This window comes from Perognathus longimembris, chromosome 21, assembly GCF_023159225.1.
Source record: "Perognathus longimembris pacificus isolate PPM17 chromosome 21, ASM2315922v1, whole genome shotgun sequence".
Taxonomy (NCBI): Eukaryota; Metazoa; Chordata; class Mammalia; order Rodentia; family Heteromyidae; genus Perognathus; species Perognathus longimembris.
Genome location: NC_063181.1, coordinates 24,470,637 through 24,542,725, shown reverse-complemented (window position 1 = coordinate 24,542,725; position 72,089 = coordinate 24,470,637). Strand labels below are relative to the sequence as shown.

The window sequence follows — 72,089 nt, the reverse complement described above, 5'->3', positions numbered from 1 at the left end:
GCCTGATTTGTTGTGTGGTAAAGGAAATAAACTGCAGTCTGTTCAGCTGATAGAGCTACTGCAGTGGGGGGAAAAATCACTAAGCTATACACCTCTGTGTTCTTGAGGTTATACATTAATCAGTGAAGGGAGGAGGACTTATTCTGTACATCCAAATGAACCTTCTCCCCAGGTCTGACTCACAGGAGTCAGACAGTACAGACAAATCAAGAACATTTGGAGAAATAATCACTGAGATGACAATATAATGCTGTGGTTTTATAATGGCCAAGACTTTCACTAACTTTTATTTCCTTTATATTCTAGCTAAGAAAAGTAGCCATGGAGAACCCTGAAAATTCAGTGGATTCAAAATCCATTAAGACTTTTGAAACGTGAGTATTCAAAATGAATCCTGAATAGTCAAAGAAAGATGGCTATGTGTAGTTCAGAAGACTTGGAGGAATGAGGAGATAGAACGAATTCAGGCCTAGCTGGGCACTGGTGGCTCAGGTCTGTAATCCCATTTACTCAGGAGGCTGAGATCTGAGGATCACAGTTCCAGACCAGGAAAGTCCATGAGACTCTTTTAACCACCAGAAAACCAGAAGTGACACTTTGGCTCAAAGGGGTAGAGTGCTAGCTTTGAAGGAAAATGCTCAGGAACAGTGCCCAGGTGCCTGGTTCAAGCCCCATGACCAGCACACACAAAAAAGAACGAATACAGGCTCACTTTCTACTTCTGCTTTCTGGCTTTACATAAGCTCAGGTCTCTCCTCCTCCTCATGAACTGGGGTGGGCGGGGGGGGGGAAGAATGGAAAGTGCTTGACCTAATAAAACCTGTTCCCCATAGATGGAACCTAGTCCCTAGAAATAGAAAGACTCCACCCCTGTCCCCTCCTCCCCCTTCTCTTCCCAGACAAAACTCATCTCTCTGGATGTTGTGAATCTTCCCAAGTCACTGCACAGAAAGAGGGGTTGGTTTTGTGTCTTTACTTCTTATTTATAGGTTTTAAGACAAAAATGCAATGCTAGTTTTTGAGTCTAGGAAAATGTGCATTGTTGCGGAGCATCTTTTATCCTTCCTTTTTCTTTTGTTTTCATTTTTGTGCTTAGTATTGCTTCCTGTAACTGGCAAGCAGGAAGAAAAAATGAGCAAACTAAACCTCAAATAATCTTCATTTAATCCATGTCTGCTACTACTTGTATGAGATCTTGTGTGATATTTTTAAGTATCTGGAGGTGATCAGCACAAATGTAAAAAGGAATAAAAACATCACACATCTTATACTGTACTCCATAAAGATGGACAATTATCGTCTTTTATAATTTTATTTTTATTGTCCTTTTTTAATTCTAGAAGTTTATTTCTGAGACCTGCTTTATTATTTTATTTATTTATTTTTTGGCCAGTCCTGGGGCTTGGACTCAGGGCCTGAGCACGGTCCCTGGCTTCTTTTTGCTCAAAGCTAGCACTCTGCCACTTAAGCCACAGCGCCACTTCTGGCCATTTTCTATATATGTGGTGCTGGGGAATCGAACCCAGGGCCTCATGTATATGAGGCAGGCACTTTTGCCACTAGGCCATATCCCCAGCCCTGCTTTTATTATTTTATTCTTAGGAATTTGAACTAATCTCTTTCTCTCTCCCTCTTTTTTTTTCTTTTGGATGAGATAGAGTCTCTTTTGTTTGAGATAGAGTCTCACTAGATAGCTCAGGCCAACTTTCTCAGCTTCCCTTTAAGACCCTTTGAAGAAAATGTTTAGTGACCCTAATTTGTTCAGCTTGTCAAATTTGATAAATAATTTAGTAGTTTCCTATCATTTCAGGGTAATTTTGAGATTTTACTCTTACCTTGAAAAATAAACTCTTTCATAAAATTATAAAGTGCATTTGATGAGATTTTACCAAAAACTAAAGGAAAACCTTCAGCTTAGCTCTGAAGTGAGTCACTGTGAGATTAATTAATTAACTTTATCCACCTATCTGTTTATTATGTGCTAGGGATCACACCCAAATGTTATGAAATTTAAATGAGGAAAAATCTGCAGCACAAAGTCTGATGCATAGTCTTAAGCAAAAGTTAACTATTGTTATGGATCATAAAGTTATATTCCTGAACTTAGCCTTTCTCCCCTTGTAACTTGTTTGATTTCCATATAGAAAGATCATCCAAGGCAGCAAATCAATGGACTCTGGGATATCCTTGGACAGTAGTTACAAAATGGATTATCCTGAAATGGGTGTATGTATAATAATTAATAATAAGAACTTTCATAAAAGCACTGGTATGTATCTTCACATGATTTGTAATATGCCATTTGTATTTGATACGATATAGAAAGGCATATTGATGTGTTAATTGTATTGATGTGTTTATTACTCAGTGAAGTAAACTATCAAGTAGAGAGAAGGCGGGGCCCTGCGGGCCCTATAAAGCCATATAAACTACGAATATGTGATTGTTTGCTGGCTTCCCCTTTGCAGGATGGATAGCTTTGGTCATAGCTGGTCTCCATTCTGTGATTTTACAACTACTTTTGGTTTTTTGTTTTGTGTGTGTGTGTGTGTGTGTGTGTGTGTGTGTGTGTGTGTGTGTGTTTTGGTTGGTTTTTTTTTGGGGGGGTGGGTAGCATTGCACCTTTTGAGCCATGCTCCGGACTCACTTTTGCTTTAGTTTTTCCAGAATGGTGTTATGTTTTTGCCCAGGACAGCCATTAGAACCAGAATCCCCTTCCTGTGTAGCTAGAATCACAGAGGCAGCACCACTACACCCAGCTTATTAAAATGATATCCCACTAACTTTTCCCCTAGGCTGGCCTCCAACCTTGAGGTTCCTGAGATCCACCTCCCTAGTAGCTGGAATTACAGGCATGAGTCAGCCACCATGCCCAACTACAACTACTTTTTTGGGGGTTGGTCATGGGGCTTGAACTCTGGGCCTGGGCAGTTCCTGAGCTCTTAAGCTCAAGGCTCTACCACTTGAGCCACAGCACAGCACCACTTCTGGTTTTGAGGTGGTAATTGGAGAAAAGAGTCTCATGGACTTTCCTGCCCAGGCTGGCTTTGAACCAAAACCCTCCTACCTTAGCCTCTTGAGTAACTGGGATTTTAAGTATGAGCCACCAGTGCGTGGCTACAACTACTTTTCAATTGAGATCTATTTTCCTAACCTCGGAGTAGGCAGTGCACAGGGGAGAGTTGTTGTTTTGAACAAACTCTACAGTTACTCCTTAAGTTAAGGAACAGGATATGGGGATAAAACAAAGTTCTCATAAATAGAAAGAAGGAAGAGAAGGGAAGGGCCAGGAAGCCGTTAGGTACAGCCTCATTTCTGACAGCCAACTCTGTGAGCCTTGCTTCTTCTGTATCTGTAACTCTTGCTTCTCCCCCCCTCCCCTCTTTTATATCAGTGGAAAGTCCTTGATAAGTAGTAAGTAGTCTTGTTTGTATTCTTTCCAGAGACTATTGGACATCCCCTATTTGTTTTTGTTTTTTGTTTTTTTTTTCATGTGGGTGACGTCATGCCAATTTATTATTATTATTATTATCATTATTATTATTATTACTAAACAATACAACCTTCTTAATCCACCAGACATTATACTTTGGCTTTTATTTTTGTTTTGTTTTATTTTTGAGCAAGCAATAGAAGTCTTTTGCCCTCAGAATATCCTTATTTTTTTTAAGTTTTTATTATAAAACTGATGTACAGAGAGGTTACAGTTTCATACGTTAGGCATTGGATACATTTCTTGTACTGTTTGTTACCTTGTCCCTCATACCCCCCTCCCTCCTCCCCCTTTCCCCCCCTGAGGTGTTCAGTTCGCTTACACCATACAGTTTTGCAAGTATTGCTTTTGTTGTTCTTTCTCTTAATTTACCCTTTGTCTCTCAATTTTGGTATTCCCTTTCAATTTCCTAGTTCCAATACCAGTATACACGGTTTCCAATATACTCAGATAAGATTACAGAGATAGTGTAAATACAATCCAAGAAGATGATACAAGAACATCATCAACAGTATACACTACAGATACACATGGGATGTTGAAAGTAGTTACAACTGTGATATAACAATCATTTCCATAAAATGGAGTTCATTTCACTTAGCATCATCTTATGTGATCATAAGGGTATAGCTATTGGGCTCTTGTGATCCTCTGCTGTGGCTTGCCTAATCCTGTGCTAATTATTCCCAATAAGGGAGACCATAGAGTCCATGTTTCTTTGGGTCTGGCTCACTTCACTTAGTATAATTTTTTCCAAGTCCTTCCATTTCCTTACAAATGGGGCAATGTCATTCTTTCTGATAGAGGCATAAAATTCCATTGTGTATATGTACCACATTTTCCTGATCCATTCGTCTACGGTGGACATCTCCTATTTGAATAGTAACTCTAAAAAGTAGCTGGTATTCTATGCTGACAGCTTGGAACCCTCTCAGGCACAGGAGGAATGCACCAGTAGGGCTAAGGGGAGGCCTTGGTCTGCCTGGCTGTAGAGCCTGCACAAGCTCTTGATCCACCCTCTGTTCTGTAGTTCTTCCATGTATCTTCCTTTATTTGATTGCCCTTTCCTCTGAGCCTACAAGAAAGACAGAAACCCTGAACATTGAAGAGGATTTGCTCAGATATTTATTCTTTCTTCCCTAAATTTTGAGTAGATATAGCCTACCTTTCCTGCCTTCATTTCTTTTTTTTAATGCTCATACTGGAGCTTGAACTCAGGGCCTCATGCTATCACATGGCTTTTTTGCTCAAGGCCAGTGCTCTACCACTTGAGCCATACTTTGTCTTTGGACCTTTTGCTGGTTAATTGGAGATAAGAGTCCTGCCTGAGTTGTTTTTGTATGTTGAGCCTCAAATTTCATTCTCCAGAGTATTTCATATTACAGGTAGTATTACAGGTATGTTCATTTCTTGACATTTACTCTTGAGTTGATTTCTCAGTTTTCTGTCTCTCCCACTGAAATGGCTCTCTTGAAGTTCAGCATGGCCTTAGCACCAAATCTCATCCTCTGGGTATCAGAGAATTGGTGAAACATTTTTGAATATTTTAAGAGAATATAAGGAATAAAACCCTTCACAATACCCAAAGGCTAATTAACATTTTGTTGTATTACTTGCAATTTTTTTATGACAGTTTACTTTATGTTCAGTATTCAAACAGTGTAGCATTCTGCTTATTCTGCTTAATATAAGCATTTTCTCTGTTGCCATGTAGATTTCTGATCTGTCATTTTATAATCTGTCATTTTATAACTATATGTTCTAAATATATTTTTGTCTAATTTGTATTACTTTTTAAATAAGTGAGCCTTTGGACAGTCTTACTGTTTTCCTTCTTTAAGATGAAGCTGTGATAATTTCTTTGAAGTAGCATAGTAATTATATATAGTAGGATTAATTTTAATTTGAGAAACTAGATCTAAGAGGAAGCCACGCTATACCAGGAAAAATCACTAGGATTCATAGATTAATTAAAAGAGTGAGAAGGATAGTTGGAAATGGGCACTAAACATCCATGCATAATGTCTACTGCTTTTTTTAGCTGTAAGTTAATTTTGTTTTAGCCAGTTCTGGGGCTTGAACTCATGGATGCACACTCACTGGGCTTTTTCACTCAAGGCTTGGTGCTCTACTTGAGCCACACCTCCACTTCCTAGCTATAACTTGAAATACTAACTTTAACCCTTAGATAACAGACAAAACATGTCATTTCTTTTTGTTTTATGAATTTAAAAAAAAATTTACTTACAGATATCCTGCCCCTGCCTCCTATTGCCAATAGAAGCTATGCTTGCTTTTTTTTTTGCCAGTCCTGAGGCTTGAACTCAGGGCCTGAGCACTGTCCCTGGCTTCTTTTTGCTCAAGGCTAGCTCTCTGCCACTTGAGCCACAGCGCCACTTCTGGCCTTTTCTATATATGTGGTGCTGAGGAATCAAACCCAGGGCTTCATGTATACGAGGCAAGCACTCTTGCCACCAGGTCATATTCCTAGCCCTCCTATTGCCAATAATAATACCTTCTGCACAATTTTGTACTGTTGAGCCTTTCCTTTCTTTTTTCTTTTCCTTCTAAAGTTTGTCACTATATTTCTTCTGAAAAAATTGGCTTAGTGGCCCGACTTTTGCCTTAGAGTGAGCTCCATTTTCAGCTTGAAACTTACAGGCTTTCTGTTCTACAGTGGCTTACAAACCAGCTGCAGAACTGGGCCATGTGTCACACATCAGCACAGGGGTCTCCGCCATTCACCCAAATCTCCAGGAGCATATTTTAACTGTATATGCACATAATAGAAATTTCAAAAACCACAGATTAGCAAAAAGAAAACAAAACCATTGTTATATTCCTCAGAAATAAGTTTTTCATTGTTGTATGTTTCTACTGGATGGTTGTGGAAGTTTGACGGGGAAAGGGAAGGATATTCACGTATTCATTTGTTTTCATTGCTTTGTGGCCAGAGTCTTGCTATTATGTAAGTCATTATGTTCTTGAACTCTGAATCTGACGCTTCAACTTCCAGAGTGCTGGGATTACAAGAGTATGCCACCAAACCCAACTTCCATGTTTTAAAGATAGATACTATAATGTTCATGCAGATTAACTTTGCTCAATTTCTAGCTGTTTCCCTCAGTATGTTAGCATTTTTCAATCTGAGTGCATTCTGGAATAAATCTGTCCATTATGTGGGAGGCATTAGAAAAGAATGGTGAAAAGCTCGAGGCCTGGGTGTGTATACCTAACACCAACTTCCCCCTTGAACAAATTTCTTTTCTGAGTGTCAAATTCTTTGGTAACAGTGACTATTGTCCCATGGCAAATATTTGTCTTTTTAAAAAGCAACCTAAGTGGGGCTGGGGATATAGCCTAGTGGCAAGAGTGCCTGCCTCGGATACACGAGGCCCTAGGTTCGATTCCCCAGCACCACATATACAGAAAACGGCCAGAAGCGGCGCTGTGGCTCAAGTGGCAGAGTGCTAGCCTTGAGCAGGAAGAAGCCAGGGACAGTGCTCAGGCCCTGAGTCCAAGGCCCAGGACTGGCCAAAAAAAAAAAGCAACCTAAGTGGGCATTGGTAGCTTATGCCGGTAATCCTAGCTACTCAGGAAGCTGAAATTTGAGGATCACAGTTCAAAGCCAACCCAGGCAGAAAAGTCCATGGGACTCTTATCTCCAGTTAACTACGAGAAAACTGGAGTGGAGTTGTGGCTCAAAGTAGTGCTAGCCTTGAGTGCAAAATCTCAGGGATAGTTCCCAGGCCCTGAGTTCAAACCCCATAAGCAACAACAATAACAACAACAACAAAATCTCAGAGACAGTGCTCTCGGCCCTGAGCTCAAGCCCCACTTAGCACCAGCACACACACAAGAAGATGGCAACCTAGTACTCTATTATGAAGATAAGTCGTAATTTATTAAAACAAGGCCCTATTTGGTGGGCATCTTTGTTGCTTCTGTTTTTTCTCAGCCAAGCTGCTGTGAAAGATACCCTTGAGGCACTGGCACTGGCACTGTGACAGCTTTTACAATGAAATGTCTTACATGCTAAAAAATAGCCTAAAGACACTTTGTGTCACCATGATTAAAATAATTAGATTTTTCTTAGTATTTAAAAGGGGAAGAATTTGTTGATTGTGTGAATTGCTACATCATTCATTTCATTTCAAAGTGACTCTCTTCTTTTCAAATGAATTTAAAAGGCATTCTTTCTGTTACAGGAATGTCATCTCGGTTTGGTACGGATGTAGATGCAGCAACCCTCAGAGAAACATTCCTGAGCTTAAAATATGAAGTCAGGAATAAAAATGACCTTACATGTGAAGAAATCAAAGAATTACTGCACAATGGTAAGAAATAATTAAAAGACAGACCTTGATTGGCCAATTGTACTATAACTATTTAGCTAACTGTAATTGTACATATGAGGCATAAGAATTGTGAAATTATATTCTACATAATTCTGATCTGACACATTTTCATAAGAAGAATTTTATTCATGCCAACTCCCTGAAATTGTTTCAGGTATGTGACTATGCCCAAGTTGGGTTTAAAATGACTCTGTAATTCTCCTCACAATGTCTTCATCCTACCACAATTAGAGTTAATGCCTGTCACCATAACACTTAGAAAGCTGAGTTTGAAACCAGCCAAGGTTTAGTAAGACCCTGTGTCAAACATCAAGAAACAACAAAAAAAAAGTCAAAAATTCATCATCTTGTTCTTATACAGTTTGAGATTGTTGAATAAAGTTGGAAGTATTTTTTTTTCTTATTTCTAAATGTCTTTACAGTTTCTAAAGAAGATCATAGCAAAAGGAGCAGCTTTATTTGTGTAATTCTGAGCCACGGTGAAGAAGGAATAATTTTTGGAACAAATGGACCTATTGACCTGAAAATATTAACAAGTTTCTTTCGAGGAGATTATTGCAGAAGCTTAACTGGGAAACCTAAGCTCTTCATCATTCAGGTAGGTATACCTGAACATCAGGATGGAGTATTCATCACAGATTAACTCACTCACTTATATATTATCCAATAGATGAACTTTTTTTGCCCCGAGGCTACTTTTGTATTTACCAATAACACCACTTAGGAAGTATGGAGTGCATTTCAATTTTGGGCTCTAATTGGCAAGACCCAGTATATATAATTAACATCTTTTTTTTCCCACAGCCTTTGCATTTCTCAGATGCAAGTTTATGTATAGACACATTTTTTTTTATTAATAACTAATTTTTTAACCTGCAGGCCTGCCGGGGTACAGAACTAGACTATGGCATTGAGACAGACAGTGGTATTGATGATGACATGGCATGCCAGAAAATACCAGTAGAGGCTGACTTCCTGTACGCCTATTCCACAGCACCTGGTAAGTTACCACAAGTAAATGTGTGTGTGTGTGTGTGTGTGTGTGTATTACATAACTATAGAGGTAAACTATAGCGGTAAACAATAGTGTCTATCTCTTGATAGCCAGCTATCAAGATTTTTATATCCCTAAAAATTAGCTAATCTGTCTATATTTTAGGGTACTTTAACCACAGAGAAATCTCAGAAAACAGACACCAGCCACTCATGGATTGAATACCACACAGGGCACTGTATTATAACTGAGTCTTAAGTCAGAGGTCGCCCCCTGTACTATTAGAGTAGAAGGTGCCTTTTGCATTTGCAAGTTACCTGCAGTCTGAAAATATTAAGTGGAACGTTCCAGAAGTAAACAAGAGTAATGTTAGTTGCATGATATTCTGAGTAGTATAATGACAGGTTGCTCCTTCCTTCCTGGGTCATGGGTCATCCATCCCTTGGTCTAACATATCCACATTGTATATGCTGCCCTTTCACTTGTCCCTTATCACATCCAATGTTGAAGTGTGGCAGTGCTTGTGGTCAACTTACCCTTACTTTACAGAATAGTGGCCACAAAACCTAAGAGTAGTAATGTAGGCAACTGAGATCTGCCATAAAGAAGCTGTAAAATGTTTTCTTTAAGAAATGAGATGAAAGGTCTTGCATTCATAAGGAAAGAAACCTATGTGTTAAAATCCATCTTCTTTAGCCACCAAAATCCTGTGAAAAAGAAATTCATCCTGGTTTTGTTTGTCAGATAGCAAACTACCAACGCTCTGGCCACTGTGCCTGAAGGCTTAGCTAAGTTGGAAAAGACATTAAATTTGTAGGTATGGATATTGTGTGGTGTGTGTGTGTGTGTGTGTGTGTGTGTGTGTGTGTGTGTGTGTGTGTGTACATAGGGAACCACACAATGTGTATAGGATTCAGGCCTCCTACAGGGATCTTAGAACCTGTCTGAGGGAGATTGCTCTCTCTGGTTGAAAACACCAAGCTACCTGTAATGATACTTTAATATATCTCTGCTTTTCATCATTTTCTCTACATGTTTGCCTGTTCATCCTGTTGGATCCCATGGTAGTTTGTCTATGATTTCTACTTCTAGCTAAAACGAGATGTGGGTGGTGTTTTGATTCTATTTTGCTTTGTAGGTTACTATTCCTGGCGAAATTCCAAGGATGGATCCTGGTTCATCCAGTCCCTTTGTACTATGCTGAAACTCTACGCCAACAAGCTTGAGCTGATGCACATTCTTACCCGAGTTAACCGGAAGGTAGCAACAGAATTTGAGTCCTTTTCCCTGGATCCCACTTTTCATGCAAAGAAACAGATTCCATGTATTGTGTCCATGCTTACAAAAGACTTGTATTTTTATCACTGAAGAGATGCTGGTTCTTTTTTTTTTTTTCTTTTTTAGTTTCTATGCCAAATGAGAAGACGGTAGATAATACTTGACTTCCCTCCCATTTAAATCTTATATGATGCTCCAGATGATATTTGTACCGTGCCACTTCCCAGAACCAGAGTCACACTACCTCAAACTCGGTCACAGGTAGTTGAAACTGAATATGAACAGGAACAAATAAATACAGAGCATGGTACCATTATTATGAAAGGCAACAATTATAAACTTATATCTTTTATAGTTAGCAAGACTTGAGGGTCCTATGCTATGAATTGTCAAGTAATTATGAGGAAGTTAAACACCGCAGTAATGAATTGATCCTCTCTCCCTACATTACTACTGTGCAGTCCTAGCTTTTTGTCAAACTGTAGATAAGGAGATGTGGAATCGTGGGTCTCAGCACTCTGAGATCCATAGACTCTTCAAGTTTCCTTTTCAAACTCATTTATGGAAATGAATTGACTTCATTTTTAGACTGTATTATCATAGCTCATGGTTTTGTGATGTTTGTCCTGAGCATGTTGTTGTAAAAAAGGTTTACTATTGGGCTGGGGATATGGCCTACTGGCAAGAGTGCTTGCCTCGTATACATGAGGCCCTGGGTTCGATTCCCCAGCACCACATATACAGAAAATGGCCAGAAGTGGCGCTGTGGCTCAAGTGGCAGAGTGCTAGCCTTGAGCAAGAAGAAGCCAGGGACAGTGCTCAGGCCCTGAGTCCAAGCCCCAGGACTGGCCAAAAAAAAAAAGGTTTACTATTGAAAACAAACTAAATATTTTATTTGAGAGAAAATGTAAGTAAACCAAGTTGATTCTTTTAAGGCTAAAGTGTCACATTAAGAGAGAAACCTAACTATAAGGTGCTAAGATAATCTACCAGCATGTTTATTTTCATCTGTCTTTATACAAATCAGGTGAGATTTACAGACCAGCCAATTTTTATTTTTAAAAAACTCAAACTTGATTACTTGGGAATGGTAAGGAATTCTACATGAACATATGAATATTCCACTTGCACAATAGATAGTGGAACAGAAGGAAAACAATTATAAATGGATCCACTGAGCACTGTAATTTGAGAATCCTGAACAAGACCGGTGGCTCAGCCTGTTTAATGGAAACAGCTCCAGCCAGGCTGAGAAGGACCAGTCAGCTGACTTCTTCAGATGTCCCAAGGTAGAAATCACCATGTAACAAAGTAACCAACTCAGAAACTTCTGAAGGAGAGCTTTTCCAAAGGTGGTGGGAATCAAGATGAAAACAATAATAATTGTAACATTGTCAGCCTGTGATTTTATAAGAAAGTTTACAATCAAAAGGAACAAGCGTGCTAATGTGTATACTGTAACTTGCATGAAAAGGATGGAAGCAGCCAGGACTTCCGGACTTCGGGCAGAGTACAGGAGGAAGCTGCAGGTCAGAACTCAGCACCCCCCAGGAATGGGCCCCTGGGGTTCCTCCCTCCCTGAGGGCTGAGCCCTTCCTCCCTGACTCTCAGTCTATTTCCCAGGAGCTTGCTACTCAAAGACAGAACATGTTTGTAATCCATAACTGTTTTGATTTGACCTGTTAACTTTTTCTAAGTAACCATAGCATGTAATGGTATTTTGAAGTGCGTTTCCGTGTGATGGTTTTTATAAACAATTGTTATTTTGCATTTTTTAAATTTCAAAACATAAATGTAAACTTAGACTCACTGATGTGTTGGAGTTTTTTGTTGTTGGGGGTCTTGCTATTGTGCTACTAAATAGAAGTTAAAATCTTAATAACCAAGAGATTGATTACTTTGGCAGAGTCAAAGAGGGTACAAGGCCCTCACCTAATATTTTGTTTCCTGTGCTCAAGGTCCTCACAGAAAGATCCAAAATAAGTAAGCTCAGTTTCTAAATAGGACCATCTTTTGAATTTTCTTTAACCTAAATTTTGTTTGTTTGTTTGTTTGTTTGTTTGTTTGTTTTGGCCAGTCCTGGGCCTTGGACTCAGGGCCTAAGCACTGTCCCTGGCTTCTTCCCGCTCAAGGCTAGCAGTCTGCCCCTTGAGCCACAGCGCCGCTTCTGGCCATTTTCTGTATATGTGGTACTGGGGAATCGAACCTAGGGCCTCATGTATCCAAGGCAGGCACTCTTGCCACTAGGCTATATCCCCAGCCCCTTAACCTAAATTTTTAAGGGGACCAGTAGGGAATTAAAAAGAAGCAAAGGTGTGAGCTGTGTGTGGCTACTGGCGGACAAGGAGATGTTCCCTTTTGCTCTCTGTACCTTAAAAACAAGCACAGAAAAGTGGGACTAAGGTGGTTACATTTCTTGTAATATTTCTATAATGAATGTATGTCTTTCAGATCCAAAACAAGAATGAGACAGGCTCTTCTGTTTTCCAGAAGCAGAGTAGCTTGAATGACTTCATTCAACCTCCTTTTAAATCTATGATTCTGATGTGTTGCAGAAAGTCTAGCATGTCCCAATCTCCCTGCTACATATAGAGGGCTCAATTATTAAAAAGACTAGCAACCCAATTAAATAAAAACATGGATAAAGAGCATTAATCTACAGAAAAAAAAAAACACCAGACATTCCTTAACCCCAAGATAATGAGTTTAATCTCTATCATAAAAGAAATGCAGACAAAACAAAGTATCATCTGTCATCTCTCTGGCAAACCTCCAGAGAGTGTTAACATCTGTTGTCAAGACTGGAGAGATGCACACTGTCCCCTAGAGGGGAGTGTGAATTGATTTGATTCCACGTGGCAAAAACCTGGCCCTACCTCTCCCAGTCTGAAATAGCAGACTCATTCTTGGGCCCTGCCTACTGGAATACTTGCACATGCACAAAATTCTATACAGGATTTTTATTGCAGCTGAGTGTGGTAGTAATACTTCTGTAATCCCAGCACTTGAAAGAAAGGCAGGAAGGTTGCAAGTTCAGGACTAGCGTGAGTTTAAACTTGAGCCACATAGTAAGAACCTGCCTCAAAGAAACAAACAAAAAAGCATCAACACAGCTCTAAGGAAGATAAAATACCTTGGTACGCCATACAGGATCAGGGGAACAGGAGGAAATATGTACTACAGAAAGAGTTTTAGTTGAGTTTATGTTTTTTTGGAGTAGGAGAGACTTGAGCATGTATTAATGTCAAGGATCCAATTAAGAGAAAGACTGAAGACAGTAGAGAGAAAAGAAAATAATACCTTTAGCATTCCTGAGACATAAGAAGGGTAAGTCAACATAATTGGGGGGTGCAGAGAGGAGAAGAGACCTTTTATTAATGAAAGAACAGGCAGGTGCGGGACAAGATGTGGTGTGGGAGAGGCACAGAATTTATAGCTCGTTGCTTATGAATTTGTGTAGAAAATCTCTAGCATCCTTGCCCTTCCCTAAGGTTTGGGGTAGAGTGGCAAATTATGATCTAATCTTTTGGTTATTCGGAAGATCAATCCCATCTCGAGATCATCTAGGGGACCACATCTACCTCATTAGCATAAAATCATTATCAAGATAACCAAGAAGCATCTCTCTACCTTAGTTGTGTAGAAAGTGATTTTTTTTTCCTTTTTTGTCAGTTGTGGGGCTTAAACTCTGGGCCTGGGCACTGTCCCCGAGCTCTTCACCTCAAGGCTAGAGTTCTACCACTTGAGCCACAGCACCACTTCTGGTTTTGTAGTGGTAATTGGAGATAAGAGTGTCATGGACTTTTCTGCCTGGGCTGGCTCTGAACCACGATCCTCAGATCTCAGCCTTCTGAGTAGCTAGGATTACATGCATGAGCACCAGCACCTGGCTGATTTTTTTTTTCTTTAGTGGCTAAAATCTGGCCTGAGCCAAAGTAGCTTAGTTAGTAGAAGTGGAGGATGGAGAATCATCTCCATATGGGAGATGATGGAAATAATCAAGATTTGGAGATGATCAAGACTTGAAAAATGGTGGCAGAGGAGATGCCAGGAAGAAGACAGAACCCTGATATCCTACCAATGTTCAAAGGCGTTTATTACATATTCATACCCTAAGTCCATTTGTAGTGTTTTATTTCCAGACCTTCCAGTTCTCCTTAAGACCTTTGCCTATTCTTTTTTTTTTTTTTTTTTTTTTTTTTTGGCCAGTCCTGGGCCTTGGACTCAGGGCCTGAGCACTGTCCCTGGCTTCTTCCCGCTCAAGGCTAGCACTCTGCCACTTGAGCCACAGCGCCGCTTCTGGCCGTTTTCTGTATATGTGGTGCTGGGGAATCGAACCTAGGGCCTCGTGTATCCGAGGCAGGCACTCTTGCCACTAGGCTATATCCCCAGCCCAAGACCTTTGCCTATTCTAAAGCTTACAAAAATAACTATGCTTCTGTACAAAATCTAAAAATACATTGTTGGGTTCTGATTTTTAACCAGCACAAGTGTCATATAGAAATAGTAGTTCTGTGCTTTCAGGCAGTCTATTCTCAACATTTGCCTCCAGGGCTATTGTTGCTGCTGCAAATTAAAATGGAAAGGACTGAGAGTAAGATTTACAAGTGGTTTCTTTTGGACCATTTCTATTTGTAAATCTGTGAGGATAAATTGCCTGAATGCTGTCACGAGTAGTGGACGCAATCCATGCACCATATCTCGGCCTGTACAATTTGACCCTGCCTCCCCCACCAAGGGATCTCCTCCCCTAATATGAACTCAATACCCTGGAGTGAGAAATGATTTACATGTGTCTGGTATGTACATGATCTGTAGTCTGACTCATCAACCTGATAAAGGCCCAGATTTAAAAAAAAAAATCACTGGCAGTTTACAGGCTTTGAGTTAGTTGATGCACAGAACTGAAGATTGAGGAGAGGCCTTGCTTTTCCAATTTTATCTAGAGTTAACCAGCCATTCTGGGTTCTTAATTGAAAGAAAAAAAGTATTTCACCGTTAGTGTCTTCATCATTGACGTGTTAGTCATTTTCTTTAGCATTTAGAATGCTGGACAAAGGGAGAAACTGTAACCTTGCCAAAGAGTGGGCGCTGGCGGGGTTTGTGTCCATATATTCCTTTCCTTAAAGCTATTCCTACTAAAATGCTTAAGTGGTTTACTGTGGGCTCTCCTCCTATATTTCTTTACAAAGAAAAATACCTCACCAAGTCGGATGGATTAATGAAAAAGGGAACTGGGAATAAACACAACCAGAATGCTCAGTGTGCATTTGTGATAAAGGCAGTGTGAAATGTGAAATCAGTCTAGGGGGCAGAACAGAAGAAGTGGGGGTTGGGGAGAAGGATGGGAGGGCGGACTCTGATCAAGAAGCACTTGGAAGTAGATAGGCACATGAAGTTATAATCCCCTTGTACAACCTTTAGAAGGTTAGAGGGGAAAAAGCTCACCAGTTGGGCACTGGTGGTTCACACCTGTAATTCTAGGTGCTCAGGATGCTGAGATCTGAAGATCATGGTTCAAAGCCAGCCCAGGCAAAACAGTCCCCATGAGACTCTGATCTTCAATTAGCCTCTCAAAAACCAGAAGTGGTGCTGTGGCTCAAGTGGTAGAGTGATATCTGTGAGCACAAAGGGACAGTTCAGGGACAGCACCCAGGCTCTGAGTTCAAGCCTCACAACTGACAAAAATAAAAATTAGACACACACACACACACACACACACACACACACACACACACACACACACACACACACACCCCAAGTCATTGGTAGAGACTTACTGTGGACATTTATCTAAGAGCCATTGCTCTCTCTCTGTCTCTCTCTCCAAATTCCACTTCAAGTCATACATGAATACCAACCATGCAGTTTCCTTAGAAAGAGGCTTCATTTCAAAATAAAGTAATTCCAGGAAGTTCCAAGTTGACTCACACAGTAGTTACTGTGGGCAAGCTGTTTGTTGGCCTGTAAAATTCCCAGGTAAACTATGACTAAAAAAGGGGTTTTTTTTTGTAAGCACAGCAGCAGTTTATTTTAAGCTAGGATTGAAATGACTCGGCGTCCCTCCCTGTTCACCAGGGAGTACCAGCTCAGGAGGCTCCTGGTTGACCACTGCTTCCCCAGTCAGTCAGAACTGGGCACAATCATAGTTGGGGAAAACAATCATAGCAATTCATTAATTGCAGTCTTTTATCTATTACAATGGACATTCTGGCTGGCTGGGTGGGGAGGTTCGATTTTTTTTTTTAATCCCCCTGCAAGACCAGGACTCAAACTCACTCTCTCACACTGTGTGCCCCCTTGACAGGTGCCCTAACCCCTGAACCATGCATCCATGCCCTGAGATGGGCTTGCTAAGTGAATGGGGTGGAGGTACTAAAGAAAGAAGGGGGAGGGAACAAAAGGGAAACTGATCATCTGATCATTGCCCTTATTTTCCCTAGTGGATAAAATACAGGGGGTAAACTGTCTCCTTTCTGATAGGTTGCTGTGACACTTGACATTTTTGAAAACTGGCCCAGTTTAAAACTCAATTTTCATATTTGGCTCTTAGCATGAGTGATTCCATTCTGGTTCGGTTTAGTTAACATTAAGGGCCTAGAGCAGGAGTTCAGTTCAAAAGATATCTTCTTATAAATCTGATTTATCTATCTTTCTCCAGTAGAAATAGTGTGAGAATTTTTAGATAAATGATATGTCAAATGATGGCAGCCAAAGTGTCTGACAAATTAAAGTACTGTAGAACTGTGGTTTTCCTGCATATCTATCTTGTTGTGCCGTAATTGCAAATATCAGCTTCAGAGCCTGAGTTTAAACCCTAGTATCAAAAAAGATATAAGAAATGTGTGTGTGTGTGTCTGTCTGTCTGTCTGTCTGTCCTGGGGCTAGCACTCTTACCACTTGAGCCACAGTTCCACTTCTAGATTTTTTGGTGGTTAACTGGAGATAAGTGTCTTATGGACTTTTCCTACCCAGGCTGGCCTCAAACCATAATTCTCAGATCCTGAGTAGCTAGGATTTTAGATGTTAGTCACTGGCACCTGGCTATGTTTTTTTTGTTTGTTTGTTTTTAATTCTCAATAGTGTACTCTCTTTACCCAGTGACACAGCCTGCAGTTGTGGGAGGGTAGATTGTAGACCAAATAGGTGTGTTACTCAGACATCTGTGGACTCTGATTCTGGACTTTTGATCCTTCAATTTCAGAAGCTTTCATTCCTAGTTGTAGGGAAGGCATAGCAGAACAAAACAGTCGGGAGCAGAGAAAGAGAATGTCCAGGATTCATGTTCTTAAGCACTAAAAGGAGCTACAGAGACAGGTAGTGGAGAAAGGGGGAGGGAAACAATGACAGATACTTGAAAGCTGCTTTTGCTACAAAGCCATGACTCAACTTGGGCCCCAAGTTACCTACAAGCAGCATAAAAAGTTTGGCCTCCCTGCCTAAATTTTCCTTTCGTCTCTGCACTAAGTAGCCTTCTGTTACCACCCTGGACTTCAGAAAGGGCAGGCCTTCTGGATCGATCGATCGATAGCCTGTTACAAGAGTCAAAACTGTCTGCCTGTTACAAGAGTCAAAACTGTCTGCCACACAACAATGCCTCTCTTATTGTGGCAGATGCTGCTGCCGATCCAGAGATGACAATCTAGCAGCAACAGCTGTGACAAGGAGCGTTTCATGATTTCACATGCATCTCATCTCCAGCCCCAATCAGTCCTCTGTTGAAACCTAGAGCTCATGTCTGTACTTGAAAACTGAGCCAATGTGCTTACTCACTCTGCCTCTTCCTGTGACATGCCTGTGCCTCATAGTAACCCTTCTTTCTCTTCTCTTCACTACTACTTGCCTCTTTATTTGGTGTGTTGGGATAAGTGGAAGGACCTGAACATTTATTAAGCACTTAGCACTTATTTGCTAGACATGGTGTGAGGTGCTAAGACTCCAGAGATAAAAGACTCATTTCATGCCCTTTAATTGGTTGTCAAGTGGTTAGTAAGACAAATACAGAGGACATGGTAATAGGCCATTTTTTCTTCCTTTTAAGTCAGTAGAAATAAGTAGGGTCATAGGACACATTGGGGAATAAGAATTCTAACCCTGCCTTATCCTGATCTCTATTATCTGTTAAAAATAAAGAGAAAGGAAGGAAGGGAGGGAGGGAGGGAGGGAGGGAGGGAGGGAGGGAGGGAGGGAGGGAGGAAGGAAGGAAGGAAGGAAGGAAGGAAGGAAGGAAGGAAGGAAGGAAGGAAGGAAGGAAGGAAGCAGCCAAGCAGGTATTGGTGGCTCATACTTGTAATCCTAGCTACTCAGGAGTCTGAGATCTAATAATGGTGACTGAGATTTTAGTGTTGTCATTTGAAGGCAGGAAAGTCTGTGAGACTCTTATTTTCAAATAGTCAAAAAGTCAGAAATCTGGGGCTGGGGATATGACCTAGTGGCAAGAGTGCTTCCCTCGTATACATGAAGCCCTGGGTTCAATTCCCCAGCACCACATATACAGAAAATGGCCAGAAGTGGTGCTGTGGCTCAAGTGGCAGAGTGCCTGCCTTGAGCGAAAAAAGAAGCCAGGGACAGTGCTCAGGCCCTGAGTCCAAGCCCTAGGACTGGCAGCAAAAAAAAAAAAAAGTCAGAAATGGAGCTGTGGCTTAAGTGGTAGAACACCATGGCGCCTTGAGAGAAAAAGCTACCAGACAACATCCAGGCCCCGAGTTCAAGCCCCAACACTGGCACACAAACACACACATACACACACACACACACACACACACACACACACACACACAAGAAAGCAATAACAATCTGAATAGCAGTGTAATCAAATGCACTGGCCCTCTATGAACTCTGGTTTTGCATCTGTGTTTTCAAGCAATCACAGGAAGTATTTGTACTGGCATGCACACACTTTCTTTTTCCTTGTTCTTATTCTCCAATACAATGATTTACACAGCAGTTACATTGCACTGGGTATTAAAAGTAATATCAGGAAAATTTTAAATGGGCAGGAGAATTGCATAGACTACATGAAAGTTCTACATCATTGTAAATAATAGGCAGGAAAATCTAACTTTTGTATCACCATGTGATCTGAGACCACTCCTTGCTGATGCTGAAGGGCGACTGCATATGTGCTTCTTATTCATGAAAATGAGCTACATTCAACTCAAATGGATCTGGGCTCCCTAGGGGAATCTAGATATTAAGGACAAGGCACTTGTCCAGGCCACATAGAGAATAGGCCAAAGTAAGCTAGAATATCAACCTTTGGGGGAATTGTCTTAGCCATGTGGGATGCTAGCTCAGAATCTCTGCTCTAGGAGGTGAAGTTGGTTTCTTCATTAGGTGTTTGTTATGGGTTGGATGTGAATCATTCCCCGAGGGTGCATGTGTTGTAGGCTGGGCCCTGGTGTGGTGACAGGGGAGGTCATAGAACTTTTTAGGAAGTGGAGCTTGGTGAGAGGTTGTTAGATCACTGGGGGTGTGCTCTTCTGACTCTCCAATCTTGAGGAGGAGGGTTTAAAAAGAACAAGTTAGCCTCTCTCCAGCCTCTTTGGCCTCCTGTCTGATTGTGTGATCTCTCCCTTTCAAATATGCTACCACTGATTATTCTACCCACCATATGGGCCCCACCAACACTAAGCTGGTACCAGGATTAGGCCCTTGAACTTTTATGACTGTGAGATTAAGAAATGAACCTCTGTTGTTTTTAATGTTAAAAAGCCTCAGATATTTCATGATAGCAACAGAAAATAGATCCATGCACCATGTTGCAAAGTGAATGAGAATGGACATTAGTAACTATCACAATGTTGGAATAAATACTGAAAAGAAACAGATCTGGAGAGAAGGATCACGCTTAGAAAATATCCCTTAGTTTAATGTTCTCCCTTTTTTTCACATATAGGCACACAAACACCAAAATCTAGATTTAATGCCTTCAAAGTGGATGTGCTGAAGGCCAGCAACTTAGGAGAGAATCAGGGGATCACAGTTCATGACCAGCCTGTGCAAAAAAAGATAGCAAGACTTCTTCTCATTAAACAAGCCAATCATGAATTACAGAATCCCAACCATTCAGAAAGCACAGGTAGGAAGAGTGAGGACCAAACTGGTTTGGACAAAAAGCATGAGACTATTATCTGTAAATTAACTAAAATTGAAAAAAAAAAAAAGTCTGGAGCTTTGGCTCAAATGGAGGGACACTTGCCTGGCAAGCACCAGGCCCTGGGTTTAAAGCCCAGGATTGTTACAAAAGTTGATCTACTATCTTCACATTGCTGTGTTTTTATAAGTGTTCAGGGTCTTGCCAGGCTACAATCAATAGATTGACTAGACTATATTCTTTTTTGTTTTTGGATTTTTTTCATTTATTTTTCTATACTGGGGTTTTAATTCAACATCCTCCTATTTGTGCCTCCCAAATATTAAGAGGATTACAAGTGTGAACTATTATACTCATTCTGGCTCAATTATATTGTTATCTGGAGGTCTACTTAGGAAAGAAACTACTTCTAATCTCATAAAAGTTGTTGGCAGAATTCGGTTGCTGTGGTTGTAGTGTAACCATATGCAGTGGGGTTCACATCCTGGTAAGTGCAGAGCCAAAACAAGCACTGCCAAGAAACAAGAGTGGAAAAAGACCTAGGACATGCGCAGGTAAGGACGACCGGAAGTTACTTCCAAAGCATTGCCCTCCTTGAACAGAAGAAACATGGAGAAATCTATAGAGCGCATATACAGTGTTCATGTAGGAAAGAATTTTAGGGTCAGACACATTCCTGAGCATGCTCAGTTAAGAGTACATTTAGAATATGCACAGTTTAAAATTCTAGGTGAAGCAAAGATGGTGGAGGCATCATGCTTATCTCAAGGTCAGGGAGCTCTTGTTAGAAAGGTATAAGTGATTAAAAAAACATTTTGGGGCATGCTCAGTTTGCATCATAATGTTTAGCTGGAAAAAAAAGAGAAAAAAATACTGTGAAGGTTCGTTAATGTAGGAGTTTGCTCTTAAAGATACCCTCCTCAACCACTCCTAAGCGGACTCAGAGTTCAGCTCCCTGTATTTCTTTTCCTTTCACCACATCACTTTCCCATTTCCTCCCTGCTTGCTTCATTAGCATACTACCATAAATGTTCTAATAACTTGGATCTCTTGAAAGTTTATCCTTTAGATTGTTTTATAGGAGGGGGAAGCCAGAATCCCCCCAACTGATGTTTTCTTGCCGATGTCTGTGATGTTTGACAATGTTAATATTATTGGTAAAAACCAGTGTGTGGCTTCTTCATGGATGTAACTTGAATGTAACGATTATACTAACGAGGAATTTTAAAATGTGGATATGAAGTAGGCTTGTTTGTGGTCTTTCTTTGCTTTTAAAGCTTTCTGTACAGTAGATGGAGGGGAGTGGTCTCCCACACTGACAATCTACCTCACCACAGGCCACAGCAGCGGAACTAGCTGACTAGGACTGAAACCTATCACTAGGAGCCAAAAAAAGTTTCTCCTCCTCTTATAAACTATTCCATACAGTCACTCCTTTATTCTGACACTTTTCTAAAAGTTTGTGCCAGAAGTTCTGACACCAAATGACAAAAGATTCACAGAACAGTCATTGAACAATACTTTTTATCTTTAAAACATTTTTCCATAAGGTTGTATCTGGAGATAAAATATTTTCCATTATTTAAAAAATAAAGATGTTTATTTATAATCGTAGAAACAATGCTATGAGTTATGAATAGGAAAACCATACCTTATCCAATTATTGTGGAATTGATAATAGTGTACGGTAATTTTCTATGCTCTCATCTGCAAATACATTTTTACCTGATGCACGGGTGTCCATGTCCCATTAGACTGTTTTGCCTATGCTTTACCACTAGGGGGCAGAAGAGATAATAAAATCCACCCCCTAAACATACCTTGCTGGACACCTCCACACCAGTTTACAGCACAAAATAACAGTACAGCATTATCACTACGGTTATTTTCTTTTATTTACTTACTTATTTACTTATTTATGCCAAGTCCTGGGGCTTAGACTCAGGGCCTGAGCACTGTCCCTGGCTTCTTTTTATTCAAGGCTAGCACTCTACCTTTTGAGCCACAAGGCCACATTCAGCTTTTTCTGTTTATGTGGTGCTGAGGAATCGAACACAGACAAAGCACTCTACTACTAGGCCACATTCCCAGCCCCACTATGGTTATTTTCAACAGTGGAGTTTAAGCTCAAGAGCCTTACACTTGTTTGTTCTCTTGAACCACCCCTCTAACACAGCATTTTTGTGGGTTAGTTGGAGATGGAATCTCTGGGACCTTTCTGCCCAGGCTAGCTCCAAACCACAATCCTCTCAGTTCCCTAAGGAGCTAGCTGGGATTAAAGCTGTGAGACACTTAACTGTAAAAAAAAATTATCATAGAGCAAATGGTTAGCATATGCTAGAAGGTTTGGGGATTTTCACTTCCAAAGCCCAAAGCATTACCTTAGGGGGAGTCTCATCCCCAAAGGATGAGTCTCAACTTATCCTTAATTTTTAAATGTGTGGGTAAGTGGAAATAGCCAGGGCTATGTCCAGGTCCAGAGAAGCAGATATCCTTGGGCAGAATCAGCCTGAGGAAGAAGAGCCCCTGGGATCCTACCCAGGCTACCTGTTGCATGCTGATTTTGTTTCATGAATCTTAAATCTGGACAAAGGTCAGGTCAGTGGGAATGTGATCACAAATGACCAATTGGAACCCTGGGATAGAAACTGTCCAGGAAAATTCAGCATACCAGTACCTCGCAACCCCATGGTAAGCTGTACAAAGGGCTGACTTGACTTTCTTATTTTCATTGAAATCTTTGATATCAAGATTCATAACAGCTTCTTGCTTCTGGTCAGTTTCCTTCATTGCCTATTTGCCAAAAAAATGCCACTATCCATTTAGGAAATATCAATTATGAAAGTGAAGCCTCACAAAAGCAATATTAACTTTAACCCAGAGGAAAGAACAAATTCCTCCCATCTTCTTTAATAAGAGATTGTGAATAGTATAATGTGTGCAGAAACTGGGTGCCAGTGGCTCACACCTGTAACCCTAGCCACTCAGAAGGCTGAAATCTGAGAATCATGGTTCACAGCCAGCCCAGGAAGGAAAGACCATGAAATTCTTATTTCCAATAACCACCAGAAAGCTGGAGGTGGCTCAAAGTGGTAGAGCAATAGCCTTGAGAAGAAAACCTGAGGGACAGTGCCCAGGCCCTGAGCTCAAGCCCCATGAGCAGGGAGGGAAAGTGTGCAGAATACATTTCACTTAGGTAACTTATTTAAAAGACTGTTGATTTTAAAAATGAGGTATAGTGATGCATACCCATAATCCCAGCACTTGGGCTTCATAGTACTACCTTACCTCAACAAACATCCTCCTCAAATAACAACAACAACAACAACAAATTGTTGATACGGGCAGCCAGTGAGATTGTGGTGGCAATACTGTTGTACATAGAATGGGCTGTCTTCCTATTTCGTGGACTTCCTGTGTTAGTAGGAAATAATAAAAAGGTGTAACATGGAGGTAAAGCCAGAACTGGGGAAATTGAACTGCTGAGAGAAATAACCAGTTTAGCAACATTTTGTTCTTTTGAAGATTAAAGTATAAATGGTTGAGTTTCATATTATTATTGTATTGTTAAATAGTGGCTCACAGTTGGTCAACAGGAAAAATGACAAACCCCAATCTGATTTAAAAGTAGACAAAGGATATGATTTTCAACTTCACTAATCATCAGGTAATTAGAAATCAAAACTACATGAGGTACCATCTCACTACTGCTACAGTGACTATTTTTTTTTAAAGATAAGACAACAATTGAGAAGGAGGTCGAGAAAAGGAAACTTTTACATTTTGTTGGTGGGCATGTAAATTAATAAAGACATTGTCATAAACAATATGGAGAGACCTCAAAAAATTAAAAATAGAACTACCAGAGAATGTTAATGTAGTGGTGTTTGCTTTATATATTCAATGCCCAACAACACGCTGTTCAATCAATTAATCATCAGTCTACCATAGGATCCAGCAATTCCAATACTGAGTATTTATCCTAAGGAACTGAAAGCAGTATGCTAAAAAGATATCTGCACTCTTATGTTTATTGTAGCACTATGCCCCAAATCCAAGACATGGAAGAAGACCGAGTGTCCAGCAACTCTGATGAATGATATAGTATAAGTGTACCATTTGCTTTGTCCAATTAGCCATATAACAAACGTTTTGTGGCTTCGAACTTTAAAGAAGGGAATGTCATCAACTTATCAACCCAGCCAGTTTAACAACAGCTTACAAAGACCTTGAATTTGTTCGGGCTTGATGTGGTGACAACATGAATTACTTAATTAAACTTCACAAAACTTGGACTATCTCCAACAGCTTTGCTATGTGGAAATAACTTTTATTTTATGACATCTCTAAAAATATAACTGTTTCTAAGTTAGAACTGTTCTTCCAGTTGCTGCCTCAAACTTTACCCCAAGAACTGAGATAACTGCCCAGTAAAATTCGTCATAGCCTCTTACCATGATTCGAATTGTAACATCTTTCCTCGTCATGAACGTATTTACCAAGAAATGACTGTAATTTAATTTACAATAGAATGAATCTTACATGTTAATCACAACAATGATGCTTTGACCATGCTATTTGTGCTCTCGAATGATAATTAAACTATATTCTCAATATTTTCAGCATTCTATAGAATGTCAGACTATTAACAAAGTCATATGTACTTCAAAATGATAACATTGCACTGTAAAACTATAGTATATACACTCAATAATACCACTATAATTTTGTATATTTAAAGCTTAGTATATAAGTTTAATATAAACGTCTTCCTTTTGCTTTCTCGTTTTCTTTGCTTCCATCAACTAGAGCTCAGTGTCTTTGATTAGGACTGTAAGTTCCCAATCACAAAGCGCCTGGATGGTACAGCCAACTTCCACAGACACCGGGAGTTACTTTAAACTTTTTAAAGAGTGAGGCATCAGGTAGATACTGGGAATCAGGAAAGTTCTGGATTCTCTGGATTAGAACAATTATTGGGTATGAAATATAAAAGAACTTAAAAAAAGAAAGAAATATGAAAGAACTGAGAATTCCTTGCTTGGTGTCAACTTTTCATTTCATACATAGGACAACTGAGGTCTAGTAAGAATGAAATGTTGTTTTTTTTCTTTTTAGGAAGTATTAGGATTTAAACTCAGGATATCACACCTACTAGGTATGATGTCAATGAGCCACACCTTCATCCCTGTCTTTTGCTGGTTATTTTTAGAATAGGGTCTCCTTTCTCACATGGGGCCTTGCCACTGCATTCAGATTTCCTCCATGGGCTTTTGTGCTTAGGCTGGCCTGCCACCATGAGTTTCCCAGTTTCAGCTTCTCACATATCTAGGATAAGAAGTCTGTGCCACTGTGCCCAGCTATGGCTTGAGAAGGGGGCTTGCAAACTTTTCTCTCTTAGGCTCGCCTTGAACTTCAATCCTCCCATTCTTAGCTTCGCTAGTAGCTAGGAATATAAGCAGGTGTCGGGCTGTTGAACTCATATCACCTATAAGGTTGAAATGCTCAGCCTGTCCAGTTTCCTGGCCAGAAGTGAGAGTAAAAGGGGTCTGCTGCCTTTGCCAGAGGGCTGAGTTTCCATTTGCAGGTTGCTCTTCTCTGAAATGAAGAGAGAGGCAGGTTTGGAAGACCCAAGACTCGATCGTCCACCCCTCATAGAACAGCTGAAGTCTCGACCTTCACCACCCCTAGCATCTGTGTGTGTAGAGGAACCAGGCTGGTAACAGTTCACCATAAGTACAACTGGAATTATTTCAAGAACAAATAAAAACAATATGCTTAAAAATAGCTCAGAGAGTGCCAAGTGCTTTAGAAATCATAGGTTTTGTTAAATAACATGTAAATAGTCCTACAGGTCAAGCACTGGAGAGGAAAAAGGAACTCCCTCCTATATTTAAGAGACTGGTATCTCTTGCAGGGGGAAAATATAAAAAAAATAATAAAAATTGATGGGTAGTCTAATAGAGCTAATGACCATGTGTAACAGAACATGGAAGATTGGCTGAAGGGGGTCAGAAACTAATGGACTGATAAGTGACGTGTGTGTGTGTGTGTGTGTGTGTGTGTGTGTGTGTGTGTGTGTAGGAAACACAGACCAAGAAAAGAAAGGTGAAGAGCAGAGTGCTTCAAAGGAACAAACAGCCTCTCATTCTGCGATTGGTGGGAAGGAAAGGAAACAGGATTACAAACTGACAAGCGGGACAGCAGATGTGTGTTGCCGGTGGTATAAAGGACCGCTATCCCTTTCAAAGGAGTGGATGTTATCCTGGACAAGTACTGATGGATTTCAAACAAAGGAAGTGTGTGACCTGTTATATAAACTCGAAGCACATTTCTTATCCTTTACTAATAAGAAAACATTGGTGATTCAAGAATTAGGGAGCTGCTGGGTACAGGAGCCTCATGACTGTAATCCTAACTACTCAGGAGGCTGAGATCTGAGGATGGTGGTTTGAAGCCAGCGCAGGTAGGAAAGTTCATGAGACTCCTATCTCCAATTAACCACCAGAGAGTTAGAAGTGGAGTTGTGGCTTAAGTGCTAGCCTTAAAGCTAAAGGAGAGTGCCCAAGCTCTGAGTTCAAGCCCCAGTATCTCACCCCCCAACACACACACACACAAATCATCGTGGAGCTATGCCTACATAATTGCTCTTGTATGACTAAAAATAAGAAACAGTTGTCTGGCAGAATTCATAAAAGAGATCAAGAGGAAAATATGGCCTGGTCACCCATTTTTTTTTCATTTTTGAATCTTTTTAATCTGTTGTCTTTAGGTTTGGGCTTATTATGGAAAATTTCAAAACTATGTAAAATGAGTAAAAATAAAGCATGTATGGGTATGCTCTCCTCATGTGGTTCCATGTGTCTGGTCTTGACACCTAAAATGGGGAAGAACTGCCTCAGCTGTTCTCCAGTAAGGAAAGACTTACCTGGCACTTCCCAGGTAATCAGATAAGATAAACTCTCATTTCCAGGAATTTGGATGACAACCATCTACTACCAACAGCTGCACCCAGAGACTCCTTCCTCCAGTCCCATGCTTGTCCCTGACTAACAAAGCCTGGTTTGCAGAGCTGCTCCAAGGTCCTCTTGAGAGATGCTCCCTCGGTCCTCTCTCTCCATCTTTTACTGTACTGCTTCCTCCTGACTCCATGCTTTTACATGGAGTTCAAAGCAGACTGAGATGGCAGGTGATCCCTCACTTCAAGTTGTCCCCCCAGTGAAGACCTGGGGTCACTCCTTCTCTGTAATCAAAACCAAGTAACAGGGTGCTACCATGGGACTAAAAGCTGAGCTGCTCAGCTGCCTGGATTCCAAGCTCTTACAACAGGAAGTTGTCAAGTGGCTTAATTGCAATGCATTGAGTCGTTGTCATATTGCCAGTAGTATGTTAAATGCCATTTCCCTCTGAGGTTAAGTTTTATTATTATCTAATAATATTAGTTTTATACAGAGGAGGAAACAAGTGCATAGCAGTAATCAGTGCCAAGTCACACAGCATGTGAGTAAAGTTGAACCCAAGTCTAATGGACTCTAAAGCCCTATTCCTTACTGGACAGACAGAGATAAAAGGAAAGGGTCTGGGAGATCCCCAATGTCCTGTCACTGCTGTATGTGTCCAATATCATGGTGTGGTTGTGTTATAGCTTGTGTTATGACCCTCCAAAACTAATGTGTTGAAGGATCAGTACCCAGCTGGTAGATGCAATCATGAGGCTAATTGGCTCATAGGGCTCTGATGTATTTATCTGTTCATTTATTTGTTGGTGGTACTAAACTTTGAACTCGAGGCCTTGTGATTGCTAGGCAAATGCTCTACCCCTTGAGCTATGCTCCAGCCTTCCTGAAGTCTCTGACCTAATCAGTGGATGTATCCATTTTATGACTTTATTGGGAGGTTGTGGGGATTAAGAGGGGGTATTAGTTGGAGGGAGTAGATCACTGGGTGAGTCTTGTATACCTTATCCCTGGCCTCCTTTTGTTACTCTCTGCTTCTTGGCTGCAGTGATCTGAGCAGCTTTGCTCCACCACATATCTGTCACCATGATGGCTGTCTCAACTCAAGCCCACAGTGTGGGCTCAGCCATAGGCCCAAGCGAGTGGACTTTTGAAACTTATGAACTTAAGTTAATTTTTCCTCTTTTAAGTTGCTTATGTCAAGAATTGTTAACTTGAAAAACTAACATAGCTTATCTCTCTTAATACAGGTTACACGAATGCCAATTAGGTCCAAATTCCTGAGTCATCCTGAATATAGATAGATAAGACTTCATCTCAATGAAATCATTACTTAAAAGAGGAAAGATTAGATTAACTTCATTTTCAAAACCATGAGAAGTTGAGAAGTAATTATACTAATGTGTTTGTTCATTGCCAGATAGTGAGGTTTTTTTGTTATTGTTGTTTTGTTTTGTTTTGTTTTGGGAGTGCTAGTCCTGGGGCTTGAACTCAGGGCCTGAGCACTGTCCCTGGCTTCTTTTTGCTCAAGGTTAGCACTCTACCACTTGAGCCACAGCCTCAATTCCAGAGTTTGCCATTTATGTGGTGCTGAGGAATCAAACCCAGGGTTTCATGCGTGATAGGCAAGCACTCTACCACTAAGCCACATTACCAGCCCCCAGATAACTGTTTATAAGTATTTTGGGGCTGTAGGGGATACTTCTGCAGGTGTAGGTCTCTCAGAACATGAGAAGTGCCTCTATTCTAAATGGACTAAACTCTTTCTCACAGGGTAACAGTTAAAGAGGGACAACAGGCTGATTTATTTGCAACTCATTTCTAAGTTTCAACCTATTTCTTTATGTATTCCCATTAGAGAAAACATGAAAAAAAATACAGAAGACTTGAAAAAAGAATTTCAAACAAGTGATCAGAAATATAAGCCATGTCATTGCACCTCTCTGAAAACTAAGCTCTTGTCACTTGGACATGAAGAGAACATTTCAGGTGCTAACTACAGAATACTACTATCTCTACTCATTCTCTCTTCCCACTAAATTGTAAGTGTTTGGGAGCTTTCTGTGTTTGCTTCAACTTGTATTCTTTAATTGGTGTGGCATATTTCATTCTACTGATACATCATAGCCTGTCATTCATTTCCTGTTGCTGACCGTTATAGGGTGTTTTCAGTCCTTCATGATGGTAATCATGAAACAATGGAAAGCATGCTTCATGTCTCTTTCTGCAGAGATGTGAACATTTTCTTTAGGATAAACAAAATGAAGCAGGATTTCTGAGTTGAAGAGTATTTGTGATTTTAACATTACACGAATATCCTTGAAAATTGTATTGTTAGACTTTGAGGCAAGGAAGATTGTGGTCCCTCACAAAAAGACTGTGACTCTGTTTGAATATTTAACTACAAGTAAAAAAGGTAGACCACCTGCCTAGAAACATAAGGCCCAGAGCTCAAGCTCCAATACTGCCAAAAAAGATAGGAAAAGGAAGGGAAGTAAAGAAGCAAAAGGAAAGAGGAAAGAAAAATTAAAACCCAAAATGCTTAATGGAGAAGTCAGTCTAAGTCAATCCTAAATGGCTAGAATTACATGCTATCAGCACCTGACATTTATTTTTGAGGTAGGGCTTCACTAACTTTGGCTTTGGCCAAATATGGGCCTATCTGGGCCTCGAAAGTAGCAGGTATTATAGGCATATGTGTAATTGAGGTAATGGCCTTTTAGAAACTAATACCTCAACTAATGGAAGAGCAAGAGAATTGACACACAGGAGAGAATCCTGTGTGTTGCAATGGCCCTAAGATATTTCATCGAGATTATGGGTACTATAAGCCAAGGTATAGAGTTTAGCACAGTGAAGATCCTATAAGCAGAATCGACTCTGTTTTAAAACAGAAAAATAAAATTTGCAGTGCAAAATTACATTGGAACAGACAAACTGAGAAAAAGAACTAAAATGAAGACATAGATAACAAAACAATACCTTGAGATAGTCCAAGTGCTTTGACTTCTTCAATGACAAAAAATACTATTTACTTTTGTGATTGCACCATTGTGTGTGTGCGTGTGTGTGCACACACGCACACGTACACTACACACACACGCACACTAGCTCTGGGGCTTGAACTCAGGGTTAATACTCTTGTTTGGCTTTGTCAGTCAAGCCTGGCACTCTACCACTTAAGCTGCACCTTCGCTTCCAGCTTTTGAAATAAGAGTCTCAGGGTCTTTCCTGTCCAGACTGGCTTTGAACTGGCCACAATCCTCAGATCTCAGCCTCCTACTCAGCTAGGATTATGGGCATATACCACTGGTGCTGGACTAGAATAACAGTTGACTCAGCATCTGAGTTCTGTGGTTTAATCGTGCTGTCATGAAAACCATCACAGTTGGAAAATAATGCCGATACTACACACACTTTTCAAGAAAACCTAAGAGAGAGGGAGAAATTCATATATATGTATGTATATGTCTATAAGAAATAAAACTCTATCTCTATGTGCAGATAGCATAGTTGTTTGTAAAAAAGAAAAGAAAAACCCCAGAGAATCTAAGAAAAATCTCCCAGAAAAAAACAAACAGGTTAATTAATGTAACAAAACACAAAGTTAACATTAAAAATGCCATAATATGCAATATTTATGTATGTTAGCAATTGTAAATAGAAGGTGAATTTTGTTGTTGTTGTTGTTGTTTGTTTGTTTTTGCCAGTCCTGGGGCTTGGACTTGGGGCCTTAGCACTGTCCCCAGCTTCTTTTTCAAGGCTAGCACTCTACCTCTTGAGCCACAGTGCCCACTTCTGGCTTTTTCTGGTGCTGCAGGATCGAACCCAGGGCTTTATGCGTGCTAGGCAAGCACTCTACCACTAAGCCACATTCCCAGCACCCAAATGGAAGGTTTTTAAGAATCTTCTTTTTCCTTTTCTTTCAGGAGAGAGAGAGAGAGAGAGAGAGAGAGAAGACCTAAAGTAAGCATGAGAGGAGGACATAACAAGTATGACAAGAAATGTATTCACTGGGCTGGGGCTGTGGCCTAGTGGCAAGAATGCTTGCGTCCTATACATGAAGCCCTGGGTTCAATTCCCCAGCACCACATATACAGAAAACGGCCAGAAGCGGCGCTGTGGCTCAAGTGGCAGAGTGCTAGCCTTGAGCAAAAAGAAGCCAGGGACAGTGCTCAGGCCCTGAGTCCAAGGCCCAGGACTGGCAAAAAAAAAAAATGTACTTACTACATTACTTATGAGTTACATAAGTAACCCCTCCGTACATCACCTTAACAATAAAATCAAACTAAAAAAAAAGTAAGCATGATAAAGTATTGCAGTGGATATGTGGTGTTAAAATTTTGTTCTATGTGCTTTTTTATACGTGAGGTCTTTTTTTAAACCAATAAAGAATTTTTGTAAAAACACTGCAATTACCTCACCTAAGGAAAGAAATAAAGCATCTAATAAAAACAAAACTAACCTTTCATATCGAACAATTTAAAAGAGAAAGCTAACATATTTTTAAATTTTATTTTAAAATTCTCTCTAAACAGTTGCACAAAGGGGTTCCAATGCAGCACCAACAGCTTGTGAGTTTTGTGATCCACATCCCCACTTTGATGTAGATGGTTCTAGGCAGACCGCAGCTGCTGCTTTCCTCTCATTCAATCTATTTGAAGCTCTACGTTTTCAAAAAGGTCTTTATTACGTCACGGTCTTGCCTCCCTTCCTCCTTCCGCAGGACTCTGTCAAGGCTAAAGGCTTTTTGGTCAGTTGTGTGGGTTGTATTCCACGTTTGCCCACTTGGGGGCTGCCTCGGCCCACCTTGAGATCCACATTAGGACGAGGGTGTCGCACCGAATACCCAGACCAAGTCTCCGGTGTGGCAAGAATTCACCGAGTCCATCTTCCCGGTGTGAACTGAAGTAAAGAAACCGGGCCGCCCAACTTTCTCACACCCTTTCACTCACGTCCTTCACGAAAAACTACAATCCCATGGGGCCCTGCTCTCACAGACCCACATTTCCCGCCTTCCCTATGACGCTTGCGCCCTGCGAGGGAGGACTACAACTCCCAGAATGCACCTCGCCACGGCGGGCCTCCCCCCCCCCCCCCTCCCCCGCTTCCTTCCTGCCGGGGCGGTTCCGGCTAAGTGACGGTTCCTGGCTCTTTGCGGTGACTGGGTGAAGGACGCTGTTTGGGGACGGTGTTGGGAGAAGCGTCTCCGTTTGCGGGAAGAGGGAAAGAAACAAACAGCGGTAGGCCACAGCGGAGAACCGCGGAGAGACGTCTGCCCAGGTTTTCTGTGCTCACAGACCTTGTTTCTGAGAATCGTGAGAGAGAGAGGCCTGGCACAAGGTGGTTCGCTGTTGCTCAGCACCGGCACCCATAATTAATAATCACAACAACAATAATACTATGGCAAGTGTGATGAAAGTTCAGGGCAATTAGAAATGCAGGGTAACCCGGAGCCAGTGTCTCCTGTCTATCACCCTAGGTACTCAGGAAGCTGAAGCCCTACACTGACAGGCAAATTCAAGAGCCTCTTATCTCCCCAGGCACCAGCTAAAAGGCCCGAGGAGAGCTCTGGCTCAAGTGGTGGAGTTGCCAACCTTCAGCAAAGAAGCTAAGGGCCAATCGCCTTTAGAGTCTCCCTGATTTAGAGTCAAGGTATGTGGGTATAGTGAAACACATGCCCATAACATTTGCTATTCTTCCTCCTCCTAGCCTTCCCTTGGCTCTTACTTTCAACTCTCATTGTATTTATTTCTTATGTGTATTGTCCTTTTGGCACTCGGATTTTAGTTCCCCAAGGAAAGGGACTTCAGTTTATGTTGTTCACAGATGGATCCTTAACATATTACCTACTGCGCAGGGGGGGACCTCTAAATCTTTGCAGATGACTGAATAAAGTATTAGAGTGTTCAGTAAATACTTGCTAAGTGATTGTGAAGGGCCAGAGCTCCTCGCAAGGTATTCCTAACCATCCTCAAAAGAAGTGAGGAGAAGGTAGGAGAAGGGTGGACGGATAGCGGATTGTAGGGGGAAAAACGGGAAGGAATTTCAGTTTGATATGTATAAGAAGGAAGAATTTAATGAAGAATCAGTATACACTGTATATGGAAATGGGTGTTGGTTCCTTTTACTCACATGTACACATACACATCCTACTTAATTATGTGACTTTGGACAGACTAATCTTGATTCTCAGTCTCTTTTGTAAATTGGAATACTAATGCTCCCTCTATGGAGTTATACCTGTGGGAAAGTGTAAATGAGCATAGGGCCTAGCCCATAGTGAGCATTTATGAAAAGGCAGTGCCTATCATTACCATTATTGATCAATATTAAACTAGAGGCCTTTGTAAGAATCACTGATATGGACTAAAAGTTAAATTACTGAATTTAAAAGTCTAGTCTGTGAGGTTAACATGCTAGAACTGATATTGATTCAAGTTTTTTCCATACAGTATCATACCTCACTTTCTTTAGAGTCACTGTTATTTGATTTCCCCAAACAGAATGAAAATCTTTCAGCATATCAAGCCCAGAAAACAGATCAATTGCTATCAAACCCTTCAGTTTGTCCCAGGCTTCCATTTTAAGCACAAGGAAGTTGGTTTTGGATTATAGCCTCCATTCATTGTCTTCCTGGAGACTCATGAGAGAAACAGTACTGCAAGTTCTGCTCCTAAAATTCTTTTATTTATTTTTATGCCAGTCTTGGGGCTTGAACTCAGGGCCTAGGCACTGTCCTTGAGCTTCTTTTGCTCAAGGCTAGCACTCTACCACTTGAGCCATAGCACCATTTCTGACCTTTTCTGTTTATGTGGTATTGAGAAATGGAACCCAGGGCTCATACATGTTAGGCAAACACTCTTACCACTAAGCCACATTCCCAGCCCCTCCTGGAATTCTTTTTTGTTCTGAGGTTGTTGCTTTGGGCAAAAGATGCTACAACATGGTTATTACCATAAATAGAAAAATGGATTTTTAAAAGATTCAGAAGTCTACATTCACATTGAACATGATGTATGTCTTGCTGCTCACAAATTAATATAATTTCTAAAGTTCAAACAGAATTTTTACTCTTGGTCTTGCCTATAACAGTTTTTTTCCCTGATACATAGGTCGTGTAATTATCACAAAGATATAAATTCTAAAAAAGAAGTATTTTGAACCTAGTTATTCTATGATGTCCTGCCTGATCAAGATTCCTTATGAGGAGAACTTTATTGTCATGAAGGAAAGTAAATTTCATGTAGAAAAGAAAAATGAAGGTCCTATGTTTGAAATTTTTCTTCTGCTCATTCTATTTCCTGTAGTATCTGATTATAGCTAGTTACAATGTTTCATGTTTATTTAAGGTGTGCCAGAAAGATTGTGAAAACATAGATGGTTTTAAGACTGTCTCAGCTATTTTTTGTTTTTGGATTTCTGCTGGGCTCTGTTGTGTTCTGGTAAGACCTTATTTAAATGAAGTATCATGGGTGGGCATGGAAGGGAAAAACTGAGAGAGAGCTAGGAAAGGGGTGACATTGTCTAAAAGGAAATCTCTCTTTACCTGACTTCTGTAACTGTAATCCTTCTGTACACCACCTTTATAATAACAAAAAAAATATAACAGAAGCAGTGCCAGACTACATTTGTCTAACAAAAATAATTTTTCTTTTATACCATAGCAATGACACTTATGAAATCTAAATGTAAAAATAACACAAAGTTTAAAATATGAACTGTAGGGGTAATTCAGACAAATATGTGAAGAAACCTGTGCATAGAAAATTGCAAGGCACTACTGAGAAAGAAAAGACCTAAACGAATGGAGAAATATACCTTATTTGTAGGCATATGTGTTTTTGTCTCAATGTTGTTAAGTTTCCATTAAACTTACTGCTCTGCAGAAGTAGCATAATCCTACTTATAATATTAGTAACATATTCTAAAAATAAATACTGAGAGCTGGTGATGTGTTTATCTGGCACAGATGACCCTTGAATTCAACCCAGAACACAGCAAAATAAATAAGTAAATAAAACTACAGAACTAATTCTAAATTCCTGTGGAAATGAAATGATTTAGAAGAATGAACAGTTTGTTTTTTTTAAGTTGGAGGCTTCTTATAAAGCAAGACAGTATGATGTTAGTATAAAATTAGATAAGTAAGTCAATGGAATAGAGAGACCAGAAATAATTCCACAGATGTGGACAGTTGATTTTTGACAAAAGTGAAAAAAGAATTCTAGAGAAGCAGAATACTCTGTTCAGTCAATGATACTGAAGCAATTAGATAGCCATATACTGAAAAAGGTTGGATCTGCACTTTACACAATATATTAAAATTACCCCAAGTAAGTTATAATCTTAAATGTAGACCTGACAACTACGGAACTTCTAAAAGAAAACACACTGCAATAACTATTCATGACATTTGCCTGGAAAAGATTCCTTGGCTACAACACCAAAAGCATAAAAATGTAAATTAGACTTACCAAATAATAACTGGCTTTTTCAAAGGACCAGACTGGAGAGACAAAATAATAAGACTGGAAGGAAATATCTGAAATTCATACATCTAATAAAAGAATTGCATCCAGGATATAATAAAAATTAAAAATGGGCAAAAGACATGAATAGATACTTTATTTTTTAAAGTTTGTAAAAAGCAAGTATGCACATGAAAAGATGCTCAACTTCATTAGTCAGTAAGAAAATGCAAATTAAAAGCACAAGGAGAACCATGCCCATTGGAATAGTTAAAAAAAAAGAATTTGATCATGTGCCAAGTGTTGATTAGGATGTGAAAAATCTGGAATTCATACACTGTTGGTAAGAACATCAAATCATACAAATATCCTGGAATACAGCTTTTCTGTTTCTTCAAATTTTTAATGTACACCTGCCATATGGTCTATTCATCCCATTCTAGATGTTTTCTCTGGATAAACAAAAGCATATGTCAATGGAAAGACTTGGACATGAATACTCGTAGCAGTTTTATTCAATAGCCCCAAACTGGAAATAACCCAAGTTCCTATCAACAGGTGAATGGATAAACAAACTATAGGATAAGTAATACTTAGCAGTGAAGGAGAATAAACTGTTTGTGCATGCTACAACATGAATGAATCTCAGGATTATTATACTAGGTGAAAGAAGGCAGACAAAAAGAACAGTACACACTGAGTGACTAATAGAAAAAGTTTCAGAAAATGAGCTAGGCACAATGATGCATACCTATGGTCCCAGGCAGAAGTATGGCTTAAGCCCAGGGCTAGGTTGGTTAACATAATGAAACCCCAATCTAACACAAATTCTAGACAATGTAAATATATTAAAATAGTACACAATTTGCAAATATATTGCAACATAGTACAATGTAACGTATATCTCTCTGTGTGTGTGTATATGCCAACAAACAAAACAAACTAAATCAGTAGTTTCCTGGAGAGGTAAACCAGAAGAGTAGAGGACTAGAGCAGTCTTTGTTGGTGGTGGTGGTTGTGGGGCTTGAACTCAGGGTCCTGGTGCTGTTCCTGAGCATTCTGCTCAAAGTTAGCGCTCTACCACTGTTATTCACAGCTCTACTTCCAGTTTTCAGTGGTTAATTGGAGATAAGAATTTCCTGGAGACTTTCCTGCCTCCACTGGCTTCAAATCACAATCCTCAGATCTCAGCCTCCTAAGTATCTAGGACTACAGGTGTGAGACACCAGTGCCCAGCACTACAGCAGTCTTGGACTGTCATTTCCTGACTACAGAGCAGGAAATGTTTCTCGCCTCCATTTTCCCTCCTTTATCCTGTTATACTAAAACAAATCCTTGCTAAAACAGAAACAAAAGACAATAAAAGCAACAAAGGGGAACAATCTGCAAGAGAAATGGATATATATTCATTATTTTAAATGTGGTGATGGTTTTGTGAGCATATTTATATGCTAATACTTATTAAATTATAGTATGATCTGTATGGCTTATTATACTTGATCTTAGTTAAATATGCCCAGGAAATGTAAATCGTTAGAATAACTAGCTCATAATCTGACAAAATGAATACCAGGAAGTTGGTCCTTATGTGAGAGAGATCTAGAGAAACGGGAGGAAAGGGAAGGGGGTTAGTACAGTAATAGTATTCAATGTATCTCCTATAAAACTAGGATCATTGATGGGATGGGTGGGGTTGAGAGGGATAAGGGAGAACAATGAAAGGGGTGACATTGATCAAGAGTCATTGTACTCCTAAACTGACATGCTGAATTGTAATTCACTTTGCACAATTAACATAATAAAAATATAATTTAAAAAAAGAAATATGACTTACTGAATACCAGGTATAAGCTCAATAATCTTAAATTTAAAAATGAAATGAGAGCAATAACATGTACAATTGTTTCAACAACTTCAATGATTTTCAGCATTCTTCTGTTTCTTTTTCATGGAAAACTAGACTGTACCTGGAGATGTGGGATCTGATAAAAAAGTTTTGGTTTCTGCTAAGTAGGGCATTCTACAGTCTTTATATAATGATGACAGAAGAAAAGAAACTGACTTGAGAGTTAAAGGAACTAACTTACAAGTCCTAGAGTAGGCTCAGTTGGCCTCCTGTGAACAAGGGAAGGATAGGCTTTGGGAGCCTCATCCTTCACAGGAGGGAAGGCAAAGATATCACTACATTTACTTAAGATACACTGAGTCTTTGTTACTAATGATGATATAAAAAATGATGATGAGAAGAGTTAATAGGCCTTTGTATTCATTAATAAAAATGAGTCATGGCGAAATCAGCAGAGCTTGAGTTTTCGACAAGGCCATCAGAGAGTGTGTTAGAAAGTACTGGTCTCTGTATTTTCAGCTAAGAAGAGATAATGCCCCAACTCCAAGTCTCCTTTGAAGCCATGATCTGGAATTGGAGTGACCAATTGCCAGTGGTAATGGAAGTCTTTGCCTATGTATTCAATGTAAAATTGTATTTTCAGTGTTTGTGGCATTCTCACGAACAACTTCTGTCCCTCGTCGGTACCACGACTATCCCCCTCACCATTATTACCTACACAACAAAAAGAATGGCCATTTATTAAGTGTTGTTAGGCACCAGGATCTCCATCTTCACTATAGCTCTCTGAAGTAGATGATTAGCCCTTGTGGACTAACCACTGTAGAAAATGAACCTTACAGAGTTGTACCCTAGGGTCACCTCTCAGAAATAGCACAGAATGAAAATCCAAAGTCCATGCAACTTCAAGGTTCTTGTTCTTAACAAGAATATTCTATGCCACTACACCTTACAAATGAGAGATTTTACTAGTAAAAGTAGGTATGTCCATATTTCCCTCCCATTCTGATTGCATCTTGACAACAATAAAATAGCTCAGCAAAATTAAAAGAATTCACAGCTCCAACATCCTGTTGCAGCAACTGTTTTTATTTCTCTTCATTTCCTTTCAATTCTTATCCATATGGTCATATTTTACATAATTGTAATTTTATGTTCTGCTTTTATAAGGTTATAACAGACATGTGCCTTGTTGCTCTTTAGTCTGTAATGGACACTTACTACTGTATTTTGTAAATATGCTGTGATTTCATTAGCCAGATAACTACAATGGAAAAACTTTCTAGATTGCTTTTTGTTTTGTTGTTTTGGCCAGTCCTGGGCTTACACTGAGGGCCTGAGCACTGTCCCTGGCTTCTTTTTGCTCAAGGCTAGCACTTAAGCCACAGCATCACTTCGGCTTTTTCTGTGTATGTGGTGCTGAGGAATTGAACCCAGGGCTTTATGCATGCAAGGCAAACACTCTACTGCTAAGCTATATTCCCAGCCCCTCTTTTTGTTTTTTGTTTATAGTTTTATAAACTATGATGCAGAAAACTAGTTTAATCCCTCTTCCATCTTCTTTTGTGATTTTTAGAATAAATTCCCTGGAAGTAAGAATAGCAAACAATAATTTGGACATATTTTAGGAGGCTCTGTGTCTTTGATCATGGAGATAAATTTCATAACTGGCGAGAACAGATTAAATGCATGAATTATTGCATAAGGAGACCAAAAATGAAGACAAATGAGAAGTGATTGCGATGTTGAAATGTTCTGGACTTATTTAAAAGCTATTATGTACACAATTTCAGATATTCCTCAGTAATAGTTTCAACCACTGCTATAGGAAAGTTCTACATTTGTTTTGTCTTTGGAGAGCATATATCATACATTCTGCTTAAGAGCATCAGACTTTCAGCTGTGCAATGTTGGCAAGGGCTGTAATCTGAGTCTTCTGGCAGCCAATAAGAAGACAGAGCTTGGAGTACAGGATGCTTCCTAAAGACCAAGACTTCTGAAGGAAGGGGAAGAAGCAGGTAAGGCCAGAGGAAGAGCTAGAAGTGAGATACAAGTCTGACAAAGCCTCAGGCAACCCAGAGCTCAGAAACGTGTGCTGTGCTGGCCTGGGAATGCTGGCCTGGGAAGGGATGGATGTTTTTTGTTTTTTGCCAGTCCTGGGCGTTGGACTCAGGGCCTGAGCACTGTCCCTGGCTTCTTTTTGCTCAAGGCTAGCACTCTGCCACTTGAGCAGCAGCGCCACTTCTGGCCATTTTCTGTATATGTGATGCTGGGGAATCGAACTGAGGGCTTCATGTATACGAGGCAAGTGCTGTTGCCACTAGGCCATATTTCCAGCCCTGGGATCGATGTTTTTGTCAAGTGCTCTGAGGCTGACATTGGCTTGTGGCCACAGCTGGATAGCAAGGTCCATCTTGACCAGAGTCCTGGAGATCACCTCTCTGTGTCTGGCCACAGCAAGTTGCTTTGTCCTCTTTCGCCTCAATTCTCTCATCTGTAAAATTGGATTGTTAATTAAATGTGGTAGTACACACATAAGATACTCAGACTAGTGCTTGCCACTTGATGCATTTTCACAATGTTGCTATTTTATTATTACTCTGCTAAATAAATACTATAGTTACAGACCAGGATAAAGAATTACAATGTAGCATATACACTAAGAAGACTGAAAACTACAAAAGAAAGAAAATAGACTTTAGTTTTGAGGCCACTGAAAATTGAGCTAAAATCAGTTCTCTTACTCTCTCCTTGCCCCACCCCACCTCCTTTACAATTTTGAAGATTAAAAAATATATATTGATTATTGTTATTATAAAGAGGAGTTAAGGTCTCATAAGTTAGGTAATGAGTACATTTCTTTTTGGACAATTCCGCCCCTTCCTTCACTCTAATTATGAAGTTTTTATTATTATTATTTTTTTTTTTTTGCCAGTCCTGGACCTTGGACTCAGGGCCTGAGCACTGTCCTTTGCTTCTTTTTGCCCAAGGCTAGCACTCTGCCACTTGAGCCACAGAGCCACTTCTGGCCATTTTCTACGTATGTGGTGCTGGGAAATTGAACCCAGGGCTTCATGTATACGAGGCAAGCACTCTTGCCACTTGGCCATATCCCCAGCCCCATTATGAAGATTTTTTAAGAGAAGAAATGACATCTATCACACTTGGCACATATAAATATATATGTAAATTATATAAATATATATTTAAGACAAAATAGAAAGACCCCATAAGAAAATAGGTGAATGTTGTTCAGAATGCCGCTCTGTCCCCAAACGACTCTGTTATCTGCCTACTCAGAACTGGTATTTCTGTGTCTCTAGTCATTCCTGGCTATTACCACCTCCACATGGTGACTATAGGTTTATTGGCTCCTTTTCATTATGACAATTAACTGAAAGCAGAATCTCATGTTGAGAAGATGAATTTTGATGACTAGATCCAGCAATTGTTTTCAAATGCAAGAGCTCCCTCATGCAGGGATTAAGGGTCAGTGAGCCTGGATGTTGCCAGTAGCAGAGCCAGTACACTTGGGTAGAGGGCACCCCGAGCCTGGATCTCCTGCTTGTGGAGTTGGGGATGTTCCAGACCGGATGTGGAAGGTAAAGACAGCCTTGATTTTATTTACATTTAAATTTTGGGGTTGTCCTCAATTTTACTCACATTGTATAGGATTCAGTTACTAAGTGTTGAAAGAGCTGCTTTAAAAAATTATCATATAGTGAAACACATCGGGGATGCTATGCATCCTGTGAATTTTAGCACGTGTAAATTCATGTAAATGCCACCACAACTAGCATACAGAACAATTCTGCCACCACACTGAAGGCCCTGGGTCCCGACAAGATCTCAATTCTTTTAAATTTATTATCATTTTAAATATAATCCCAATCAAAATCCCAGCAAGCTTTTTTGTACCTGTTTTAGGGCTATAATCTACGGTCTGTACACTATTCCTGAGCTTTTTTACTCAAGGCTAGCAATCTACCACTTGAGCCCTAGCTCTCCTTCTGATTTTTGTTGTTTTGTAGTTTATTGGAGATAAGAGTCCAATGGACTTTTATGCTTGGGCTGGCTTCAAACCACAATCCTCAGATCTCAGCCTCCTGAGTGGCTAGTATTACAGGCATGAGACATCCAGTACCAGAAAGCTTTTAAAATAAAAATCAGTGGCTGATTTTTTATCATTTATGTGATTTTATTATTTATGTCAAAAGTAAACATTGATTGAGATGTACTGTACTCAAAAGCTGACTTACAGAATTATAAACTTTTTGTGCAACTATTTTATTTTTGCCAGTCCTGGGGCCTGAACTCAGGGCCTGGGCACTGTCCCCAAGTTTCTTTTGCTCAAGGTTTGCACTCTGCCACTTAAGCCACAGCGCCACTTCACAGCACCACTTCTGGCCTTTTCTGTGTATGTTATGAGGAATCGAACCCAGGGCTTCATGCATGCTAGGCAAGCACTCTACCACTCTAGCCACATTACTAGCCCTGTGCAACTATTTAATAATACAATTTAAAAAGAAAAATAAACTAGTATTGTGTATTGTAAGTAATTTAAACATTATTTAAAGTACAAAAAAGATTGCACATATTATATGCAAATACTATGGTATTTGTGGAGGGGACCCTGAGCATCCTTGAATTCTGAGAGGGGAACTGAAATGTTCCTTCAGGCTTCCTTATGTTATAACTTCCTGGTTGCCAATGCTTGAAACATGGAAGACACTCAACAATTATTGAACAGATGAACAGATCTATTGAATACTTTTTCTTTCCAAAGTATTGGAGACTTCCGGAGTTTCTGGTTCTGGTAGGATAAAGGTGGGTTTAGGCTGCAGACTGACAAATGACTGCATGCCGGGTTACCCCTTTAAACCCGAGAAGTTGGTGCTTCTGGCTACTTGGTTCAGCAGCTGCACCAAATTGCTGCTTTCGTCTTGTCATTTCTTCCAAAAAGTTACATCCTCTCTCAGACATTGCTACTTTCCTTTTTCAAATCATTCTGGTGGCTGGAAACATCCAAGAAAGACCTGCAACTTCTCTGAATATTTAATGTTTGAGTTTCCTGTTGTGACTTTGGCAACAACGTCTGAAGGTATCACAGGAAGAATAAAGCTCCAGCATCTTTGCATTATGGCAAGAAGCCATTTAAGCCCATTGTTAGCAGCTCAATTTTGCCTGGGCATCAAAGCCTTTTGGTTCTAATCATGCAGGAACCTGAGTATTCAATTAAAATGTGGTGTGACTTCCTGCAAACCACCAGTAAGGATGACTGCATTCCCAGAACTCAATTGGGCAGGATGGCACACGTCCTAAAACTTGCTGTTGACTATTCTGAGCAGTTATTGCTCACCATCCAAGTCCAAGCCAAGCCAGCAATCCACACTCTGTTGGTGATCATTTATTTCTCCTGTGGACCCTGGATTCTCACTGGGTATTTTCTCAACATCCTGTGCATGGATCAGGGTAGGTTTGAATGTCGTGATTATTGAGCAAATTTGAAAATAAGTGGGTTTGTAGGAGTCAGAGTGAGAGAAGTAGCTGGTATAGAGAAGAGTGGGAAGTTAACTGACTGTAGGAGGGATGAATCATAGCTGTTCTGAGCTTCAGAAACAGCTCAGCCTGACCAGCTAAGGCCCCCAGCTTTGCAGTTTTAACTAAGTGAATCTGTCCACATGCCTCTCTGTGGGATAGGGCAGGAATGAGTTGGAAAGTCCTGGATAAGAAATTCCACGTTTAGAAGCTGTATATTAGTATGTTGGTTCAACTCCTGGATAATCATGAATGACTGGCTTTCAGGGTGAGCTTACAGAAGTGTCCTGAAGGAGGAACTGCCATTCTCATCTGGGTGGAGAGTGAAACAGAAGGATCTGATGATACTGCATTTTCAAAAGAAGGACATTCTTAGTGCCTCATCATTTTTCTGAACTCAAGAAAACAAAAGTTCACAATATAATTATGTACCACCCACTGAAATGTAATAGGAAGGAAGAGTATATGGTAAAAAAAAAAAAAAGTAAGAAGTATGTGTGTGTGTGTGTGTGTATACAAAATGGTTAAGTTTTGCTTGTTGCCCACTAAGTCTACTGAATTCAGTGGGAAGGAGCCCAGAGCTGTCAGAGTTGTGGGGAAAGGTCAGCAGCTGCAGTTTGGGTCAATCATTCAGTAGATGGGGGACATCTTTAGGCAGGAGTTGTCCCTTTGAATTGCAGGCTGAGTTCAGACATTTGCTTTTGAGATCCTAGTGTCCAGCTCTCAGAAATATCTACAGGCTTCAATACCATGATGTTTCTAAGTTGCTCAGCACAACTGAAGATAGAGAGAGATGCTATATTTAATGCTTCCCTTGTAAGTATTTCCCTTGGAAAGCCCAGAAAATTGGCTATGTCAGAACACATTTTACTACCTACGAAGATTACAATATGATAGACTCCAGAGTTTCTAAGTAAAGAGCTCAGATTTGGTATAAGGAGCAAGAAAGAAGTCAGCTGCAGATTGTTTATGCACCAAATCCTCTAAAGTGCCTTTCTATCCTTGTCCCCAAGGTAACTTAAGTTAAGAATATCTTGGTTCTATAGAATGTATTTTTCTAAAAGTTTCCAGTTGTATTTTATCTTGCAGAACAAAAATTAAATGTTTATCTGTGACAATCAATGACATAAGACCTTGACATTCGGTTTCTATCCTATTTCTAATGAAATAAGAAGATTGGTTCTTACGTTGGCCATATAGTAGATGATAGGGTATTGGGTTTAATTGGCACTATCTTGTTTCATGGTAGAGGCAGGAAAGTCCCACCTCCCAGGTGATGGGTGTGCCTGAATTCATAGAGGCAGGGGCAGGGACTTGGACAATAGGTTACTGAACCTGCCAGTCTTGGGTCATGAACTCTCATCCTCTCTGTGACCCTGTCCCGGGACCTGACCCTATTTAGGTCTCTTATCTCCTAGCTTTCCTCTGGTCACCTGGCATCCTACTTCTAGTGTCCATTGGAGTTGATCTGGTTTGTTGGTATTGTTTTTCTGCTCTTTCTTTCTTCTCCTGCTCACATGGCTCAGTTTTCTGACATTGTTGTGTATCTGAGGGGCTGCAGGTCTTTGTGACTAGAGTCCACCTGATCAACTTTCCAATAAAGACCAATTAGACCTCCCAAAATTTGGCTTGTCTGTTTCTCATGACTGAGTTTTCATACAACACTAACAGAAACAAAGGCAAGACTGGGAGGAAGTGAATACCCAGTGGAAAATATATTTCTTTTTCTACTTCTGTAGGATCTAGTTATTGCCCAAATAGTCCAACTAACTACCACTGTTCAATGCTTACAGATCATGGGGACAAGTATATGGAATGTGGCTTAATTGTAATGTTATCAATTCCAAATAATTTGATGAGGGGGGGAAAAAGGGTATCATTAACAATGAACAACCCTAAATATGTCAAACAAATTCTTTCAGAGCTAAAGAACAAGATAGACCCAAATACAACCATAGTGGGAGATTTTAATACTCCACTCTTTCCAAGAGACAAATCCAACACACAGAGGATTAACAAGGGAACTGAAGACCTAAGTAACACCATATCCCACATGGATCTGACAGATCTGTACAGAGTTTTTGACCATAAAGAGACTCAACACACATTCTTCTCAGCAGCCCATGGAACATACTCCAAAATAGATCATGTCATAGTCCACACAAAGAACCTCAGCAAATACAAGAGTAGTGACATTATCCCATGTATTCTATCTGATCACAGTGGAATCAAGGTAGCCCTCAATAACAAAGGATACCACAGAAACCACACAAATACTCGGAGGCTAAACTCCTCAGTGTTATCTAACATTTGGGTCACAGAGCAAATTAAGGATGAAATTAACGAGTTCATAAGCAACAATGACAATGAAAATACATCACAAAGAAACCTATGGGATACAGCAAAGGCAGTGCCGAGGGGCAAGATCATTGCTCTCAGCACACAGAATGGAATCAGAACAGGTAAATAACCTCATGGTGCAGTTAAAAACGACTGGAGAAACAAGAAAAAATTGAATCTAAAACGACTAGAAGGAGAGAGATCACAAAGATTAAAGAAGAGATAAATCTGATTGAGAATAGAAAGACCAAACAAATAAATAAAACTAAAAGCTGGTTCTTTGAGAAAATAAATAAAATAGACAGACCCCTTGCAAGACTTACAAAAAAAAAAAAAGAGAGAAGAGACTCCTATCTGTAAGATCAGGGACTCCACCGGAAAAATTACAACAAATATACAGGATATTCAAACAATTATAAGGAATGATTTCCAGAGTCTTTACTCACTAAAGAATGAAAATTTTACAGAAATGGATCAATTCTTAGAGAAGTGTAAACTGCCCAAACTGAATCAAGAAGAAATAAATCAACTAAATAAACCAGGATGTAATCAAGAGCCTTCCAACAAAGAAAAGCCCAGACCCGGAAGGATTCACCAATGAGTTCTATAAAACCTTCAGTGAGGAGCTAATAGCAATACTCCTCAAACTCTTTCATGAAACAGAAACAGAGGGAGAAATCCCAAACTCATTCTGTGAAGCTAATATCATACTCAAACCAGGCAAAGACTCAACGAAAAAAGAGAATTACAGACGAATATCACTAATGAACACAGATGCAAAGCTCCTCCATAAAACGCTAGCTAACATGATCCAGAAACTGATCAAGAAAATTATACATCAATCCCACAGACGCAAGGAAGGTTCAACATCTGCAAATCAATAAACGCAATTCATCACATCAATAGAGCTAAGAACAAGAACCAAATCATCATTATCAGCCGATGCCCAAAAAGCCTTTGACAAAATACAACACCCATACATGTTTAAAGCTCTGGAGAGAACAGGAATAAAGGGAACATTCTTTAAAACAATAAAAGCCATATACAACAGACCAACTGCTAATATCATATTAAATGGGGAGAAACTAAAACCATTTCACCTAAACTCAGGAACAAGACAAGGATGCCCACTCTCCCCGCTTCTATTCAACATAGTGCTGGAAACCCTAGCCATAGCAATAAGGCAAGAGGAGGACATCATAGGGATCCACATTGGTAAAGAAGAAATCAAACTATCCCTATTTGCAGATGCCATGATCTTATATCTGAAGGACCCAAAAAGCTTAATTCCCAAACTCCTAGAATTAATAAACCATTTTGGCAAAGTAGCAGGATACAAAATCAGCCCACAAAAATCAGCAGCTTTTCTGTACACCAGCAATATACAAACAGAAAAGGAAATTATGGAAATAATATCATTTGCAATAGCTTAAAAAAAAGAACAAATTATCTAGGGATTAACCTAACTAAAGACGTGAATGACCAATTTAATGAGAACTATAAAAATCTAAAAAGGGAAATCAAAGAGGATACCAGAGAGGGAAAGACTCATGGGTAGGCAGAATCAACATAGTGAAAATAGCCATATTGCCCAAATGTTATACAAATTTGATGCAATCCCCATCAAGATGCCAGCTACATTCTTCACTGAAATAGAGAAAACAACCCATAGATTCATATGGAACAGCAAAAGATCTACAATAGCCAAAGAAAGTCTAGGCAAAGGAAGCAGCACAGGAGGAATCACAATACCAGACTTCAAGCTCTATTATAGAGCCATCATAACAAAAACAGCCTGGTACTGGTATAAAAACAGACCTGAAGACCAATGGAATAGGATAGACGACCCAGAAATAAAGCCAAATTCTTACAGTCAGCTGATATTCGACAAAAGAGCTAAAGACATACAATGGAAAAAACATAGCCTCTTCAACTACTGGTGCTGGGAAAACTGGGAAGCCACATGTAGAAAACTCAAAGTGGACCCTAGCCTATCACCATGCACCAAGATCAACTCAAAATGGATGAAGGACATCAGACCTGAATCCTTGAAACTACTGAAGGACAGAGTAGGAGAGATGCTAGAACTTATAGGCACAGGTAAGAACTGCCTGAACAGAGTCCCAGGGGCACAACAGATAGGGGAGAGACTTGACAAATGGGACTACTACAAAATAAAAAGTTTCTGCACAGCTAAAGACATAGCCACTAAAGTAGAAAGACAGCCAACCATATGGGAAACGATCTTCACCAGCACAACAACAGACAAGGCCTAATATCCGTCATCTACAGAGAACTCAAAAAACTAAGCCCCTCCAAACCCAGTAAACCAATCATGAAATGGGCAAAGTAGCTAAAGAGAGACTTCACAGGAGAAGAGATAAAAATGGCAAAGAACCGTATGAGGAAATGTTCAACATCCCTGGCAGTAAAGGAAATGCAAATCAAAACAACCCTGAGATACCACCTCACCCCAGTTAGAATGGCCTATACTCTGAACTCAGGCAACAACAAATGCTGGAGGGGATGCGGGGAAAGAGGAATCCTTCTCCACTGTTGGTGGGGGTGCAAACTAGTACAACCACTTTGGAGAACAGTATGGAGGTTCTCAAAAATCTCAGCATAGACCTACCCTATGACCCAGCCATACCACTCCTAGGCATCTATTCTGAACAACAGGTCTCAAGATATCATAAAGACATTTGCACATCCATAGTTATCACTGCACAATTCACAATAGCCAAAGTATGAAAACAACCCAGATGCCCCACTACAGATGAATGGATTCAAAAAAACGTGGTACCTATACACAATAGAATACTACATGTGATTAGAAATGATAAAATATTGGTATTTGCAGGGAAATGGTCAGAACTCGAACAAATAATGTTGAGCAAGACAAGCCTGGAACACAGAGAACAAAGGGGCATGGTTTCCTTGATATATGACTGTTAGGGAGGGAGGAGGACAGTAGAGACCAGATCTGCAAAACAACAAACTTCTTTTCAATGGTATTTCCACAGGTTTGAGTCAGCGACTTTACATTATGTATCTAAAACCAAACAACTACTAAACATAAAAAGGTCTAGAATAGATCTATCAGAGGAGCACAATAGCTCAACAGCTATGTACACATGATCATATAAGATGAGGATAAGCAAAAACAGCTCTAAGAGAAGGACACAGGAGGATTCTACTGTTGTTATCTTTAATGTTCTAGGTGAATTTCCTGTGGTGTACCCTACATGGTTACTTTATATGATATTGGTACACTGGATAATACATATACATACATACACACACACACACACACACACACACACACACACACACACACACACACACATATATATATATATATATATATATATATATATATATATATATATATATATATATATACATATGCCTACCTGATCGAGGGAAGGGAAAGAAAAATGAGGGTGTAAGTTATCACAAGAAATGTATTCACTGCCTATTATGTGACTGTACCCCTTTTGCACAACACCTGTCAATAAAATTTAATTTAAAAAAAACAAACAATGAACCAGGTCTAACCAGAGGCTGTTCCTGAAATGCATGGGTAGAAAGGAAATGAGGTGGATGAAATTTGGCTTGTCCCTCCCTCATCCTGTCAAGTACCAAGCCGGATTTAGTGATGCAGATGTAGCCCCTCTTCCCATGTCTGGATGTCGTGCTACAACTTCACAGACAAGTATTTTTAGACTAATAGAGAACAGCTTGAGCTCCCTGATGGATTTGTAAAGAAAATCCTATTTAAGACGGAAACATGAATATTACAGTATTCATTAATCCATTCCTTCCACTGACACTTACTGACACATAACTTCATATACCCTAGGCATTTGTTTCTTAGATATTCAGTGCTAGATAACAGCCCTGGAAAATCCTGTCTTCTTGCAGTGTTTGCACTCTGGCTTCTGAATGCAGGCGCTTCTTTCCTTAGGCAGACAGAGGACTGGCTTCCTGTTGTTCTGTCACCTCTAGGCTGTATTTTAAAGACCAACTCTGCTAAATGGTTGTCCTTCTTTTCACATTCAACACCTACTCTGTAGGTCTGGAGCTTAATTGGAGAAATATTTTAAATTCCACTGAAAGGAGGACCTTCGCTGATCGTGAAAAATTGGAAATATTTTGCTCTGGGTCTAAAGCAGATCCGGGGACAGTGTGTGCAATATTCAACTTCTTGCATGGAGTGGTGACACAGCTGCAGGTTATTTGAGAAGGTGGAGAACATTTTGTCTTTAAAATGAAATCCTTACAACTTAGTGCAGCTGCAAAAGCATCCTTGAGTGAAGAAACAGGCCCCCAGGAACAGGGCCTCTGAAATGTTGTACACCAAGACAAAGCCATCCTGCTATACCACAGGGGAAATTTGCCTACATCCTACTATCATTCCATGAGAAATCTCTAATTAAATTTACTTATCTGGGTATCCTAAATTTCTCCTCAAAGCAAGCACAAAGGTTTGCTTGCCATCTGCCTTCTCTTGCTTTTCAAAAAGCCCAGCAAGTGACAAAACATACCTCTATTTATAAAGATGTTCATCAAATGAAGTAATAGATATTTTAGAATATTCATCCCTGCTGAACTTTTCGACATTAACATCAAAATGACTGAAAGGATAAAAGCCACAACAATTTCAGATAAAACTTAAATCCAAGAGCACAGGATAAGCGATTATGCCCTAAGGCCCCCTTGAGGACACATTTTTCTTGCCCAGCAAAATCAAAATCCTGATCCTGAGACTCTTACACCTGACATTTCCCTTGACTTCATAAGATGCCAGAAAGGAACAAAAGGCACATTTAAATGAATGAAAGTGAGTGCCTAGTTATTTCCACTGCAAATTATCTGCATATTTCCTGTGCATTCAGGCAGCTTGGCAATCCCTTCACTGTGTTCTTACTTATGTTATTTGATTTGAACCTCACAGTAGTCTTATAAGCTGACTGAAGGGACTGTCATTTTTCTGATGGGGAATCTAGAAAGGTCATGTGGCTGATCTCTGCACCAAAAGGATTATACTTTTGTCCCTTTCCAAAAAGAGCCAGTATTTGTGGGTGAGCTCCATGGTATGAGCATGAGGGGAGAAAGGTAGTAGAAGAAACAGAAGATGGATTAATGTGAGGCGAGATCTGTAAGACTTCATGCTGCAGTGTGTTTTGGTGCATTGAGTCAGCACTAGAATGAAAATACCAATTGTACAAGGGTATATGTCAATTGTTTATGATTTCTCAAAACATGGTCTATGAGCACCTGTTGGTGGCATCCACACAAACCACCAGGCATTGATTTGGGAGGGACATAGGACCAGCCACACTTCAGTACCTGAGATAACACAAGACATTTGTGGCTTTGAAATAGAACTAACCTTCAGACCAAAGTGAAGAAGGAAATGAGTGAAATGAGATTAAAGAATAGTGAGTAAATTATTGACTGGAGATAGCAGTGCCCCAAGTTAATGTGTCATATCAGGATCTATATGAACTTTATCACAGGCTGAACACAACCAAGTGCATTAAGCTGGAGGACTGTGAATGCTTCATGGTTTCACCTAGCAAAGAATGCCTGTTAGTAGCAGTGGATGGGCAAACATCAATCCTTTCAAACAGGGAATTTGACAACAGGAATTCAGTATAGAGTAGTGGAAGGGTGGAAAAATCACTAAAGTCCACAACTGTGGGTCCAATTCTCCCTTATGTGTCTCAGGCCCTAAGACCTCTGTACTATGATTTCCTGTTCATCCAGCAGTCACTAAGAAACCCAGGGAACTGGAAAAGACTGCTGAGGACAGAGTGAGTAGGATTTGGAAAGATCTCTTTCTCCTTGTAAAGTAACAAACTGGCATCTAGGTTATGGTTCAGATCTTTGGGTATAGCTGATGTGTCTGTCTCTGTGGTACAGCCAGTTTAGGGAATTCTGGATCAGCAAATCAGAGCACTTGATGAAGGTGCTGAAGGCCTTTGGCATTTTGGCTGAATTGTGGATACAGTTAGTCTCCTTGGGCCACAGCTCTATACCTCTTCTCTTCTGATGGTAGACATGTGCTCTTTTCTTTTGTCCAAATGAATTTGCTCATAGCATATAAGGGCAACAGACAACACTGTTCAAAAGCAGTAACAACCCTGTGCTTGGACAGTGGAGAGTGGGAGTTCTTGTCATTGAGTTACTGCTGTCATGTCTTCCCTATTATAAGCTAGTCAGCTTCAGGGTGAGTTTCTTTTTTTTTTTTTTGCCAGTCCTGGGCCTTGGACTCAGGGCCTGAGCACTGTCCCTGGCTTCTTCCCACTCAAGGCTAGCACTCCGCCACTTGAGCCACAGCGCCACTTCTGGCCATTTTCTGTATATGTGGTGCTGGGGAATCGAACCTAGGGCCTCGTGTATCCGAGGCAGGCACTCTTGCCACTAGGCTATATCCCCAGCCCAGGGTGAGTTTCTTAATTAAATGGTTTCTATTGTATAGTCAAGGTCACTTAAGTAGGCAGTGACAAAGAGACCTTTAATCAATTACTCTATTTTCTTAGCTATGTATAAACTTGGGTGTAGGGCCAGACTGATTGACTCTGTGTGTGTGTGTGTGTGTGTGTGTGTGTGTGTGTGTGTGTGTGTGTGTCCCAAGTGAATAGTAAGGCAGATTGATAGGAATTTCCCTTTTCTTTAACTGCATTGGGACATGCATTGGGACATATATCACGCATATATTTCTGTTATCTACAAAAAGCCTTCATCTTAAAGATTCAACTTAACCACAAACCAGTATCTCTCAACTATCTCCACTTCTCCAGATATGTGTAGATAATGATGATAAGTAATCTCAACTCCTTGAGAGACTGAGATAGGAGGACTGAAAGATCAAGACCAGCCTGGGAAACTTAGCAAGTCCTTGACTAACTGAAAATGTAAAAAGAGATAAGGGTTTAGCTCTGTGGTAGAATGTTTCCATAGCATGTGCCTTGGGTTCAATTCTCAGGATACAGAAAGGCAAACAGACAAAGAGAAACAGAAAGAGGGAGAGAGAGAGAGTGAAATAGAGAGAACTGGAAAATGATAATGATTAAAAATGATATTTAGTACCAAATACATCAAGATTTACATGGCCACATGAAAAGATGAAAGACAACATCCTGGCATATCTATACCTCATTTATCCATTGGCTGGAACAGTTCACACTGGTTAGAATGTTCTTCCCAAACTGAGATGCTGTTAAGAGCAAAGCTAAATTATTTCCTTTGGGGTGGATTTATCTCTGATCATTTCTTTTGGTCCAAAAATAAAGGTGTCAAACATGACTCTTCATTTGTTGTTGTTGTTGTTGTTGTTGTACATGAATGGCTTATTATACAAGGCCACAGGTAGGAAAGAACATATCTCTTTGGTTCCGTGTATTTCTTTAAAGTGAAGATGCAGTCTACATACTGTTGATTTCTACTGTATTGCTTTTTTCTTTTAGTTGAGACAAGGCCTTGCTGTGTAGCTGAGATTTGCCTGGAATTTGCTTTGTAGTCCAGACTGGCCTTAAACTTCTGTTCCCCCTGTGTCAGCCTCTAGAGTGCACAGATGATAGTTTAACTCTATATCTAATACCACAATCTAGGATTAGCATGACTTATTTAATGATGTAGTATGCTCTGAGATAAGAGATGGTCAAGAAGCCAACTTCTGTCTGTCCTATCAATCTTTGTGGATGTATTGAAGAAAGCAGAGTTATTCTTAAAGCCACTTTAATGTCCTCAAGAATATTAGGTCTTAGCTCTAAATCCCCAAATTTTAAATTGAGGGAAAATAATGTTCTAATAGAAAGACATAAAAGATCATTAAATATTAGTTTGGTTAGTATAGTTTGCATTGTACATTTTGGCTTTCTTGGTACTCTACTCATGTTCACATGCCTTCAGCAGTTATTTTGGTGTATGCGTACAAAAAAAATGGCTTGGCACTGGCACAAAACAGATCTGACAACCACTGGAACAGACCAGATGACCCAGAAAAATGAACCCACTCACCTACAGACATTTGATTATTTTTTTACAAACAAGCCAAAAATATATGCTGGGAAAAAAACCATAACCCTTTCAACAAATAGTGCTGGGGAAACTGGATACCCACATGCAGAAGACTGAAACTAGAACCCTGTCTCATTCTGTGACAATCACTATGAAAATCAGTGTGTAGGCTAAAAACTAAAAATTGAGCTATCATACCATCCACCAATACTACTGTTGGGCATTTATCCAAAGGAATGTGAGTCAGGATATAATAGAGACAACTACATACCCATGTTGAAGCACAATTCAAACTATCAAGCTGTGAAACAGACCAGAGGCCCTACAAATGATGAAGGGATCAAGAAAATGTGGCATATATGCACAATGGAATATTATGCAGCCATAAATAATAGTGAAATTATGCCATTTGCAGGGGAATGGATGGATGTAGAAACTATCATGTCAAGTGAAGTAAGTCAGGCTCAGACAAAAGTCACCTGTTTTCCCTTATATGTAGATGAGGAAAAAATAGAAGCACAAACAGGATATGTTGGTGTTATATATATATATATATATATATATATATATATATGTGTGTGTGTGTGTGTGTGTGTGTGTGTATATGTACATCTGTATAGTTACCTATATATGTACATATATACATACCTATGCATACATATATAGGTATGTATATACCTGTTTAGGTATTTAAGTATATATAGAGTACATATAGATATACAGGTGTCCATATAGGTATATATACATATATGTAGACATGTGTACACACATGTGTACACATGTATATATGTGTATGCACATACATATATGTGTGGTCAATCTGAGTAGAGCATGGCATATGCATGTGTGCGATAACATCATGCAACCCCTTTGAACAACATGTCTTTAACGAAGAGGACATGAGGAACTTGAAATATTTCTGATGTGTAGGCATTAGTGGAAGGGAGCTGAAAAATGGAGAGAAAGAAGGCAATACAGACAAAATACTTTATGAACACCTATGAAAGTGGAACATGACAATTTGATGAGACTGATTTGGGAAGAGGTGAGGAAGGAGATTGGGAAAGGAGTGACTGTAGTCAGGAATCCCTGTATAGAGAAATGAACTGGTTAAAATGAAATCCCTTGTATAACTAGTTGATACTAATTAAAAATAGTAGATAGTGTACTTGGTCTTCTTTATATTTATTTGCTACTTCCCTTGTGATTTTTTTCCTTCTTCCTTTTTCTATTTCTTTGTACATTTCCCTTTGATTTTTTTTGCTTCTACTTTTTCTTTCCTCTTTATTATTAATTCTTTAATATCCTTAGGTCTCCATAGTGTGCTATTAATTTACAAGAATTACTTCATTACTCTTCCCCACTCTTATGAACAGTTTCCAAGCTTCTGATATCTCCAGGCTTGTTATTGCCATTGCATGACAGGTCTTCTTTCCCATTTTGCTAGTCCTACATCAGATGGATAAGACTACTGAGGATATAGCTTGGCTCTATTTCTGGTGCCAGTATATGCTGCATGGGGTTTCCTCGTCAATAAATAAAATTCAGCTTACCAAAGACCAAAGTGAGAAGTGAAAAAACCAGAATGAAAGCAACATGGTGGGAAACTTCAGTGACCAGTAGGGTAGGTTGGTAGGTGGTTCCAAGTAACAACGAGGACAATGGATTGGGAAGAAAGCTGAGAGTTAATTAGGGAAAAAAAGTAATCAAGATAGCTTTTTTAATGGTGTCTGTTCTAGTTCTACTCTACTCTACTCTAGTTCTACTCTAGTTCTACTCTAGTTCTACTCTGACTTTAATGGCATGAAATAACAAAAGTCATTCCCGCCTATTATCTCAAAGAGTCTCAGGGTTGATTTTGCTTAGCTAGAGGTCTCTCATGTAATTGTACTCAGGTTAATGCTGGCTATTGGCTAGGACTTCAATTAGGCAGTCCTTACCTTTGGGTAGAGCACACTAACCTACTTGTACTTTTTTCTTGTGCTCTGGGCTTCCTTATAGCATGACATTTGAGTCCCAAGACTAAGTGTCCCAAGAAAAAGCCAAGGAGCTTTTTATGTTTTACTCAGTCTTACATTAATAAAGTGCTGGTTAAGATTCACAAAGGTCCATCCAAGGGCAAAGGACATGGACTCCTCTGCTTGATGGGAAATGATGACATCATGAGGCTACAAGACCATATGAGATGAGAGATGCTACCATAGCCATCATTGGATGAGACAACCTGCCACAGTCTATCCTCTGGTCACAATTACTTAGACCCCTCCCATAGGCACAAGGTACTGATCTCTTCCCAAAGACTTCCAAGTTTCCTGATTCCATATCAGGATAGTTCAGAATAGAATATAAAGGGAGAATGTTCCCCATTCTGTGTCAGGCAGGGACTCTTGTCCTCATTCCTTTGATTAGAAGAACAGTTTCTCTTGGAGCTTTTTCTATCTATGCCACTTAGTGGTTTGGAACTATGACTGTGTCCAATAGGAAGGAAATGGAGAGGTCCAGGTCATTCTCTATCTTATTATTCTTTCTTGGAGTTTTAATTTCCCTTACCATCCCACCTGCTATCACTTCCATTCAGAGTCTTCATTGGCTGCTTTGTGTATCCACTCCACGGTTCTTAGATGCAAGCAAATAGAGAAGTACCATAGGATCTGCACACTCCATCTTAACTCAAATCAGATCCAAAAGCTGTTTTTAATTTTACATTTGTTTGCCATATGAAGAGGCTAGGAATGAGAAACCATTTCATGTTCAAACCCAGCAAGTCACTTTCATATTTAACTATTGCATTATTGTATGCAGCTAGATATCAAGCAGCATTTTCAGCACTGTGCCTGGATATTGCCTTAACTAAATCGTACAGTTTATTGTTATATTTTCTATTTCCTAAATTACTCAAGGTTTCAATGTTGCTAAACTTCCCACAGCTTTAAAAAATTATGTCCTTTCTGCCAGATTCCATTAATATTTTTCTTTTTAAGTCTTCAGTGATAAACTTCTCAAGATGTCTCTACCTTTATCCACTGCCAGGTCCCAAAGCCTGTACGACACATTTTAAGTCTTTATTATCACAATTCTTATTCTGATGCTTAGATCTGTAAAGTTTGATCAGAAAAGCAAATCCATCTTATTTTTGTGGTGGCGATTGTATGGTTATAGGAACTGGCTAACAGTCTATCTAAACTGCCATCGCTGTATCCAAACTTGGGCCTGAGGCCAACCGAGCTGGATTCATGAGGGGAGAATGGATGTGAAGTGGAAGAGAGCAGACTTTACTAGGCATCTTGCATGTATGTGGTGGACCCTAACACATGGAGGAACTGACCCCATGCCTTCTTTGCAGATCAGCGATGCCTGTCAACCCTCTCACGCCAATGAGTGAACCATTGAACTGCTCACAAACCTAGCCCAGAATTCAGAAAAGCAGAAGAAAAACAGTTCTGGTGTGAGCCTGTAGACCCACATGGTACCATATGATACCATACGGTCATGGTACTAATGAAATGAGCCAGTAGATACTCGGTGTCCTGTGGGTTCCGAAGATGTAGGGTTAACACCTGACTCTGTACAGACTTCTTGATGGTAGACTTTGCTGCCATTTCACTTATGCATTCAAAATTTTGCTCAGGATTTTCGGAAATCACAATTTCAGCTACATTAACACAATACAGAGCCACCATAGTCTCCAAACTCCTGCCCAGGAATTGGGAGTGTACCCTATGAATGAAGTGTTTTTGTTTTTTTCCATCTGTAATGATAGGCACTTGTCATTGGAGGATTTAGTCTTCCATTACTATCACAAAATACTTGATGTTGGGTAATGTATAAATAAGTACTTCACAGTTTTAGAAGCTGAAAATCACAATCAGCCAGTTCTATCAACCTGAGAATTACAATGGTAGGATTGCTTGCAACAGTGATCACATGGTGAGATGAAAGCAAAGTCTGGGGGAGGGGCCAGTCTTGTTCTTTTATAGTGATCCACTCTCACAAGAACTTCATCTGAGAAACACTCATTAATCTTTTCCAAGTAGCATCTCCAACGGTCTAAGGTCTAATTATCTCCCTTTAGCTGCTACTTTTTAAAGGGTCTGTCACCTCTTAATATCACTAAACTGGATAATTATAATCCAACTTAAGCTTTGTGAGGGTAGCCACATCAGAACCATAACAAAATGTGAAGAATTTACACAAAGGTTGGGGAAATTTGATGATTATAAATTTGTGATACTAGCTTAACAAATAATTAAAGTTCAGAAGTTTTAATAAGACAGTGTTAAAAGGGTGGTTAATACTATTCTAGTATCTCTCTGATCACTAAGTTAGTAGTTTTTCTGTATTAGTTTCCTAGGAATTGTGACTTAAATAGCAGAGATTGCTTGTTTCATGCCTGAAGAATGGACATGAGTCAGAGACCCTGAGTTCAAACCCCAGTTTTGACCGCCCTCACAAATAAATAAATAAGTATATAAGTAAATAAGCGGCATCTTACAATGCTAGATGTTTGAAATTTGGCAGATTTTTTTTCTTCAACGTCTTCTCCCCTCAGCTTACAAATGGCTGCTTTCTGGGAGTTCACATACTCATTTATCTGAATGTACACGTCTTGTGCCTATCTCTGAGCCCTAATCTCCTTTTCTTCAAAGGATATTAGGCATGCTGGATTAGGATCCACCCAAGAGACCCCATTTTACCTTAATTACCTTTGAAAAGGCTTTATCTCCAAATACAATCACATTCTGAGGTACTAGATTTGAGGATTCAGCATATGAATTTTTCAGCCCCTAGCATTCCTTACAGAAACGTCAAGTCTGTAAACTGCTCCCGTCTGTATTTTCTTCTTGGAAATTCACGAAGTTGATTTGTATTGAAAAGTTACAACAAACCCTGAAAAACATCCAGTATTCATGTTTCACACAGCTCTATATGTTATTTATTGATAGCACTCAATTACCTTGTTTTATGCATTGGCTGATCCTATTGAAATACTGAGGGGTATGTCATCTGTGTCTGCTGCCAGCAGTCAGGAATTGAAGGTAAGATATAAAATAGGGGAAAGGAAGCCCTAACTGGAATCTGATGAGGGGTACCCTGTATCTCATCAGAACCCTGGCTGGTCTCCCCAACTCAAACCTCCAACATGTAAGGTGTTCAGGAGTTACTGAGACAATGAGGTTAGTGAGTGGCTAAGAGGGTTAGCATTTGTAAGATGGATTTGCACGTTCATCCCTTCCAATGGAACCTTCTGGATTGCTAGGATCTTGGAGTTTACTTGGTCACATATATCTGCTGGCCAGTGTGAGTGGTCTCCCACATGGCCTAATCTCTACTGTGTCCTTGTTCTTTGCAGATGAGGAAATGAGCACAGCCATGGAAGCCACTGACAGACCGAGCAAGGTGTCACATGGAAATGTGTGGGCAGAAGTGAGCACGTTATGGGTGACTGATAAGGGACATTGGCCTGTCAACTACAGTCAACTAGTTCTGTAGTAGATTCCCCACCATCTTAGCTTCACATATCTTGCAACAATCCTATCTTTACATGCTGTCTTTTTTTTTTTTTTTTGGTTGGTGGCCTCTTTTAGTTAAATCTTCACTGGTAGAATTCTCAAGGAGGCTCTTCCTTTATCTACTGCTGGGTACCAAAGCCAGTGCCACACATTTTAGGGTTTTATTACTACACTACTTCTATTATTTTATTACTGCAATTCTTATTCTGCTTCTCAAATCTGTGGCAGTTAAAGTTTGATCATTAAAGCAAATCCACCTGATACTTGGACGCTGGCTCTCCTTTATGACCATAGTTGGTCACTGTAGAGTCCCTTTATGAACAGTCCCCTGGCTCTGGCCTTATATCAATTCTCTCATATCCCAAAATCACTTCCATTCTTCAGCCAAGTGAATGTTTCTTGTTTCCTGGGCACCTGAGCAAGCAGAGACCTTCTCTATTCCTGTAGTATTCTTGTCATGAGTCATCTCCTGGTACCTGGCAGGATCTATCAGCTTGTCATCCCAGCTATGATTCAATACTGGAGCCTTCGCAGTGTACTGAGGAAATGTTGTCGTAATAAAGAACATATCTCAACCATAACTGACATGGCAGTTAGGACAGTACAGGCAGGATATAGGGCCAGTCACTTTCCAGGCATTGTGTTTACTCCTCAAAAACACATAAGCGGGGCTTGGAATATGGCCTAGTGGCAAGAGTGCTTGCCTCGTATACATGAAGCCCTGGGTTCAATTCCCCAGCACCACATATATAGAAAATGGCCAGAAGTGGCGCTGTGGCTCAAGTGGCAGAGTGCTAGTCTTGAGCAAAGAGAAGCCAGGGACAGTGCTCAGGCCCTGAGTCTAAGGCCCAGGACTGGCAAACAAACAAACAAACAAACAAACACGTAGGCATGTATATATGTACATCTGCACATGCGCATGTGCACGTGTGTGCGCGCTCAAACACACACAGTCTTAATTTTACAGAGGAGGAAACAGGCTCTTAGAGATCAACTTCACATAGCTAGTGTGATCAGGACTCATGTTTCTTGGCTTGAAGGCCAGGCACATGGAACACTTGCATTGGCCTAAAATTCTCCTAACACCTGTCCTTAGCCCAGCCTTCTCTCTAACCCTGTGTTTTCTCTTCGAAGTTCAAGATCAAAAGTTTTCTCATAGCCTCTCTTACAATGCTCCCTTGGTATCCATTGTCCTCAGTAACAACACTAAAGCACTTCCTATAGTGAGCCCCATTCCACCAATTGCTTTGGGAAATATATGCTTTCTAAATTAAAATGGTCACAGACTGTAAGAGTTATCTTACCTAGGAGGCCTTGATCATTAATTTCTGTGATTTGCTTCTTTCAGTCTGTCTTGTCATCTCTGATGGCCCCCTGAATCTTACAGAATGCACTTTGATTCTAGAAACATCCCTCAAAAACCTCATGCATGTGTGTATACACAGAGACAACATTTTGCTAGGGAATTCAGGCTAGCCTTAAACTAGCCTTAAACCTCACACTTTCAATCCCCTTGTCTCAGTTCCTGATTGTGATTACAGGCCTGCACTACCATGCTTAACTTTACCTATATCTTTAAGAACAAAGTAATATCTTTAAGGATGTGTCAACTTAAGACACTTACAACATTGTGGGAAATACCACAGGATATTCCTTAAGTAGGATTTTGTGTTTCTGCCACGAAGTAAAATATTGTGTATACCTTTAACACTTAATTTTAAAAGCAGCTTGACAAGTATTTTATCATTTGACTCTCATCTCTAGGACGACAAGGTACTACATGTTTTACAGATAAGCAAACAGGTTTAGATTGAGTGAATGACTTGATATGGTCCTACACTGATGTAGTGAGAGGTCTTCTGATATCTGTATGTTGGCTGTACCACAGATTCAATGACCTAACACTTGTCTAGAGGGTTTTACAACTTCTTGGATCAACCAGTGCGAGATGATGAGCAGAAGCCTCCAGCCTCTGTTGAAGGTCCCATGTCCTTGGTTACACTGAGAAATCAAGGCTCTGTGCTTATTACCTTGTTGGCCTTGATGGACTGGAGATAGAGAGATGACACAGGGAGAGTTTCAGTGACATCTCTGGTTCCCAGAGTTTGGGGTAGGGAATCCACACAGCCTCTTCCTCCAGCTTCCTACTCTCCTGGGTGCAAGAGGGAGAACATCCATTCATACTGGTTGCATATGGTACCACTATGACAATGGAAGTCAGAGCCAATCATGCCCACAAAAAACTTCTCACTTCCTTACTACTACCACTGAAGGAAGAAATCCTAAACCAAATTTCTCCATCCAGGGCTCTCTTACTAGCACTTGGTAAGAGATAGTCTAATAGTTTGTAACCTTCAGTTGGTTTGTGCAAATTAAGTGTTACCCTATAAAGATGAACCAGCCATGCAAAAAAGCTGAGGAAGAACATTTCAGGAAGAGACTAGGAAATGAAAAGTCTTAGGAGGGTTGAGTTTTAGGGGCAAAAAGGAGGCCAGTGTGTGCTCATAGCAAGGATTGGCAAACTTCTTTTGTAAAGAGCCAACTGATAAATATTTAAAGTTCCTGAGCCATCCAGACTGGGTCACAACCACTCTTCTGTTTTTTAGTGCCAAAGCAATCCTGGACCATACATAAATGAATAAGCATGTCTGGTTTGCACTACAACTTTATTTATGGTCTGAAATTTGAATTGCACATAATTTTCAAGTGTCACAATGTACTGTTCTTCTTTTGATTTTTTCTCCTATCCATTAAAAAATATAAAAAGCATTTTTGGTTCAAGGGCTGGATAAAAATAGGCAGTTGGCTACTGTGGGCTGATCCTTATTCTGAAGTATACTGGGCAGGGAAAAGAATATTCCTACAGTCCAGTGTGAAATCAGGCAGGTAAGCCTGAGCTACATCCTGTGCAGAGGGGTTTGTAAACCATTGAAGGGAATGGGAATTTTATCCTAAGATTGCTACAGAAAATATATAAAGAGCTTGAGTGAAAAGTGGCATGGTATATTTCAATAACATTTTAGTACTTCTGAGAACAAAAGTGCTCTGAGTATTTTTGTTGGGAAACAAAAGTGGGAGCAGAAGTGCCAGTAAGGGACCTCTGTTCCTGCAGATTGGGTAAAGAGGACAAAATCCTAAATTAGGAATTAAATCTCCCAACCTCAAGGGAACAACGCATCTGTGAGATAAAGTGTTGAAGCATCCAACAGAGTACTTGGATCATACTTTCTATTCAGAGACTAGTTTCCATGCTTTTTTTTTTTGCCAGTCCTGGGCCTTGGACTCAGGGCCTGAGTACTGTCCCTGGCTTCTTCCCGCTCAAGGTTAGCACTCTGCCACCTGAGCCACAGCGCCCCTTCTGGCCGTTTTCCATATATGTGGTGCTGAGGAATCGAACCGAGAGCTTCATGTGTAGGAGGCAAGCACTCTTGCCACTAGGCCATATTCTCAGTCCCTTTTTTTCTTTACTTAGATGGTAAAAGCTGAAAATCCTTAGTTTGATTCAAATCTCTCACCAGTCTCAGGGAAATGGGCTATTCTAACAAAATGTGTCAGACAAAGTCAACAGAAAGAATTAGACATATGTTTAAGTTTTGTTTGTGACTGAATATCTGCCCCTCGCTCTATCCTGTCATATATACATACATATGTGTAACATGGACACACACATATGTACATATGATGGCTAATTTTGTGTCAACCTGAAAATGCTAAGGGATGCACATCTTACTTGTTCTCAAGAATTTAGACTGGAACTGACTTACACAAGCAGCTTCCACATTTTCTTGAGCCACATGAAATAGCAAATTTTTTTTCTAATTAAAGAGCGCTGGATTTACTTTGCTTTGAAACACACTCTGGGGTGTGTGTGTGTGTGTGTGTGTGTGTGTGTGTGTGTGTGTGTTTTATTTTCTACTTCAGGTTTACACATACAAATAGCCCAAGAAGACACCTGCCCCACACAGATGGCAGTCCAGGAGTCACAGCGGTCCTCTGTGCTCACATTGGCAGACACAGGCCTTGACTGCAAAGCCCTGATGGGGGCCACTCGTGGGGCTCCGAGAAAGAGCTGGAGCTAGGTTATAATGCATCCTCTCACCATCTGAGTAAAAGACTATTTTCATGCACAGGTAGGTGTTCTGCCTGCATGATCATAAGCTAAGCATCTGGATATAAGACATTTTAATTTCCACCAGATGTTTGGTATTATGGAATAGACATCACCTAATTAAAGTAACTTGTGAGTGAAATGCTGAGTTAAGGAACACCTTGAGGCTGTTCTTCCATGTCTCTTGCATGTGACCATGAATAGGTCTACCATCATTGTTAACAGCTCTGTCCACTAATGGGTGCCTATGAGTGCCAGAAATTCATGTCTGCAGGCATTCATCTGGTGATTTCACCTTTTCCTTTTCATTCCTCTGGAGTCAGTTGAAATGTCAGTTTTCCATCTGTAGTATCAGAGGCTGAGAAGCTGCCTTAGAGATCTTACTAAATATGTACATTTCTTCCACATGTTGTTCTATGATTCTCCCTCCCATGCCCAATTTTAATTGAGAAAAATTTCCATCTTTGCCAATATCTTGAATATATAATTCAGGAAAATCCTTTTGGTTTTAAAATATAACTATCTGGGGACAATAGGATCAAATTGGTGCTCTCTCTGGGTTGAGCAGATGTTTAAAAGCTTTAAAATTTCTGTCAAGGTCTTTAAAGGCTAGATATTAGTAACTGAGGATACACATATAAACATTTTTAATTACTCTACTGTTTGCTTTTAAGCTATTCTTTAAGATAGAGCTCAAATCCCAGTACTTACTGGAAGCCTTCTTAGCCTTTCCATTGGTTAAGTCCTTGCTGGGCTTCATTGTTCATTATATGTATTAGTCTGCTTTTTGTTGTGATAACAGGGTACCTGGCACTGGGTGTGTTAGAAAGAAATAAGGTTTGTTAGCTCACATACTAGATATTCAAGAGCACGGCACCAGCATCTTGTCAGCTCTGGTGAGGACCTTGTGACTGCATCACAAGATGGCATGGGTAGAAACTCATGCAAAAATAAGATCACCTGGTAACACAGGAAGTTAGGATTCAGAGAACAGATTTTTTTTTTCCATGACAACCTACTGTGTTAAGAACTACCCAGGGTCTTAAGAGCATCCCACCAGTCTTTTTGAAGGTGGTACACTTTCTACTGGATCCATCCACTTAGATCCTGGGCCAGAATCTTTAATCTGGGGGCCGGGCTATCAACACATGAACCTTTGAGGGCAAAGCATATGCAAACCAGAGCACCATCTGTAATTGTTCAACTCTGTGCTCAAGTGACACATGTGTCATGTTGATGTAATATATACCTATGAGAAATGTTCAGAAGAGGTACTGAGGAAACCGAAGCACCTACTTTTTCCAAAGTTTCTAAACTGGGGTTGTGCATTTAAATGTCAAGTTAAGGAGAAACGTACACAGCATTCTATTCTCAAAATACACACAGCAGAGTAGATCCATAGCAGCTTCCTTTTTTCCTTCCTGTGAGGACATCGGCCAACCAGAAGGAAGCCATGTTGGCCCTTAAAGGGCATAGAGGAGAACAACTTAATACAAGGCCGAGGGGCTTTAGAGTGGAAGCGGGACTCCTGCAGGTACAAATATACTTCCTAACATTTTAGACTTCAGGAAATGTTCATCTTCATTCCTTTCCTCAATTCTCTTAAATGAGATACTCTGCTTCTTTGCCTTCTGCTAATCTAGTTATGGAAATTTGAGTAAGCCAAATAGACAACGTGCTGAGTGAATATGAGAGTACCAGAAAGAAAGAAAAATCTTACCATAAAAGCTGATATTTTGGGTTGGGAATTTGGCCTAGTGGCAAGAGTGCTTGCCTCGTATACCTGAAGCCCTGGGTTCAATTCCTCAGCACTACATATATAGAAAAGGCCAGAAGCGGCGCTGTGGCTCAAGTTGGCAGAGAGCTAGCCTTGAACAAAAAGAAGCCAGGGACAGTGCTCAGGCCCTGAGTTCAAGCCCCAGGACTGGCAAAAAAAAATAAAATTAAATTTAAAAAAAGCTGATATTTTTCTTGGAGTCTTCATTCATGTTTGGCATCTAAGAATTTGGATTTCACAGCTATGAATCCATTAATTGAAATTTGCATATAAGTGAAATGAAATTTACATTGAGAAGATTCTTCAGTTGTTATAGATTTCTTGAAATTCTTAATCTTTCTCAAATAGCATAGGTAAAACATGATGTTTAACTTTAAACACAATTTATAAGATATTTTCCTATTTGGGGAGCATTGAATCCCACAAAGGGTTTCTTTCTTTTTTCTTTGGCAGTACTGGGGTTTGAACTTGAGTCCTTGTACTTTGCAGGCATGTGCTCTGCTATTTGAGTAGTGTCCTCTTGGTCTGGGAGGTATGTTCCTTTATGTCATTTATTGACTATTTTGAGAGTCAATATTTAGAATAAAAGCAAATCTTCTTGAAAAATGACTATTTTGATAAAAGGTTTGGACTAGTAGGAAAATTTTCTTCTACATAACTTGAATGAAAAATTAAACTATAGTTCAAGATATGTTAGATATGAAATTTGGTGCTTTAAAAATTCTATGAAAAATATTAACTAAAAATTACAAGGACTGTATACAAAAAGTCCTAAGAATTAAAGGAAAAACATTCCTGAAGTCACCTGTAAAGATTATCTAAATTTTTATAAAGATAAACCAATTTTCAAAAATGATAATTTTTCAACAGGAAAAATACAACCCATAATCTCATCATTTAAGGAAAACTGATATATTGATATCAGAATATATTGATATATTCTCTTTGGTTTCACATATGACCATCTTTGTGTTGTTCATTGCACATAGAAAGTTTATTTTCATTTACTTTCCTTGTGCCCTCAATGTATAATGTAGCTATTTCCCATGATCACACTTAAGTAAATAATAAGCCAAAAAAATCAACCAATGAAATTATGATGAAAAATAAGTGTTGTTGCAAGATAATTTTTCAATCGGGATAAATAAAAGTTTGTCAGAACTTATGAAAGCATGACATCAACTGAATAGACTGTGAGACACATGGCCATAGTTCTACAGGTTCCTCATCACTGAAAAGACAAAAGCTCTCAATAAATAAGAAGTAAATCCAAAGAAACATGGAGAGAATTTGAGTATAACTCCATGGATGGTGGGCTAACAAAGCTGGTATTCTTGATCTGGCTGTGTCAGCCTGGTTCACCCAGTGTGAATATACTCAAGTATATTCAGAGTTGTAGACTGAGCTTCATTCCAAAATTGAAATTATTTCAAATGTATTTCACTTTTTTTTTCTGGTTCTGGGGTCTGAACTCAGGGCCTGAGCACTGTCCCTGGCTTCTTTTTGCTCAAGGCTAGCACTTCAAGTATGGCAATGCTTACAGCCTTGTATTGCTTGGTCCACATATTTCCTTCTCTCTTTCAGTCTTACGGTATTTCAAGCATGGCTGGCTCTGTTTTCTTTCTTATTTCTGATTATCTGAACCTAACCTATGACTAGTAGTCAGTATTAGAAGCAGCTCTTCCCTTCCTTCTTTCCTTCTTCCCTTCCTCCATCTTATCTTTCCTTCCATCAAGGTTTCACAACAGTAAACCAGGGTAGTATTGAACTTAATATGTAGCTCAGGCTGGCCTCAAACTTTCATACGAAGACCTTACCTTTCCAGAGAGATTGTAGGCATGTGCCAACACATCCAGCTGTTTTGACTGTTCTTTTTTCTGGTGGGTATGTGGGGCATATTAAGATATGGACTCAAAAGCTTCAAGCTTCCTAGGCTAGTGGTCTACTACTTGAGCCATGTTTCTAGCCATGCTTTTTGCTCCTTATTTTGGAGACTGAGTCTAGTGAACTTTTCTGCCCAGGTTGGCCAGGAACCTGGATCCTCAGCCTCCTAAGTAGCTAGGATTACAGGTATAAGCCCACTGGCACCAGCTTTTATTATCCATCCAAAGCCAGGATCTATAAATTGAAGATGAAAAAGCATGAAAAGACAGAGTGTTTAATACTTTTTTTTTTTTTTTTTTTTTTTGGCCAGTCCTGGGCCTTGGACTCAGGGCCTGAGCACTGTCCCTGGCTTCTTTTTGCTCAAGGCTAGCACTCTGCCACTTGAGCCACAGCGCCGCTTCTGGCCGTTTTCTGTATATGTGGTGCTGGGGAATTGAACCTAGGGCCTTGTGTATCCGAGGCAGGCGCTCTTGCCACTAGGTTATATCCCCAGCCCCAATACTTTCAAACTATGAAACAATCCAGAAAGGCATCTTTTTTTTTTTTTTTTACTTAAACTGATTGCTTTACCACCAAAAATTAGTTTTGTGGAAACCATAGGAATTTATTTATTTATTTATTTTACCAGTCCTGAGGCTTGAACTCTGGGCCTGAGCACTGTCCCTGGCTTGTTTTTGCTTCAGGCTAACACACTACCAGTTGAGCCACAGTGCTTCTGGCTTTTTCTATTTATGTGGTGCTGAGGAATTGAACCCTGGACTTCACATATGCAAGGCAAGCACTCTACAACTAAGACATATTCCCAGCCAACCATAGGAATTATAAAAAAGGGCAGGGCTGGGATTATGGCCTAGTGGTAGAGTGCTGGCCTGGGTTCGATTCCTCAGCACCACATATATAGAAAAAGCCAGAAGTGGCACTGTGGCTCAAGGGGTGAAGTGCTAACCTTGAGCAAAAAGAAGCCAGGGACAGTGCTCAGGCCCTGAGTTCAAGCCCCAGAACCAGAAAAAAAAGTGAAATACATTTGAAATAATTTCAATTTTGGAATGAAGCTCAGTCTACATCAACATAATCTCTGAAAATCTTTATTTACTCAAAATAGTCTGGCGAAAATTGTGTGTGCCAAAACCCACATTTGAGTGAATCTTCTTCTTCTTCTTCCTCCTCCCTCTTTTTAAATAAAAAGTGGTTTTTGGGTGTTTTTTTTTTTTGGTAGAAGGAGTATACGAACACACTACTGAAATCAATTATTTATCCGTAGAAGTGAAATTGAGAGAGAAATTTAAGGGGGGGAAATAAACATTTTGACCTAGAAATTCAAAAACAGAATACAAAAATAATAAAACAATACTGCTTCTCAGTCAATTTGTTCTGTAATGGAAGAGAACTGTTGAAATGCTACGAGACCAGCAAGGTAAATCTTTGCATTTCCCTGGAAGGGTATAACAGGACTGCTGAGAGCCACAGGTGGGTTCTGTTTGGAATCCTTCAAAATCTTCCCATTGCTGGCAGAATAAACTCCAAACTCCTCACTTCTGCCCACCTGCCCACTGTGATTTATATTCTTCTCATCCTCACACGTGATTCAGAAGTCACACTTTTTGTCAGTTCTCTGATAGGCCAGACTCTGCTCCTTATATCAACTGCCCCAACTCTTCCCTCTGCTTGTTATCTACAACTGGTACTCTCACAGCTGAGTCTGCTTTCCCTCATCTGATCTTTATATTAATGCCCTCACCTCCAGAAAGTGACCTGATTTGAAAAAAAAAATGGTCCTTGTAGATGCCATCAGTTATGATGACATTGTACTGGTGTAGGTTGGACTCCTAATCCAAGCTGACCAATACACGACGTGTTCTTAAAACCAGGGGAAATATAGATATTCACACACATTCATGGACAATACTCTAGGAACCTCAAAATGAAACCAAGGTGATCTGTTTACACGCCAGAGAATGCCAGGACTACTGCCAAACCATTGGCAGTGGGGAGGCAGGAAGCACAGCTTTCAAAATTGATCAAACTCTTAGACACCTTCATCTCTATAACTGCAGCAGTAACGTTCTGGTCTGTAAGCCACTTGTGGTACTTTGTTACAGCAGCTGAAGAAACTAATACAGAAACTTGTCTTCCTCTAGTCTTGGTTGAAATCCTTTCTTGGGCAAGCGTCCTTGATTACCTATGCAAACACAGTAGTTTCTCTCAAAGATCTTGCCTATTTTCTGTAGAGGAAAATAGCTATACTTACTGTTTTGTCTATTAATTTTTCTATTGTCCTCACTCCTGATAGTGAGAAAGGACTGGTTCTGTTCAAGACCCTAACAGAAGGCTTTAGGGTATGGCACCATTATGATGCTTAGTCAGCTTGGGAGAAGTTATGTGTGGAAGTGCACTAGAGGCAAAAGAGGAGGCCCCAGGGGCTGTATGTGTTTACTGTCACCCATACTTAGGACTGAAATGGAGATACTTTGAGGAAGTGAAGGAATTGAAAAATAATGCTCAACTTTCATTTGTGGCACTATTCATTATTCCTTATTGGCAAATTTACAATCATTGTCTAATAGAAGAAAGATGTGGGGTTGGGAATATGGCCTAGTGGCAAGAGTACTTGCCTCATATATACGAAGCCCTAGGTTCCATTCCTCAGTACCACAAACATAGAAAAGGCCAGAAGTGGAGCTGTGGCTGAAGTTGGCAGAGTGCTAGTCTTGAGCAAAACAAAGCCAGGTGTCCCCTGCTCAGGCCCTGAGTTCAAGCCCCAGGACTGGCAAAAAAAAAAAAAAAAAGGAGAAGAAGAAGGAAGAAAGAAAGAAAGAAAGAAAGAAAGAAAGAAAGAAAGAAAGGTGTGTTGTTCAAAACGCTAGAAAGTTTGGGGAGAAAGAAAACACACCGGAGGCCTCAGCTTCACATGCAGAGACTGAGAAACCTACAGAGAAGCAGTAGAAAATGTAACAAAAAAATCTTCAACTGTACTGGCAACCAGGGAATATACAGTGGTTTGTTGAATCTAGCTTACAAATTTGCAATTTTTGTCTAGAGTCCCTAAAATTAACATAGTACTTCATTCTGAAGCATTGCAAGATAATGCTACAGATACTTTCCCACTCATGTTTCAAAGTAATAGCAACACTATAGTTTATCCTCATAGTGAAAAATGAATATTTCATAGCCACTTGGGAAATTATGTCCCCCAAATCAGAGTTTTCAGAGTTGAAATTCTTCCCTTTGGAAAAGAAAATTTTGCTCCTTCTCCCAACCCCAGCATCTACAATGAATAATGAAATCCCAGCAGTTTTTTTTTTTAAAGTTAGTTCCTTTCATCAGAACAGAGCAGAATTAGCATTTATTACTCACTATTTTCGAAGAATAATTGCAACAGGAAAACTCTCATTTCACAATTTTTAGTAAAATGGAAAGAATTATCACAGGAACCAATGGTCAAATATGCTAAAGAATTTCTTCAAATGATATCAATGGTTCTTGAACTTTGATTAAAAGTTGCTGTAATTGGGCTGGGAATGTGGCTTAGTGGTAGAGTGCTTGCCTAGCATGCATGAAACCCTGGGTTCCATTCCTTTGCACCACATAAACAGAAAAAGCCAGAAGTGGTGCAGTGGCTGAAGTGGTAGACTGCTAGCCTTGAGCAAAAGGAAGACACCGACAGCGTTCAGGCCCTGAGCTCAAGCCCCAGGACTGGCAAGAAAAAAAAAAAAACAACCCATTGCTGTAACTTCATCAGTTCTACAACTCCAACTACGGTTTCACTTGGCTCTATTTTTATTCAATTTGGACTTCATGGTAATACTTGCAATACAGGGCTAGTATTGATGGCTTCCTCTTGGTCTGTTGCTCTGGAAAGTGTGGAACCCTTGTATTCCATGACTGTCCAACTCCTAAGTTTTGGCATTGTTGAGGAGAACCCCAGAGGCCAGCACAGAAGTAGTACTAGTGGTCCTGTGGAGCAAGGAACAGCGACAGGCAAGTGAGCCCCTTAGTTAATCATAGCTACAAATACCCTTCTCCTTAGTATACTGGTGCATTACACATTAGCTGGAGCATTATACATTAACTTTAATTACAATTCTTGTTTATAACCCTAACTCCACACTAACCCAAACCTAACCTCTATGTCCAATCTGCCAATCAATTCTGAAGGCTGTGTTCATAGGCAGAGTTGATATTCTTGCCACTCTCTGGGTGCTACAATAGAAATTAATGTATCAATCAACTAGACTGTAAGGAAACTCCTTGGAAGGCAGCGGTCCACTCATGGAGAGAGTTCTCAATACCCTATTCAAATATTCCTTGTCTTTCCCCAACTCCCCTGAAAAGAAATTAGTCCCTAAGCATCCAGGTCTTTTAAGATGTTGCATTCCTCACTCCTTGATCTAGGAGGACATTCCAGTTTTACTGAATAAGATGGCTCAACTAAATTTTTTTTTTTTTTTTTTTTTGCCAGTCCTGGGCCTTGGTCTCAGGGCCTGAGCACTGTCCCTGGCTTCTTCCCGCTCAAGGCTAGCACTCTGCCACTTGAGCCACAGCGCCGCTTCTGGCCGTTTTCTGTATATGTGGTGCTGGGGAATCGAACCTAGGGCCTCGTGTATCCGAGGCAGGCACTCTTGCCACTAGGCTATATCCCCAGCCCCTCAACTAAATTTTTATATTAGACTAATGTGTTTGGTTAGACATCCTTGAATATCAACTGGTACTTTTATCCACAGACTTTCATAAAGGTTATACTTGACTATACTGGTTCTATTTTTTCCACAGAGATTTATGACTACATGCATCTCATCAAAGAGCTAAGAAATATTTCTGGACTGTGCCTATCAATACCATGTGGATATTTTGTGTCTCTGAATATTTACATCTTTAGTCTGTTACATGTCATCAAAGGCCTAAGGACAGAGTGAAATTCATTCTATATTTTATGAGTTTAGGGGTCTGGAAAATTGTACACAGTATTCAGGCCTTGGGGAGATGCAGAGACTCAGGAAAGGGGGCAAGTCTGTTTTCTCTCAGTTTCCTAGCTAGTCCATGAAGTGACAAATGTAAGGCTGTGAGAAAAGAGCTTAGTTTTGCATGTTTCTTCTTCTTGCTCATCATTGTCACCTAAGGAAGGTCTACTAAGTAATATGTCCAGTGAAGATGTTAGATTTTGAAATCATCACTCAATATGGGCATCACTCAACTTATAATGGGGCTACATTCAGCAGTAAACCCACTGTAAGTTGAAAATAGTCTATTCTGAAAGTGTATTTGATACTTCTAGCCTATGGGACATCATGGCTTACAGCCAATTCACTCTAGGGTATGGGCTGTTTCACCTTGTGATCTTTGGGCTGACTGAGAGCTAAGATTCCCTGCCAATGGGGACTGAGTATTTTACCACTTACTGTTAGCCTAGGAAAA

At 39.9% G+C, this 72,089-nt stretch overlaps 1 protein-coding gene and 1 long non-coding RNA gene across 5 annotated transcripts in view; both read left to right on the top strand.

Annotated features, from left to right (window-relative positions):
• The window catches only part of Casp3 (caspase 3), a 17,664-nt gene extending 6,893 nt beyond the window's left edge, over positions 1-10,771 (top strand). For 2 of the 4 annotated variants that reach the window (XM_048330499.1, XM_048330500.1), the window contains exons 2-7: positions 307-374; positions 2,145-2,269; positions 7,702-7,830; positions 8,274-8,449; positions 8,731-8,851; positions 9,984-10,771. In XM_048330499.1, the coding sequence (XP_048186456.1) occupies positions 322-374; positions 2,145-2,269; positions 7,702-7,830; positions 8,274-8,449; positions 8,731-8,851; positions 9,984-10,213 (834 nt within the window). In that variant the 5' untranslated portion in view covers positions 307-321 and the 3' untranslated portion in view covers positions 10,214-10,771. Of the gene's footprint in view, positions 1-306; positions 375-2,144; positions 2,270-7,701; positions 7,831-8,273; positions 8,450-8,730; positions 8,852-9,983 lie in introns of those variants that run through there. The other 2 variants (XM_048330501.1, XM_048330502.1) reach the window with 2 other exon arrangements.
• A 48,972-nt stretch (positions 10,772-59,743) lies between these two features.
• On the top strand, positions 59,744-69,166 carry LOC125339579. Its single transcript, XR_007208564.1, has 3 exons — positions 59,744-59,793; positions 65,783-65,785; positions 68,786-69,166. It is a non-coding gene; the product is annotated as an uncharacterized LOC125339579 (long non-coding RNA).
• Positions 69,167-72,089: the final 2,923 nt, after the last annotated feature.